This window comes from Ascaphus truei, chromosome 5 (genome assembly GCF_040206685.1).
Source record: "Ascaphus truei isolate aAscTru1 chromosome 5, aAscTru1.hap1, whole genome shotgun sequence".
Taxonomy (NCBI): domain Eukaryota; kingdom Metazoa; phylum Chordata; class Amphibia; order Anura; family Ascaphidae; genus Ascaphus; species Ascaphus truei.
In genome coordinates, this window is record NC_134487.1 from 275,018,004 (window position 1) to 275,090,092 (window position 72,089).

A 72,089-nucleotide genomic window follows, 5' to 3' on the forward strand; every position below is an offset into this window, starting at 1 on the left:
ATAGGAAGCAACAACATCATCTGTAGTGGCTTCCTATTGTACAGTCATTTAAATCCCCTATAAACCAGGAAATAATGCCGATTAAGTATCCCCGAACCCAATCCTGACCGGACGGGAGTGGGGGGTGGGGGGGGGGGGGGAGGGGTGTAGGGTTTCCTGTAGGACTTAATACTGTGTGCATCAAATAACCATTTCCTTATTTCTCCTATTACCACACATCATGTTGATTGCTGGAGTCCTACTACTTGTGGAACAGTATGTTTACAGATTGACCCCTGTCTCACCTTATTACCATATTGTGATAAACGGCGTGAGTAAGTATGGTGTTCTCTTATCTACCTTGAATATTAGCTATGATGGAGGTCAGTGATTCAGCGCATGGCCTCTTAATCACTGAAACAAATGTCAAACTATTTCCAAGTCATTGCACAATATGGCTGGCTCATACATAGTAACTGGTCATTTTCAATCTGTCGTAAACTCTCTCAAGTGGAACTGTAGACAAGTTCTGACCGCTGTACCATCAGGGCTCTCGGATACTAGATCTATGCACCTCAGTCCACATAAAGCCATATGCTAATCAGATATATCTGTAGGTTCACAGCATTCTACACAAACCCCAGTTCTCCTTCTATACACACTACATTCATTACTAAATACTGAGGGTGGGCACTTCCACTGGTGTTTTGACTTTTCTGGAACCTGACTGGTTTTAGCTTTGGATTTTTAAAACGTTATGAAAAAAAAAAACCTCAACATACACAGGACTTTTTTTTTTGACAATCTTTGACAGATTTTCGAACTTGGAACTTTTTCGCAAAAGTGAATTTTTTTTCTTTTTCCTGAACTCAAATGTTTTTCCAGTATATAACTGGTTGGGGGATGGGAAAGTAGATGCTATGGGTGGGGGAGGGGGAAAGTAGATTCTGCGGGGGGGGGGAGTAGATGCTGCCGGGGGGTGGGGTTGAAGTAGATGCTGTTGGGGGGGAAGTAAATGCTGCCGGGGGGGGGGGTGGAAGTAGATGCTGCTGGGGGGGGGAGCGAGGCAAGGAAGTAGCACCCACCCGGTCAAGGTCAGTCACCCACCCAGGCAGTCAGTCACCCACCAGGCAGTCAGTCAGTCACCCACTGTGGCAGTCAGTGACCCACCCAGGCAGCCAGTCATCCATCCAGGCAGTCAACCACCCACCCAGACAGTCAGTCACCCACCCAGTCAGTCAGTCACCCATCCACCCAGGCAGTCAGTCATCCACACAGGCAGTCAGTCACCCATCCATCCATCCACCCAGGCAGTCAGTCACCCATACACCCAGGCAATCACGCACCCAGGCAGTCAGTCATGGGCAGTACAAGTACCCAGGCCCATACTTAAGCCCCCCTCCCCCAAGTTCATACTGAATCCCCCCAGGCCTTTCGTCACCTTGGATGTAGCATTGGGTAGCTTTGTATTTTGTTGAAAATATTAAAATGAACAGATTTGCATTGTAATGTTTTTCCGTATTACATTAAGAACACAGTTAAGTAAAAGTTGCATGCTAAATTTTTTTTCCGTGGTAGGAGCGCTATGGGTTGGGCGGGAGGGGGGGGCCTGCTCCTTTCATTTGTCCTGGGCCCCATGATTTGTGTTGGCGGCCCTGATGACAGGGTTCTGACCAATGCAGCAACTGTCAGCTACTCACTGAAGGATGGTCCCTGGACCTTCACTACAGGCCAAGGGCACCCACAGCAGTCCTAGCTCTTCCCTGCCCCTCTAAATATATAATCCATCCACCCTCACACACCCCCTCCCCCCCTCACACCAAAAATGGATCAGAGGATGAATCTGTCTCTGGTTTTGGATCGAATTCCGCTCAAATTTGAAGATTTGTTGAAGTTCAACTCGAAATTCGGATTTGTAAGCTGCGAACAGGATTACCCTAACTACTGTTATTTAACAGCACATACTATAATGTAAGTAATCCCTTCAGAAACAGCATCCTATACAAACATCTTCACACACTGCATCCTTGACAAGATACGGTTACCTCTCTCCAAACAGCACTGATTTATAAAACGCAGGGATCCCTTTTTAAACACAGCCATCCATTAAACAACAAACCATGCAAAACATGGTCCACAAGCAAAGTTATCCCCATTCACACACAGCAGGCTATACAAACACAGCTATAGCTCTTCAAACAACATCATTCGCTAATAACAGTCGCCTCTTTTCGTGTACATCACTTTATACAAATGAAGCTATCCATCTGCACAATAATATCCTCAGTAACATTGCCAGCCACAATTCTTCAAATGCAACATCCTGTGCAAACACATTTATGCCTTTGGAAAAAAAAACTGTTATCCCTTTTCATGCAAACCACGTTTGTGACAAAGCTGATTGCCTGTATACGCCGCACTCTGCAAATATCGTACATCTATCCCCTCAGCACGTACCGCATGCTATATAAATGACACTTCACATATGGTAAAGTACAGGTGTGTGCAAATGGGAGGGGGCACGGGCGGTTGCAGAGGCCCCGCACTCTGCCCCAAGGCATTTCAATTAAATGCCGGGGGATCGCGTGAGGCCTCTGTAACTCACTTACCGGGATTCAGATGCGTGGTGTGACGCGTCGCCATGGCAATGTGATGTCACATGACGCTGCGGGGACATGACGTAATGTCACATGACCCCGTGGCGTCATTTGACGCTGGAAATCAAGGTAGGGGGGAGCAAGCAGGGGGGCGCAGCTCCAATAGTTTCTGCACCCCTGGTATAGTACGTCAATTGCAGCAATCCAGTGTTCTAATGTTTTATAATCTAAAGTACAATGTACTGTATCACTCCTGACACACAATGTCCTTTGAAGGTGACGGCTTTCGCATCAGATGTTGAGCACAGCTATCCCTTAATATACTCAATAACCTACACTAAACCACCTCTTAACAGTGCTAATGCAGTATCACTGTGAATGCCGTTATACATAGCTTCCTACTGCATGCAGTATAATATACTATTGACAAATACTCATGTTCACACAATACCCTAGACACAACCCAAACATACACTAGTGACGCATGGGATCTTGTTCTAATGGAAGCCCTTTCACTGTTATCACAGCGTCCTATATTAAGGGCTGTCCGTCTGCTGGCACACTGCATCCTGTGATAATAACAGCTATTTCTCTGAATGCACATAGCATCCTGTGATAATCACAGCTATGCCTCTGCATTCACAGCATACCCCCTTGTATGCAGCAGGTAAGGATTCGCCCCCCCCCCCTGCTGTGTAATTGTACAATGCTGTTCATACTCTGCCAGTCCCAGTTATAACTTCTCGTCAAAATCGTGCAACTAAATTCAAATTGCTATGGATCTCAGTTTCCAGTTGAGTAACATGTTCACTTTTTATAGCTATCATGCACTGCAGGAGGTAAGCTGTCAATATATAAAAGCAGATGCCTGGCTTCCAAGGAAAAAAACAAATGTATGTATGTATGTATGTATGTATATATATATTTCTATGTAGCGATCACAGTGTACTCAGTGCTTTACAAAAGAGACAATATAAAAACAGGGAATTACAATACAACAAGTGCAATAAACAAAATCAGACAATATCCCTGCCCCGGAGAGCATAAGCACTCGAATAAAATTAGCCAAATGCAAATGAAGAGATGTACAGTATTGTATGTGAGACAGTCACTTCCATCCACAGTATTAGTATGCAAGTGCATCGTTTGAACTCAAACTCTTGATGCCTTCTTGATTGGCCCTGTCTCTGGAATTTAGACAATTCTTTCGTTCTTCATTCTTTATAATTCTTTCCTTCAACTTTTTTTTTTAAACAATTTATGCAATATAAGGCATTACACTAAAACCTACTGATGATCTGTAAGGACAATATTTGTGATGTTAGCCTAAACGCTGCAATTACTTTTGTTATGTAATGAGAGACACCTCTCCGTCCCGTCGGCTCGCCCATGCGCAGATGAACGAGGCTAGAGCTGATAATCAACTCGCCTCCGTCCTAACAGTTCACGCATGCGTGGATAGATTTTAAACACTGCCTTGGCCTCCCATACTGAAAGCATGCGTGCGCATCCACACAGTGCACAAGGCAGTCAGGTGAATAAACGCACGCAGCTTCCAATACTTTGTGCCACATGTGAGAACAAAAATAAATAAAAATATACATATCAGACAGAGAGAAGACTAATATTCTGCAGTCAGCAGCAACATATATACAATACATAAAGTGAAAAAACTATCTAGTCATTAAGGAAACAATTAAAAAGAATATTCCTATACCAAATATAAAAACACATGTGCAACCCTCTTGATGAAACAGAGGTCAGATCATAATTATATTCCTGAGTTTATTATTCAAGAAACAATATTGATATGTTATCCAAAAGAAAAAGTAGATTTAACATTGATAACAGTTATATTAATTATAGCAAAGATCGTATATTCCATAGACAATGCAATGAAAACATCTAATATCAAGATTTCTATTGTCAGATTCTCAAAGTCTGACGTATAGATCTCAAATGTTACGAAATCAATCTAACAATGTATTTAAGTGCCCTCACTTGTATAGATTATAAATATACATATCACAGTACCATTTATCAAAATGTGGTTTAAGATCGAACACATTGAGAAAATCCACATGTGCATCATATTGAGACACAATAACAGTAGTATGTAAAGCTTTATGCCTTATAGGGGTCGTCACATAAACTACACAGTGTCGTATCTAATAATAATAATAATATGTGTCTCAAAAGATGTACATTGATGACAAGGCAATAAAACCATAGAATCCAAGTATAACCTCATAATTTCATAATTTCTTATTTAGTGGTATAGTTTATATATCATTTCAAATGTTGGACCAAGATATTGATCAAATGGTGAGCCTACTTAGAGAAGGAATTTATGTCAAGAAATGATTGATATTCCATTCTATATTAATCCCGTCTGGGAATCTTGTTTTTTACATGAAAATACAGTAAGATTCTCTACAATCTGAGCAACTGACCAACCGATTCATAGAAAGAGGCTATGATCGGGAGACCCTCCAATCCACATTAAAAGAGGTAGCAAACATTGATAGGAATACATTGCTTCCCTTGAAGAAATCCAGAGTGAGGGATGGAGTCATAGGAAGGGTCTTATGGATACTAATGTAGGGACAAACAGTAATAAAACATGCCCTTTGTTCATTTCACAATACAACGAACCAAGTGGCCAGGTGAATAGGATTATCAACAAGCATTGGAATTATTGCGTAGGGACACACCGTGAGTACACTGAGAGGGGACCAAAATTTGTATACCGAAAAGCGAAGACCTTAGCAACCTTTATTTCTCCCAGTGTCATTTCCACTCCTGTTGGTGATCCTAATTCCTTTGCAACGGGGGGATCTTTTAGATGTAATCATTGCAATATGTGTAATTTCATGAGGCCATCCAAATGTATCTTTTCCCACAGTCCACATAAACGCTATAACATCAATAGCTTTATCAATTGCAACACCTCTTATGTTATTTATCTTATCAACTGTGGCTGTGGGAAGAGATACGTTTGTAAGACCACGAGGGCTCTTAAGATCAGGATTCAGGAGCACTGTAGACTTATTAGGAAAAAAGACTTGCAGCACCCTGTATCGAAACATTTTTCAGAATGTAGAGAGGGGGGCATCAATAACTTTTCCTTTATTGGTATAGAGAGAATTACTAGAAGGGAGAGAGGAGGTGATATAGTTAAAACTTTAGATTGTAGAGAATCTTACTGGATTTTCATGTTAAAAACAAGATTCCCAGACGGGATTAATATAGAATGGAATATCAATAATTTCTTGACATAAATCCCTTCTCTAAGTAGGCTCACCATTTGATCAATATCTTGGTCCAACGTCTGAAATGATATATAAACTACACCACTAATTAAGAAAATATGAAATTATGAGGTTATACTTGGATTCTATGGTTTTATTGCCTTGTCATCAATGTACATCTTTTGAGATACATATTATTATTATTGGATACGACACTGTGTAGTTTATGTGACGACCCCTATAAGGCATAAAGCTTTACATACTACTGTTATTGTGTCTCAATATGATGCACATGTGGATTTTCTCAATGTGTTCTATCTTAAACCACATTTTGATAAATGGTACTGTGATGTGTATATTTATAATCTATACAAGTCAGGTCACTTAAATACATTGTTAGATTGATTTCGTAACATTTGAGATCTATACGTCAGACTTTGAGAATCTGACAATAGAAATCTTGATATTAGATGTTTTCATTGCATTGTCTATGGAGTATACGATATTTGCTAAAATTAATATAACTGTTATCAATGTTAAATCTACTTTTTCTTTTGGATAATATATCCATATTGTTTCTTTAATAATAAACTCAGGAATATAATTATGATCTGACCTCTGTTTCATCAAGAGGGTTGCACATGTGTTTTTATATTTGGTATAGGAATATTCTTTTTAATTGTTTCCTTAATGACTAGTTTTTTCACTTTATGTATTGTATATATGTTGCTGCTGACTGCAGAATATTAGTCTTCTCTCTGTCTGATATGTATATTTTTATTTATTTTTGTTGTCCCCTGTGGCACAAAGTATTGGAAGCTGCGTGCATTTATTCACCTGACTGCCTTGTGCACTGTGTGGATGCACACGCATGCTGTCAGTATGGGAGGCCAAGGCAGTGTTCAAAATCCATCCACGCATGCGTCAACTGTTAGGACGGAGGGGAGTTGATTATCAGCTCTAGCCTCGTTCATCTGCGCATGCGTGAGCCGACGGGACGGAGAGGTGTCTCTTCACGCGTGGCTTGGTTCGTCATACTGTAGGCTACAGGTGGGTGTAACTCCCTGGGGCTGCGGATTGGCTGTGCCATGTGGTGGGGGTTCCTCCTGGACCTGGTTGTGCGGCGCATGCGTCAGAGGAGCGATGCGCATTGGTTAATCTAAATTGGTTTACGTCATTGGGTTGGCGCCAAAACGGCAGTCAGCTGTATTTAAATGTTCTGTGTATCGTGTATGACACTTCTTGATAAAGTGCACAACCTGCACGAAACGCGTAGAAGGGTTGCAGCCCTCTATTTTATGGCTTTCCATTAAAGAGTGTATTTTTGCCAGACCTGCTCTCCTTCATTTCCCTGCTGTGCGCTGCACACGCACTGCATTTGTTCTCCAATGGCCTGCACTCAATAGTAAGAATAGGGCTGAAAAGATATATAAACTGATGTCAGCCTTATAGTTTTTGTCTTCTTTATACCAACTGATTGACGCCTGATTGCTGGAGAATTGCTACTTGATTACTTCTTCATTCCAACCCCCCTAAGTAAGTGTTACCTTCTTGTCTGTTATTTGTACTATCTGCTGTGTTCACCTATCTAAGGAATAAATATACTTTATTATATTATAACCCAGTTATTTGGTGTATATTATATCTTGTCATAAGTTACCGTGACACACAGCAAAGCACATAGCAAATGGAAATATTACTGTACAGTATGCTCAATTGCATGTTTTAGACAGGTCTGCAACCCCGCTTTTCACCATTATCACCCAGCACACAGCACTTTCATGGCAGCAAGGGATTCTGGGAAATGACATGCAAATGAGCACACAGTGCCACCTTTTGCTTCAAAACCATTCAACATGGTACCCCAAGAGGCTTAAGCTTGCTGCATGGTCACAGCTTTGAGCACAGCCAGGGTTAAGATGCATAGCCAGTAAACCCACCCACAGACAGACTGTTTCGAACTTAATGGGTCTCCTCAGTGTGGGGTTGTTCTACTGGCTATGCTCAATTCATTCCTGATTTAATAGCTTGCGGTATTTTCTAATCAATAATCCAGTGCACATTGGGGGTTATTTATTACATTGCGAGGGGGGACAATCACATGGACTTCAATGAGAGTTTCAATTTGATGGTGCCCTGATCAGCACTATCAAAGTTGAATAAATGACCTACTTTAGTTAGAATTTTTTTAAAAAACGGATCAGAATTGTGTAAGGGGTCACTTTGCTAAAAAAAAAAAAAGAAGCACAGGAAGCACATGCTAAGCACAGGAAGCACACGCTGAGCACAGGAAGCACACGCTGAGCACAGGTGAATATCATATAGGATTTTTGTTGTATTGCATTTCTCTCTCTTTCCTACTTTTACATTTCTCTTTCCCTTTTTTCTAAAATTCTTCTCTAATAAAGCCTCGACTTCTCCTTTAATATCTCTCTCCTTTAATCTCTCTCTCTCTCTCTCTCTCTCTCTCTCTCTCTCTTCTCTCTTCTCTCTTCTCTTCTTTATTTGTGTTTCACCCCTGTCTTCGCTCATTTCCACTCTGCTTTCTCCTTTTCCTATATTCCGCCGGGTCCCTGTTTTCCTCCGTTACGTCTGCACTCCGTCTTTCTCCCTCTCCACAGTGCCCCCTGTCAATGGTAACCTTGCCTGCTTCAGGCTGACGCAGCTGGGGATATGATTAATAGCTTGGCTCCTAGTGAGTGCTGCCCAATGGATCACTCTGTGATGGAGCAACTGAAAGCTGCATATTTCCCTCCCTTGTCACAAATAGAGGGCCCACCTCACTCAAAACTGCATCCTGTCAAGCCATGTTTCATGAAGGACACAGGTAATGTGAGCTTTAACGCCTTCATTGCGCAAAGACCCAGGAACCCAATACCGTGAAAACAGCTACACATTGCAGCAAATTGCATCGAAATCCACAGCACCATAATGGTTTATTTACACTGGTAGAGATAAATATTCCCCTCAAATGCAAAGGACCAGAAATACATGACTTAACACCAATAATACCTAAGCCATTAATAAATGTCTAGCATGGAAGAATTTTTCTCACCCCCCAGAGACAAACATTTAAGACCCCCTACATGGAAGTGAATGCATTATTAGCTGTGCATTACATGGCTTCTTACTAAAATGAATAGGAAACAATGCTACAAGCTCGTGTATTCAAAACCAAAGCAGCCACCATTATACCATGTCTGCAAGTATGCAGAATAACCCTTAAAAAGTGGTGTCTAAAAACCTTTGCATCTTTGTTTTAATAGCATTAGCATAGACTAGAAGAAAAGAAACCTAGTGAGTGAGCACTCAATCACAAATGAGTAATGATTGTATTAAAACATTTTATTGTCATCGTTGATGACAATAAAATGTTTTAATACAATCATTACTCATTTGTGATTGAGTGCTCACTCACTAGGTTTCTTTTCTTCTAGTCTATGCCAATTATCTTACCTAGATAGCACCTCACACCCTTAGCTGTGCAGGGGCTCCCTTCTATGTGTGTAGCTACCTTTTTAATAGCATTATCCTCACAAGCATTCAAGATCAGCACAACAATAATTACTACAGCAATTACAGTATATGTGAAGGGCTTTGAGTTCCATTGGGAGAAAATCGCTATGTGAAATAAAGTTGTTGTCATTATTTTTTTATTATTATTATATAAAAAAACACTTGGGGCCCAGGCTCACTAAACTCCGTTAGGCCATTCAATGTCACATTATTTGCAGTTCATTTTACGTTAATGGTAAGCCGTACTCACAAAAAAAAAAAAAGGCAATGGCCATTAGGGAAACGTATATGCAAATGAGCCACTAGAATAACAATCCACAACACACGAAGCTCCATTATTGTTAACCCTCAAAATTAAGTCATGTTATTTATGTCATAACTGGAGTTTAGGGTGAGCTCTTTCTGTGTCTGGCTGGGAATACTGTAGGGACAGGTTTAGTTTAGGTATATATAACTGCATTTTTTCCCCCTTTCCTCTCCTTCCCTCCAAACGCCATATTCCAGTGGCTGGCGAAGAGTAACGCCAAGTCTTAAATAAAGTCACGTTTTTTGCAGATTACGTAGCGTTATACTCAAAATACCATGATGTTAACCCAAGATAATGAGCTAGTACAGCCGTCATGTTTTTATATAATTTGTTTCGTGAGTACACTATTAAACTCAGAGCAAGTAACGCCTGTTACTGATTTAGGTGACATAACATTAATTTAAGGAGTTTAATGGCTCTGGGGCGTCAACTACTAATTGAGTCCTTTGCTGTGACTGGGTATTGCTACTCATTGCACTGCATTCAGAAATCCCTATCTGTCCGGTTTCTCCTTTTAGTCTATCCCTCACTTCATGTGGTCCCTGTGTCTACCTCCACTCATTGTGACGTTCTCCCTTCTTGTTCGCTTGCTCCCTGCATCACTTTCCCATCTACATCTCATTTTCTTTTCCCACCTCCCTCGCTCAGGCTGCGTCTCCCAAAGACAGATGTTTATTCATCTCTTTTTCCCCTGCAGTCCGTAAAAAAAAAAAAACACACGACTTCCCAGCTTTTTACCTAACCCGATTCTGTCACGCGCTCCTGCTCTCTCCTGACGAACATTACGTTGCAATAAAGTCCTTAGTGCGTAGGGCTGGCAGTGCTGGAGGTGGGAATTTATCACTGCGGCCGGAAGAGCTCCAGAAACATTGGCTCTTTCTGAATGCCTCTCTCCTACTGGCAGGCTATGAGCAAGAGAAACCCACAGAAGGCTTTATCTAGGGCCAGTGCCATCCACAACATCCATATTACTGCTAATGTTGCTGATCACACTGTTGTTTGAATAACATGCATATTTTTAACTCCTTCATCCTTGAGATGCTTTTGTGGCTTGATTTCTACGCATCCTGTATGAGCATTTAGAAGCGTTTGAGGTGTGTTTTATCACTGGGGTGACAATACGGCACTGCAGAGGATAGTAAATCACTTCCTTAAAGCAACAATCCATGACGCCAATACATACACACACATTTATATACATATATAGATGTATATTTATAAGGTTAACACACATATTCCCAGATAGCTCAAACTCCTACATCTACCACATCATGAATATATATTTATGCCAAAATGAGTGCTACTGAGCGTGGCACATGTATACGTACAACAGTAGACACGGGTGCCCAATGCTACATCAAATTGACAAAACATATATGGTAATGAGTATAAAGTTTAAATACTTGAATAATAATAGTAATTACTTGGTTTTTAGTTAAACCCTTTGGCCAAAGCGTCGTAAGCCTTCATACCAACGTCAAGGTAAACCAAAAATGCAGGTCCTTACACTATATTTATAAGGGTCTATCTTGTGTATGTATATGTTGGATATAACTGAGAGGCTTACTGGCAAAGGGATCTCCCTCTATATATTTGAAGGATTCACTCATATACATGTAGAACACAACATATATATATATATATATATATATATATATATATATATATATATATATATATATATATATACAGTTGCAGTTGCAAAAAGAAAGAACACCCTCTTTGAATTCTATGGTTTTACATATCAGGACATAATAACAATCCTTAGCAGGTCTTAAAATTAGGTAAATACAACCTCAGATGAACAACAACACATGACATATTACACCGTGTCATGATTTATTTAACAAAAATAAAGCCAAATTGGAGAAGCCGTGTGTTTGCCTCTGGGCCTCTTGGAGCCTGGGGTGAGCTCTTTCTCTTTGCGTGCAGCAACTCCACCTATGAAGGATCCTGCGTGTCGGGACCCCTCACAGGAACCAATACACAGTAATGAGTAATACACCACACATATGTACTGTATATAACAGTAGTTCCCAAACTTTTTCGGTTCAAGGCTCCCTAAGGTGATCAGGATTTTTCCATGGCGCCCAAAGTGAAAACAAAGTTGTATATACATACCTAACAGTTGGAGAGCGCAGTTGGTATGTCTCTCACACAGACTCTCACTCTCTCGGACACGCTCATACAGACACGCTCACACAGACACGCTCACGCAGACTCTCGCTCTCTCAGACACGCACACACTCTCACACTCTCTCTCAGACACGCACACACTCTCTCACACTCTCTCTCACACACACTCACACTCTCTCTCTCATACTCTCTCTCACACTCTCTCACTCTCTCTCTCTCAGACACACACACACTCTCTCTCTCTCTCTCTCTCTCTCTCACACTCTCTCTCTCACACATTCTGTCTCTCACACACTCAGACACACACACATTCAGACGAAATCAGAACGGGGGGGGGTGAAGCGGAGCAAGGGGGTGAATCGGAGCAAGGGGGGGGAAAATCGGAGCCAGGGGTGGAAATCGGAACAAAGGGGGGGGGGAATCGGAACGGGGAGGGGGAAAATCGGAGCAGGGGGGGGGAAATCAGAACAAGGGGGGAAAATCAGAGCAGGGGGCGAAAATCGGAGCAGGGGGCGAAAATCGGAGCGGGGGGGGGGGGAAATCGGAGCGGGGGGGGGGGAAATCGGAGCGGGGGGGGGGGGGAAATCGGAGCGGGGGAGGGGGGAAATCGGAGCGGGGGGGGGAAATCGGAGCGGGGGGGGGGGGGAAATCGGAGCGGGGGGGGGGGGAAATCGGAGCGGGGGGGGGAAATCGGAGCGGGGGGGGGAAATCGGAGCAGGGGGGGAAATCGGAGCAGGGGGGGAAATCGGAGCAGGGGGGGGAAATCGGAGCAGGGGGGGGAAATCGGAGCAGGGGGGGGAAATCGGAGCGGGCGGGGAAATCGGAGCGGGGGGGGAAATCGGAGCAGGAGGGGGAAATCGGAGCAGGGGGAGGGAAATCGGAGTAGGGGGGGAATCAGAGCAGGGGGCAAGGGGGAAGCAAGAAAGGCATGGAGCAGTACTCACCACGTGCTCCATGCAGGAAGAGGCGGGCCTCGCTTTGCAAGCTCATATAGAGCTTGCTGCGGGCCCATATGCATACAAAAAAACCCACCTAATTTATATATATATATATATATATATATATATATATATATATGTGTGTGTGTGTGTGTAATATATATCTACTGTATATATATCTATATATATCCATGTTAAAAATGGTTATTGAGGCAAAAAGTGACACTGTGTGCTCATTTGCATGTCATTTCCCAGAATCCCTTGCTGCAGTGGAAGTGCTGTATGCTGGGTGATAATGGGGAAAGGCAGGGTTGCAGACCTGCCTAAGACATGCAGATGAGCATACAGTTATATTTGCATATATATATATATATATATATATATATATATATATATATATATATATATATATATATGTACACATACATATACACACAATCACACACCCCCAATACATATAAAAATTATCCCAACACCCCCAATACATATAAAAATTACCCCAATACCCCCAATACATATAACAATTGCCCCAACACATAAAAAATTACCCCAACACCCCCAATATATATAAAAAAAATTACCCCAACACCCCCATTTTAAGGGGGGGGGCGTGCCGGTGATGCGGGGGGCCGATGCTGAAGGGGGGGGGGGGGGGGTGGCTGAATGGCCGGTTTCTGCACGCGGGTGGTTTTGGCACGGGGGGGAGGGGTGTTGGCAGTGCTGCTGGGAGACATCTGTCTCCAGGTGCTGCTCCTCCACCGCGCGCCGGGCTTCCCTCTCGCTTACTTCCGGCGCTGCCAACAGGGAGACCCGGCGCCGGGTTCAGAGGTTTTTTAATAAAAAATTAACTAGCAGCCCTTGTTCCCCGCTGCTGGCGGCCCTGATCGCGGCGCCCCTCTAGCCAAGCCACGGCGCAACAGGGCGCCGCGGCGCACAGTTTGGGAACCACTGGTATATAACTACGTTTTACTGTACACACACTAAACACGGATAACACAATAAACGGTACCCACAGTATAACACAGTGACCCAACACGTGGTAGTCCTCCCCAAGTACTGAGGGTGCAGTGGCACCAATTACCCCAGGTGTCCTGTCCGAACAATCCCACCCAAATGTGAGGTAGCGCTAACCCCGTAGATGTAAGTGCACGGTGGGTACCTGTCTGGGTACTCCAGTACCCATATGCTGCTTGGCGTGGTGAGTTGGAGCCGATCCCATGTTGCGGGGCCTCCAACACAAATCTCCTCTCTCCTAAGTGTCCTGATCCTCCTCTCAGTGTGAGCTCCAGCCGGAGGGCCTCACACAATGTCTCAGGTCCCCAGGCTGAAGTGCACAGCGTGGCCATCTGGTCACCAGCACAGTAGTACTAACACTAATGGGAATAGTCCCTTTCTAGGGCATTCCCTACAACATTCCGCTACTATGGCTCAGGGCCTAACTGGAGCCTAGGGGCAGTATCTAGGCCTTGCCCAGGAAGCACTGCTCCCTGGACACTACCTTCTGTCTTGCTGCCTCCGTCCGACTGAGCACGCTGGCTCCTTGTCCCAAAGGATATCCTGCCCCTTCAGGCTGTCCCTTTCTCCCTCCCCCCAAAGATTCTGAGACTCGTAGTCCAACTTCAGGCTATGCGAAGCCAGTCCAAGATGGTCGCCGCACTATTCCCACAAAGCCTTCTGGGAATTGTAGTCTCTATGGGCTTTTGAAGCCATTGAAAGATGGTCACTGCTCCGATCACAACTGCGCATGCGCGGCAGTCCGAAATGGCCTCCGCCACCTCTCCCCACTCGCGCGGAGCTCCGGCGGGCAACCCAGCGGTTCCCAAATCAGCGGAGGTAAGGAGGGGGACTCTGCTACATATACATACACACAAACATATATATGTATAGCCATGGCTGGTCCAGCTATCTTTCTACCTTACCTATCATGTAAGTTCTAGTAAGATCCAGACAGTGACAGGTTATCCTATGGGGTTTTCCTCCTCCTCATGCTGACTTCCTGAGAGACAGGAGTGGAGGTGACACAGGGATCTGTGAATAGCCAATGGTGTTACAGATACTGTGTCCTTCCTCTCTGAGCCTCAGGAAGGAAGTACTGCACCGACACACTTTATTCGAGCAAATACCCGGTATGTACCTGGCAGATACCTGGAATGCGCCGCTCCTCACCTCTGACAAGCCCCGTTGCGTTTGCCTTCCCAGCCTGGGTTCATGCCTGGCTGACGGGCGGCTGATCTGTTAAATGATAATGATTAGGATTTAATAGGCTGCAATGCTTCGCGTGTCTACCAGATGGCATAAATTCATGAATTGTAATGCAGTATATATATATATACTGTGCAGTATTGCAGCCAGCGGGAATAAAATGCTTCAATCCCTGCTTGGAAAATACCTCAATGCACTCGGGCAGAAAACAGTCACAAACCTCAATACACCCGGGTATACCCGAATTCGTGGGACTAGCCGAGCTCGAATAAAGTGTGTCGCCAGTGTACCTAAATTATAGAGGGAACTCAGCCTTAGAGGGTGTAGTTCTGGGAGTCTTCGATCTGACCTCAAGGGATGAGGATGTGAAGATGTCTCCTCCCGGCTGGGAGGGAGACATGTGATCAGCCCCTGGTGTGCTGAGGGCAACAAGCTAATCCAGCAAGGCCTCAATATTACCCGCAAGCCAGTACCATCCAGAAGCCAGGGATCTATCCTAACAACTGAAGGATACGCTGTAATGACACCGGCAGTGGCCGCTACAATAAAGGTCATCCTCATTTATACTTTTGGCTCGGCGGCAGTCTGTTGGACAGAGGTATCGGGGGTAAAGGTTGTCTTTGTGGGACTACCTTCAGCTCTGCTGAACCCACTATGTCTTGAGGCGCCGTCACCAAGAGGAAAAGATCCAGAGGATCCCCTCAAAGACTGTCCTGGTTCCTCACACCAGCAACTCGTCTCTCCTGTTCCCTCGCAGGTAACCAGCACTACATCAGCAAATACCTACCCAAGTTCTCCCAGAGGGAGGGAAAACATGCGCTACACATATAATATATATATATATAATGGAATAAAAGTAGAAAACGACAAATATTATTACCCCTTTTAACGTGTTTTCAACAGTCATACTGTTAAATAACTTGCCAGAATAAATGTATTGAGTTAACAGGTGCAATAAGATCTGCTACATCTGTATGTCTACCTAGACCAGCAAGCACCAATGGATTGCAACCTTTCCAATGAACTATTTTACTAACTAGATTGTAAATTAAATAGGAAGCAAAAAAACAGCTGCAGATTACATGCCATTATGATTTTTTACAATCAAAATCACATTTTCCCCGTAATCTAAAACCAGAACCAAAACAAAAAACAAGGGACTTTAGGCAACACCAGAATCAAAACCAAATGTTTTTGGGGCAAAAGCAAAAAAAATGTTATATTCCAGCAGAATGATGTGCTGGCTGAGTGCTGCATAGTAGCAAATGCAATTTTAGAAAAGAGAAACTAGAATAGTTTTCAGTTGCAATTCTCCCACCTTTGCTATACAGTTCTAGTGAAAACAGACTGTATAATAGCCTCTCACCATTTGACAGCTAACCGCATTTGACTTTGCAAGCAGCAAAATGCTAATCTATAGGCTTGTGGATTTACATATTACCCACAAAGCCTGCGGTAGATGGATAATGCAGCTATAAAAGGCCGAACTCCCAGGGGTCACTTTAACCTATTGTCTTCTCTCTAAAAATTACCTGCGGTGCAACGGCGCTTTCATCATACAAATTGTTCTCTTTGGAATTAAACTAGCCACAGGCTCTTGATTCTAGCAGTATTAAAACATTTAAGGCCCTGTCAACACTGTGTCTTAAGTAAGGCTGGTTGCTTGTAAACGGTGAACGCAATAGAATCTCTACTCCATAAAATGAGCTGTGTTGACTTTATTGGACTAACGAGGCATGCAGCATATGGGTGAAACATATCAATCAGATGCCAGCGACATTAATTACAGACAAACTGCTCTCTCTCTCTGAGCGTGTTTTTTTTGTTACTTAACCTCCTATGATGTTACTTGAAAGGCATTGCAGTGCTTTGTGGGCAGGGTGGTGTTTTTGTAGAGAAATATGTGCCAGACGCCTTATCCTAAAGAAAAATGTACTTACCTCTAAACGATAACACAGAATCCAAATAAAACAAAAATGGCAGGAAAGTAATGGAGCTTCTCTGAAACCCATTAAAGGAAAAAGGGGGAGAGATGGAGAAAAGGGTTAAGGGATGAAACCTAGAGGGAGGGGGAGTGTTAGAGATATAGGGCCTCATGCAGTAAGCGTCGATTATGTGAAATCGGCAATCTTACCGATTAGTCATGTTATTGGCGTTTTTTCCTCTCCGTATGCAGTAAGTGCCGAATACATTCAAAATCAACCCGAAAACAAATCCGCCCACTCTCACGATGATTAGCCGATCACACACAGGTGTATCGGCGTGCGTGGCGGGGTGCTGTTAGGTTGCCCAATCACAAATCTTGCTGAATCAGGCGAAACAAGCATGTTTTGGATTGCGCGCCATATTTAAAGGCAACGTGTACTGCTATTCATTCTCTGTGTTGTTGGGAGTGAGAGAGAGAGAGACGCACAGAGCTGGCTGTTTGAACATTTGCATATTGACTGAGAGACTTGTTGTGTATTGGGTGAGCTTTGTCCATTGTTGTTTTGTTTACATCTTTGTCTTGTTTTATATGTGGAAGTGTTTCGTGTGATTGCCTGTACATTTCTTGTCTGTTTTTTGTGAGTGCTGGAAGTATGCCCGCAAAGCGTGGGAAGAGTGATGCTGGTGGGAGTGGGAGTGCTACTCGTGCGAGTACGCGTCGGAGTGAACGTACTGTTCAGGGGAGTGATGTTGCTGAGAGTGAGAGTGGTGTTGCAGGGAGTGGGAGTGCTGGTGCTGCGAGTGGTGTTGCTGGGAGTGGGAGTGCTGTTGCTGGGAGTGGGAGTGCTGTTGCTGGGAGTGGGAGTGCTGTTGCTGGGAGTGGGAGTGCTGGTGCTGGGAGTGCTGGTGCTAGGAGTGTGAGTGCTGGTGCTAGGAGTGTGAGTGCTGGTGCTAGGAGTGTGAGTGCTGGTGCTAGGAGTGTGAGTGCTGGTGCTAGGAGTGGGAGTGCTGGTGCTGGGAGTGCTGCTGGTGGCGCAGTTGCTGATGGGGTGGATGGTGGTGGCGTGCTTGCTGGTGGGCAGCTTTTGGAGGCTCTTCCATTGGAAGAAGGAGAGTCCAGTCAGCACCAGCCAAGCTCTGACCCTAAACCTGCTCGGAAGAAACGTGTGGAGAAGCCACGTAATCCTCGCTTCAATGACCAGGAAAATACAGCTCTTGTCACTGGCATTCTGGAGCACTATGACAGTATATATGGACATTTACTAGGTAAGTGTACATTTACATTTATTATTCAAATACATGTGATCCTAGGTCATCTGAGTTTTGTTCATATGCAAATATGGCTTCACAATATCTTTCTATGTTAATTAGTCTGGAAACACAGCTTTTTAGCATGCCTTACAAGGACAACTAAACACAGGCGGTCAATTTGCCATAACTGCATACAATATGAATGCAACCTTGCTTACATGTATAGGTTTAGTAGTGAATGCTCATGTGCTTCACATATTACACATAAAACAGCATGTTTGCTATCTCTTGGAACAGCTAGCAGTGTAGGAAACTGGTGCTTATATTATTATTCATTTACCTCATATATTTGATATGTTTTTCAAGGGCGGACAAGTTCAGCAAGCAGAAAAGAAATGTGGGACACAATAGTCATTGGTGTCAATGCGTGTGGGAATCATGTGAGGGACAAGCGGAATTGTCACAAGAGATTTGATGATATTAGGTCCAAATTGAAAAAGAAAATACAACACCAACGCGTGCATGCTACTGGCACTGGAGGTGGGCCCACACCACAACGTCTCATATTAAGTCCATTGGAGGAGCTGCTTCGGGCAAAATTACTTCCCGTCGTCGTGGAAGGCTTACCTGGTGACCGTGATATAGGAATTTACCCCTCACAATTTCCACCAGGTGAGAAATATTACTGTACTAGGCGTGTCGTTGCTTACAGTTATTTTGCATAGTTACACTGCTTTTTATACTGTCTTCACAATATAAGCATACCTGCATCTATATATGTATATGTCTGATTCTGTATACATATATATCTCAAAATAGACATATATGTTGTAGTCCTACTAAAAGCAGTAACTAATATAGCACGTGCCATTGCGTGCTCATTTACATGTGAATTCCCAAAATGCATTGCTGCAGTGGAAGCAATTGATGGTGGGCGAAGATGGGGAACAACAGGGTAGTACACATGTGTAACACATGTTAATCAGAAATTATTACTAGCTACAGGTACAGAACAGAAATATGTAGAATATTATTGTGTATTTTATTTATTTTACTCCGACAAACATGACATTACTGCCTATTTTAAGCATGCATCAAATATATTGCATGCAACGGCCTACAAACATCACTTGCACTAACACATCTATAGTTGTTAATGAAAAGGTCCATTTTTGATTTAAGTCATATACAGACAGCATAATGAGGCACACGTATCATATTTTATGTCATTGTTTTCATAACTTAAAAACTGCACACGACTATTTAGCTCATCTACCATTGTGTTAAAGCAGCTGCAATTAATATCTCATCACAGCATACACTTCAACAGAGGGGGTGGGGTTCAGCACACACACTAATTACAGCCTCATTTTAGGGGCAACTTAGTTCACACCATTTTCACCTGTTTCAAGTAATTTAAAGGTGTGGCTGATTAGGCTTTTTGGGGAAGGGAAAACCGTTCTTACAACCTCACTAGCACAACTGAAGTTAATCACACTCATTTGAAAGCTTCACTTTAGCTACTAAATGCCCCAACAACTCATTACTTATCAAACCGTACGTCACACATTAGTTCACTCATATCTATAGTTGAACTACTATCAACGACACATTATCACACACTGCATGTGTTGTCTTGTTTAGTCACAGCCACATTCAGGTGTGCCACATCTTATATTAATGTACCACACATATCCTCTACCAAAAACAACACTTTTTGCAATATGACCACCTTCATGATAACCATTGTGAATGGTCATCTCATGATAGTTATGTACATTATGATACTGATATCACTACACAACATATGATTTTTATGTACAAATTTAATGTATTTTTCCTCACGCATTACTGCAGAACCATAGTATGTTGTATGTTAGGGAACTCAAAACTTCTAAGTACACAGGCATGTACATTGTTATTACAACTATTTATGTTCACTTTCACACACACATTTTGGGTTAAGGAAATGATGCTGTTAGATACTCATAAATACAGAACATACAATAACTGTTTGTTCAATATTTACACATGTAAATGTAAAACTTATGTTATTGTTATATATAGTTGCCCCTGAAGGACATGTGTCACCTGAGACTGAACAAGTGTCTTCACCTGGGTCAGCCAGCTCAACACACCTAGAAGGTGAGTGTATCAGTTGGTGGCCATATAATATGTGCTCTTCTATATGTTATGTTGTCATGTTCATTATTTGTTTTGCACATGTTCTTTAAATAGGATTACTTAGTGTCAGTGAAAATGAAGTGTAAGGCAACTTGTATTGTGTTAGTGATGTTAACTATCATGTAGGAGTTGTGAGTTTACAGCAAGTTTTCATTCACTCATATTTCATACTGAGTCCAAACATTATTCTTAAGTCAAGGTAGTTTTTAATGTGAGGTTATAAAACGTATGGAAACATGTTAGTTGTTACTTATGACACAGTACAATTACATAGTAACACAGCAGAGATTAACATGACATTTAATAATTTGTACATTTATTTGTAGAACATGATGAAGAGGATTTTGATGATGATGATGATGATGATGATGATGATGCCGCCGCCGCCGCCGCCATAGACACACAAATACAAGCAAGTGACCATGAAGAGGTTCCAATTGAAACTGTTTTACCGCCAAAACGTCCAGCAAATACCACATATGATGCAATTGTAGCTTCTGAGGGAAAAATTGTGGAAGCAGAAAATCGTCGCCATTCTGACCTGATGACAGTGCTGGAAAGGATGATTGCACTGCAGGAAGAAACAGTTTCACAATTGGCACATCTCCACAGAGTCTTCATTGAAGTGCCTAAACAGTTGCAAAAAATCAACACCTCATTCGAAGCATTAGTTGTTCAGCAAACACAAGCTAATTACTGGAGAATGACTAATGTACCACGATTCAACACCTCACAGGCAGGATCTGTTCATGCAGGTCAGTTTTCACCACATTCATCTGATATTCATTCACCAGGCCCAAATGTTACCGGTCAAGTAGCAGACATTGCTGTGCAGTTTCCTGATGACATCCTACCGCTGCCATCTGTACAAATTCAGCAGCAGACACCTACAAAGGAGGCGACAAAAACAAAACAAGACACACATGAAACAGACCAACCATCACTTGTGCAGTGTCTACCAACTTGCTCACATGTGTCAGTGGGCACAAGCCCTGTCCGTGAACAGTCACTACCCAAAAGCCCTGTAGGTGAATCACTGCCCAAAAGCCCTGTAGGTGAATCACTGCCCAAAAGCCCTGTAGGTGAATCACTGCCCAAAAGCCCTGTAGGTGAATCACTGCCCAAAAGCCCTGTAGGTGAATCACTGCCCAAAAGCCCTGTAGGTGAATCACTGCCCAAAAGCCCTGTAGGTGAATCACTGCCCAAAAGCCCTGTAGGTGAATCACTGCCCAAAAGCCCTGTAGGTGAATCACTGCCCAAAAGCCCTGTAGGTGAATCACTGCCCAAAAGCCCTGTAGGTGAATCACTGCCCAAAAGCCCTGTAGGTGAATCACTGTCCAAAAGCCCTGTAGGTGAATCACTGGCCACAAGCCCCGTAGGTGAACAGTCACTGCCCAAAAGCCCTGTAGGTGAGTCACTGCCCACAAGCCCTGCCCGTGAAGTGCCAGAGGCCACTCAAAGTGGCTCTGCTGTGCCTAAAGTTGGTGGCAAAAGAAAAAGGAAAATTCAAGAGACAACAAGCAGGCCTGTTACTCGCTCGCAAAAGGAACAAAAAAAATAAATGTTATAATTCAGAAAATATGTCTTTGGCCTTGTTTTGTTGACTTCACATTATCTAATTACTATTGTATGTATGCTGAAGACTGTGTTGTTTCCAAACTTTCAAGTATGTTCTTGTACACGTGAAGTTTTGGAAATGTTAACACTCAATTAATGAATAGTGTTATAAATATTTATGTATTAATCGTCTGTTCAGTAATGGTCCACCTGGAACCAGTTGCAAAGTTTAGAGAAGCTGCCATTGACTTTGCAGCAAAACATTGCATTTGGGTGTGTTAATTGATGTAAGAATTGCATATGCATATTAGTCACATGCATTTATAAAAACACCTAAGTAACTGCAAACATCTTTCTTGTACGTGTACAGCAGGATTATGTGTAAATTATTACTTACCTTTGCCTTGCTTGGGCATTCTAATTTTGTCCTTTAATCATTTGTGTGTTCTTGTTTCAATAACATCTCAGAATGTATAAAAATATATATACACACACACACACACACACACTGAGTGTGTGTGTGTGTGTGTGTGTGTGTGTGTGTGTGTGTGTGTGTGTGTGTGTGTGTGTATGTATATATATATATATATATATATATATATATATATATATATATAGTACTATATAAACTGGTATACATGTATTTTACAAACTAATACACTTCATGCTTCCTTGTGAAAGCACACTATTTTAATAATACAGGCATAATGTTTGAGAAATATCCTAAGTATGAGACTCTAACAGTATTGTGCTTAAACAAATGTTTATTACTTCATTCAATCATGTTTCTCACCATTTAAATAGGTTTCATACAAGGTATACTTACTGCCATCAATGTTGTGTGTACTCCTGCAATATTAAAAAAAATAAAATATAATATATAAATATATATATATTTTTATAAGAGAGATATATTTAGATATATATATACACACGTATTTAAACTCATGCAGACAGGGAGTTAACCAGACTTTCACATACACACAGAAATGTAAGCGGGGAAAAAACATTTCTTTTTGCAGGTGTGTGTTTGTACTGATATGCCTGGCTAAGAACTATTTTCACACAGTGGTCTTTGTTAGTTTTCAAAAAAACACTATGTGAACGAATTCAAAGTCTAGGGATGTTTTTCAGAAACGAGATAAAAGAAGGAGAAATGTTTCTCCCACAGTCCCATATCACTAACCACAACTGTTAACCCAATTAGATTTACAAAGCCAATTGGCGTTTGAAATAAGGAGTCAAAGTAGTTAGTTTTGATGACCTTGACAAGGAAAAACAGGAGTTTGTTAGCCATTCAGCACATTCATTTTGATGAGCAAATAACACAGACCTGCACACAGCTTTTGTGCTACTCAGACATGGTTGATGAATTCGTTACCAATATTAATCCCCTTTTAGGGTATAAGTACATGATCTGTGAAGCCATCTTGAACAGTCGCGGACAGAAAGCAAGCACACGCCAAATCGATGATTTCATTCGAGCAAAATATCCTTATTACCAAGACCGTAAGCATGCACGGAATTTTAATTCCTCAATAAGATTCACTTTATCAAGTAATGACTTTTTTGAACGTGACCAGGATAAGCTACAACACACCTATGGTTTCTGGAAGATTGCCCAGGAAAAACAATTTCTCCTGAAAGACGGCACTTATATTGTCGTGAAAGGCATATTTATTCCTAATGGCAATAGCAATGTATCCGCTACTACTGATCTGTTTGAATCGATACGTGCTGCAATATCTGCAGCCTCCATTCCTGAAACCCACATTGTACAAGAACAAAAGTACTATGATTATGTACCAAGCCTTTCAGCTGAAAATGCATTGGAATGGGAACCCGAAGAAATGAACCTACCTCCCGACCAATTATTTGAAGAAAGCAGTGGCGATTCCTATGAGCGCTTCCTGGAGGAGATATGTGTCATACTGGATTCAGCGGTTGGGTCAAGCGTGGATGAAAATGCCTTGCATTTCTGGAGCGACCAGTTGCAGCCAGGCGAAGAGTTAATTCTAGAAGAATGGTAAATATAACAATCGTTATGCGTTGACTCTGCGTTTAAATTTTTTTTTTTTTTGTAACCACCATTTTCACTTTCAATGCGTGGATACAGCGTAACATTGCAGACTGCATAACATGTAGCGATCACAAACAAATTGTTTCCTAATACAATATAGTAGAACCTGAAAGAGTAGTACACATTGCTGACGGTATACATATACGTACTTTCCTATCCCTTTAAACATATTAGCAACATTTTTCCATAACTCTAACACATACCTGTTTTGTTATCATGCAACATCTACAACATTGAAAACCGGGTCCACCACGTATGACGTGGGACCCTTGTCATGGGCCAAGGCGTCCTTAAAAAGGATTACGGATGTAAGTCCCGCCCCCAAGCGACGTGCGCGCCTCAAAGCCTATTGGCTGTCATGTTTTGTTATAGTAACGGTAACTGCAGTGTGTGATGCGTGCGGCTCAGTGTTTGTAGGCGTACCCTGGGCGTTAGCCGAATGTTAATTGAGTGGGAGGAGTGTTAGCGTGCGTTTCACGCTGGCTTAACATGACGTCACACGTATTGCATTTGCGCATTGTGTTATCGGCCGTCCTTTCTGTCCAAACACGTCTGGTTTAAAAGAATACAGATGTACTCGTTTAGAATGATTTTAGTTTCATCTTCATTGTATTTGAAATAAAGATGTGATGTTTACTGGTATTTTCTACATGTATTGAACGCACAACGTTCGCTTTGTTTTGCGCATGCGCTAACAGTTAGTGGAGCCAAGCGTGAAGTGCGTGCGCACACTAAGATGTGCGCGCACATTTTTCAGTATACAGGCAACGTTCACTTCATATACATAGTTATGGCTGCTACAAATGATAATAAAAATTACATACTGATGTACACTTGTAGTTGTAACATATAAATGAGTGACGTGTGTATGTACACAATCATATAGAGCTGTGTAACGCGTTGTCACGGATACATATATAGTAAGGTGCCATATTTGACCATCATGTGTTTGCTGTATTTCAGAGATGTCGGGGAAGATACAATCGGATCAATGTATGATTTCAGAAGAGTCTACCTTTATATGAGATGATTGTGAGGAGGAGCCACCGACTACTATACTACATATGGAACTAATTTTATATTGCTTGCAGCGCTTATTAACAAACAATTAAAAAAGTGATACCCTTATGCCTATATTGCATAAGCACTTAATTAACATAATGATGTTGCAAAATAGTGCCTCTTGAATTTTTCTTGAGTGTTCTTTAATGACTACTAACATTTTATGACATGGTGTGTTTTTTATATAACAACCATTCCCACTCTGCTAACACATTTGTGTATTCTATTGTGTAATGGAACGTATGACTGTCGAAACTATGTAACAATAATAATAATAATAATATGAGCATGTTCATGTATAGGGCTGCTAGTTGTACGCAGCGATTTACAGACACATGTTTCAGCCTGAGGTCCCTGGCCCGTGGAACGTACAAATGTTTTTTTGCCGCATGAGGCACAGGGAGATAAAGTGACTTGGCCAAGGTCACAAGGAGCCCACACCGGGAATTGAACCAGACTCCCCTGCTTCAAACTATCAGTGCCAGTGTGTGTCTTTACTCACTGAGCCACTCCTTCTCCCAATGTAAAGGACACTTACAACCAAGTAGCCATTTATATTTAAAATCTCTTGTTACATGGGTATGTAGATAAAATGGTTTGGGACTGTAGCAAATAATGTTACTGGCCAGATGTTATGGTCCCCTCCAATGCATGATGTTCTGAATATGACATCACCATCATGTTATGAAGTACGTTTCTGTGTATATTTCATTAACCTAACTAACTATAGTTTACGGTGTTTATTAATCGTTTAAAAATACATAGTATAGTCAATATGATGATATAAGCTACCATAATAAAGCTGGTGTTATCATTTGTCGGTGTTATACATGGATCCTACACCAATTGATAGAGACACAAACAGTTGTCTTAAAAAGTGTGTCTATGCTAGTGATGAATGTGCTCCCGTAAGTAAACAAATAAGTACAGTTATCCCCTTTTCTCCAAACACCTCTATATTACATTAATGGAAATTATAAGGAAACATACATAAAATGTGATGAAATGTGAGTAATCATTTTGTAATACAATGCACATGAAACCTCAAGAGTAGCTAAATGCATATACATGATACAGAAAGTACATATATGTAACATTTGTGTTTAAACCAATATGTTGGGTTTTTAGTTCAAATAATTATAGGAAGATTGAGGTAGCCACATCTTATGAGAGATGTCAGCAAATATACATACCATGATCAGTCATACTGCAAATATACCTATAATGCAAAGGAACAATATATAAATTGCAAACATTGACATGCCATCTTCAGTACCGTAAACAACACATCAAAGTGTGTATTTGGTGTTAAATGTGCAACACCATGTATATTTAATGACATTCAAAATGTAAATGAGCCTGGTGTACACATCATATGGATGTACATGTTACACTGCACCAATAACATTGTATGTAAGCATACTAGAAGCATGAATGAGTATGGGCATAATATGTGTATTGTGTTAGCATAAGGAACAACACAATGCTAAAATATTAGTGCTTTGTTACCCCAGTTGTATTCACATACACACAACTAAAGTACAATTGAAGAGGGATTATATAACCTGTGCAACAATAACATACCGGTGCCACATCCCTTTGTGCACACAGCAGAGAAAAGAAAGGTGTGCAACCCATATTCATCTGTGTCCTAACAGAAGGTTATATAAAAAAAAATTATTGTTAAGATAACATAATGTAAGTATAAAAGTAGAACTTGGAACATATCTGTTTTTACTTACAAGAAAAAAATGAATTGATGAGATTCTGGCGTGTCTGGCCACCACTGGCTGTTTGTTCATTTTCAGCAGCTACATGGGTGGGATGCTCGTCTACCAAAGGCTCAGCTAGGTCTGATTGTACATTGTGCCTGAGTGCAACATTGTGCAAAATGCAACAGGCAAGGATAATATCAGAGACTTTTTGAGGCTTGTATAGAAGAGCCCCACCAGTTCTGTCCAGACACCTAAATCTGGTCTTGAGTAGGCCAAATGTCCTCTCTATAACAGATCTTGTAGATATATGGGCTGCATTGTACCTCTCCTCTGCTTCAGTTTGAGGGTTTAGCACCGGAGTCAAGAGCCACGGCCTAATTCCGTATCCTGAGTCACCTATAATGAATGGAGCACACATAAGCTTACATTAGTGATCAAATTCTACAATGCCAACATTCCTAAATAAAAATGTGTTTTGTGTTATAACATGTAAATGTGTACTCACCCAGCAGCCAACCATATTCAAAATGTCCCTCTTCGAACGCATGGAAGACTGAAGAGTTCCTCAGGATAGAGGAATCGTGACTGGAACCAGGGAATTTGGGTACCACATGCATTATCCTCATCGTGGCATCACATACCACCTGTACATTGAGTGAATGGTAGTGCTTCCGATTGCGGTACACATGCTCACTCTGACTAGGTGCAATCAAAGCAACATGTGTGCAATCGATTGCACCCAGCACACATGGTATCCCTGCTATATTATAAAAGCCAGTCCTGACTTCCAGCCACTCTGTCGCCTCTGTAGGAAAATGAATATAATTCCTAGCGCGTCTATTGAGTGCATAGAGAAACTGGGTCAAGGCCCGCGAGAATGTAGATTGCGAGACCCCGCCCACTATGCCCACAGTTGTCTGGTATGACGCGGAAGCAAGATAATGTAATGAGCACAGCATTTTAACAAGCCCAGGGACTGCACGACCTCTGGCTGTGAAAAAATCTAAATCTCCCCTTATCTCCTGATAAAGAGCTAAGATTGCTGCTGAACTCAAACGATAGCGACTTACAATCTCCTCCTCACTCATCCCATCTAACAGGGTTCTCTCCCTGTACAGACGCGGACGAGGCACAACTTGTCTCCTCTGTCTTCTCCTCTGATCTCCTGTCCCTCTCCCTGTCCCTCGGCCTGTCCCTCTCCCTGTCCCTGTCGTATCCGCGTCACTGTCCCTGTCACTGTCCCTCGGTGTGTCCCTCCCTTGCCCTATATGATTGTCTTCATCATCAAGCATGTCATAGAAAAGAATGTTCCTCCGTCTCCTAAACAATCTCAACATTTTGAAATGAGTAGCTGTGAATGAGCAGGTAATGGGCGTCCTTTAAATAGGTATAATGATGTCAGGTGACATAGTAAAATGCAAGGTTTTACATGAACATAATAAAGTACTTGTGTGGCAAGCTGTGTGCAGTTGTTGTGTGTATTCTGCAGGGAATGATGATATTTGCCAATGATGTGACGTGATGCTTTGTAGAAACATTGCTTGCAAATAAATAGTTGCATGTGCAATGCATGTAAAACTTGTGAACGCAAGAGTCAGTCATGTAATGAGACAAAAAGGCTGAGATTGATGTGGGAAAAGTTTTGTGTAACATGTGTAATTAGCCATGTTATTGTGACATGTTGCCAACAATGAATAGTCGTGTGCATATGCATGCATTTGTGTAATGAGGATAGTTGCTATAGAATGAGTTTACAAGGTGTCCCAATGATGAATTACTGTACATGTGCGTATAAGTTAGGTTGAAGTGCTTGTAATGCAACGGTTATAATGTAAATATGCAATGTGATTGCGCGTCCAATAAGTGACGTCATGAAAATAGGGAGGACCAAACGTAGATGTAAACATGAGAATTTAGATGTACATGAACGTTTAAAGATGCGTGACACATTACAAGCATTGTGTAATGTAAAGGAACATGAATATACGGTGTATGTGTGACATGTGTGACATGTGTAACATCATGTAAACAATTGTCGATCAATGCAGTAAAATGTGTGCTATGATGTGAGGTTCTCCTTTAAGAGTTGAGTATAGTATTTTCCCTTGCCACATCATCACATGATGAGTAATGTGACCCGCAAATGCTGCAAACATGTAAAAGTATAATGTTATGCAAATAATACACGTCAGCCGTGACACAATGCAGGGAATGCCCCCCACACTGTAATGCAAATGACGTTTGTATTGTGAGCAATGAAACGTAAACAGTACTATACTGTTATACGTCCCCGCTCCATTGACTCCATTGATGTACAGAAGATTTTTTTTTTCTAAGTGCCGTTCCGGCAGCCTTAGCGATCGTTCTCCCGTCCAAACTGCCAACTTTAGTTGGCGGGAGAAATCGGCCATAACATCTCAATTTCGTAGTGCCGATCAGCCCCGATAAGCTGATTTTTTTTGTTGAATCCAGCCGATTTAAAAAAGTGGCGATCAGTGGCGAAAACAGGCTTATCGGCAGCCAAATGGCCATAACAAAATAATCGGCTCCGAAACCTGGCGAAATCAAGCACTTATCGGCGCTTACTGAATCTCAAACCCAATTTTGGCTATAAAATGGTGATAATTCCCTTATCAACGCTTACTGCATGAGGCCCATAGTGAGATAGAAAAAAGAAGTGAGAGCAGGTAAGTAATTCACAAATACAGAGGAAGGTTACAGTCACAGATATAGACAGATTAAAAACTCAGCTGATCCTGGACAGCATACACAGGTATCCGGATGATAGAGATCATGGACCTGTAACAAAGCCAGGACTATGGTCTGGAGAGAGATTAATCAAAGTGGTCACAGAAAAGCAATTCCAAAAGACAAGTTGCTGTTCAACAGTGGCAGTAAGCTCCGAAAAGACCTACACCAAGAGACACTGCACGTCACCTACTGCATCCAGCACGGCATGCTATATTCACAGTGGTGCATCCAAACAAGAGGTGCGCAAACTGGGGGGCGCAAGACTTTTTTTGTGTGGCGCAGCTCACTTACCTGGCTTCCGTGTCCACTCGTCTCCATGGCAACGCGGCGTACAATGAACCCGCGACGTCATTTGACGCCCGTTGCTACGGAGACGCGGCTTCCATGTCCACTCGGCTCCATGGCAATGCGTGACGTCACATGACCCTGCGGCGTCATATGACGCCGCAGGGGGGGGCGCGACACAGCGCGGAGAGCAGGCAGGGGGGCGCAGTGCAGGAAGTTTGCGCAACCCTGATCTAAAAACTGGAATCCATTAGCCCGGCTCCTCTTTAAGGAGAAGAACACATATTATTTTCAAATAACATTGTTACAGTACATTGAATGTAACTTTTGCAGTTTGATGGAAATCAGGAGAGAGACTTCATTTAAAAGAGACAACAGTAGAAACCCTGGGCAATGAATTCAGGGTGCTATGCCATGAAATACCTTCCAGCGCTGGAAGACACTGGATCATTCACTTGAATATGTAAATGTAGCTCTCAGTGCTGCATAGAATCAAGGATAGGACAACTGAAAGAACAACAACGGTGTTATAACAAATAAAATCCTGGTCAGGTATAACCAGAGTTGCCACCACTCCGGGTTTGACCCGGAGACTACGGGTTTCGGCTAGGTATCTCTACGGGTTGAGATAGGAGATCTCCTGGTTACTACAGGGTCAGCTGCGATGTTTGATGCAGGGCCTCAGCTCTTACCTTCTCCGGCAACGGCATCTCACCCTGCACGGTCCCGTCAAGATGGCTCCGTGCCGTCAAATGGCATTGACAACGGAGACGGCCAGTGCCATGCAACGGCGCGTTGTCGTGGCAGCATGGTGCCGTAATGTCCTGTTGTCATGGCATCGCGACGCCCTTTGACATCACAAAGCCATCTTGACTAGACCATGTGGGAGGAGATGCTGCCGGATGATGCCAGCGCCGGAGAAGGTGCGAGAGTTAAAAAGATAAATAAAAACCTTAAAAATAAATAAACCGCCTCCAGGTTATTATTCCTCAGAAGGTAGCAAACGTGGGTATAACATTCTTGGGACTTAAAGTGGTGTTATTTGTTGCCATGTTTGTTTTTGTTTTAATACTGTAAGTGCAGCAGTTCTTTACCTTTAAGGCAATGTAATTATCTAAGCCACCGATCGATCCGTTCTCCCGTGATCGATCAGTGAAGAATAGATCCAGCATCCCATGGCACCCAATATGGCTGCCCGTTTCAAAAGAAGGAAGTGCTGGGCTTTTCCAAACGGTTGCTATAGCAACAAGGAAGATTAATACATTAAAACTCATTAAAAAGAGTGAAAAATAAAAAAAAATGCGGTGAGGTTTATCTGATATTATACAACTGATTTATAAAAAAAACCATATATGATTTTCAAGGTAATGCTCCTTTAAACTCTAAGGCTGCGTCCAGGGTCAGCGCTTAGTCGCTAACCCGTGCTGAGGCGCGCTGACGCTTCTCAGTGAGCCCCTGCAGCCGCAATGAGAGCGGCTTTAGCAGGGGCTCGCGCACGCTTCCGCAGGCGTGCGGAAGTGTAGGTCTTATTCAAATGATAGATTTTCGCGCTCACAGGATTGCAGGGCCGGTCACGTGAGCGGTTTGCCCAATGAGGGCGAACCAGCTCCGTTGATGTCACAGGCCCCCCCCCCCCGACACGCCCCCGGACGGCGTGCGGACCAAGGCCAGGGAAAGCTCCCTCTTTCCCTCAGCCTCCGCGCGCCTCCGCACGGCTGCAGTCCTATGGACGCAGTCTGAAGACTACATGACATTCTGTGCCTTACAAAATATGAGTTATGTGCTAAACTGAAGCGCTATAATTGAGCATTTATTATTAAATGAATAAATATATGTAGCCCCCTGTTAAAACCAGACCCTTTTAGCATGTATAGAAGTATGGGGGATAGGGGAAGGAGAAAAAGTGCGCTTGCCTAACCACTGATGGTATATGGGGGTACACTGAGTAGCAAGGGGGTGACTAATATAGACAAAACTAAGCCCGGTGAAATTGGCTGTAACTGTGTGCACTTAGATTATAAATGACATGAACCATGTACATCAATATAGAATAGGTGGTAGCTATACCGGTGTCTGTATAGGTCCTGTTAGTTTCTAGACTCAACACAGGATTAGCTCTGGATAAGGCAAAATATGCAAAGAATTGTGCTCTCTGCAGACCACCCCTTGTGTTTAAAAGTTGAACCTTAAAATAAGGATTATAATAATTACACTTGGTGTACAGGATGACAGTTCTAATGGTCAAACTGTTCTATGCGATAACATAAAACTGTGCACAATCTATAACCTTGGAAATAGATGGTTATGTGAAAAAATGACAACCAATTGCCAATTAGATAATGACTATAAGTAAAAGAATGCACACAATGCGCACCAGGGATTAGAATATGTAAAAATATATATATATTTATTAAAACCCAAAAGAAAAGAAAAGAAAAGAAGAAAAAGGAGCATAAACTAAGGGGATCCAACCCCACCTCAGTATACATACACACACTTAATCAAATGAATAATGCAGGATAACCACATAAAATCATAAATAGATCTATCTAAAAGACTAGATCTAAACACTAATAACAAATGATAAAAAGACATAAATGCTCAAAATCATGGATAATAATAACCAGGTGAGGCTAGTAGCGAGGCTGAACAAATGTCTGGGTCTGAAAGGGGGAGGCGGAGACTTACACTGAAGTGCCGAACGGGTCCCGCTGGTTATCACGCCCCCCGCCACGCCCCCAATCGCCACGACCCAACTCGTGCAGCTAGCTCACAGATCGCTGGGCTGCAGGAGCGTGCGGCGGTGGCGCGCACGGAAGCGCGAGGCCGTAGCAGGCAGTGTGAGCTCAGCCTAAGAGCCAGCTCACATGCAGGTCTAAGTTATATTGATGCAGTATTCAGGCACATGTTTGCCAGGATGGGCCTAGAGAGTTCTAGTAGGTAAAGTGACCGGTGTGATCCTGTGCAACAGTGAGTTTTGCCCAGAGACTGGGAGGGAAAGAGGTAATGGGGGGTAGGGGGGGTCTGGTCTTTTCAGCTCAGTGTGCTGGGGCAAAGAGGGCAAGGTTCCCATGCTGCAGGGAGCAGGGCTATAGCCCAGGTTTATGTAGGGATCTGGGGCTGAGCCTGCTTCTTCCTTAGCCAGGGTTAGGTTGGTTACTGGGAGAAACTGCAGGCAAAGGGGGAACTGCTGCAAGAGAGACATGCTGAAACCTGTCCTGTTATGCGGTGTCTGCTGATGTGCAACAAAAGCAAGCATCCTGTTTAAAAGTTCCTGGCGCCCTGTTCTATTTATTCCACATCGACTCCTCACTACAGCCTTGGCCTGAAGCTCTGAGACCAGAGGTAAAACTGACTGAGTTACACACCGCTGAAGCAGGTAGAAAAAGTACACCCTATCTCCTGCAGCCGGCGGGGGGCGGGGGGGAGGGGGGATAGGGATGTTACATATATATTATATTATAAGATTATTTCTATATCTATACTTGTGTAAATAGATTGAAAAACACATATGCAGAGGGCTATTTTCCCTTGAATAAAGCTTGTTTCCACCCATCCCAGGTTGGCCTGAGCTTTTCTTCTTGGCATGCGGTTCTCTTTGAGTTACTGTAAAATAGGCCGCGTTTATAGCGACGTCGTCACTGGCGAAAGTTGCACTTTAGTTTTGAGCGACGTCGCTGGCGACAAGGTCAGTGACGTCACGAAGGGGGAGGGCAGAGTGCAGTAGGCGCTCTGTGATTGGTGGGGAGACAGTCACATGTGGCGACAGTCTCTCCCAAAATCAAATTTCACTGGCTTCCAAATTTTTTGTCTCTCCGTCGCCATCACACTTACTATAAGCGCATGCGACGGATTCAATGTATTTGTTGTGGCGCGACATTGTGTCGCCGGGCACTATAAGCGCAGCCTAAGGCTACTTTTAAAGTGACGGTCAGGCAACGGTCACTGGAAAAATCAAATAGAGATGACTTCCAGCGATCGCGACCAATCCGTCGCTCCGTGTCGCAACGCTTACTATTAGCGCACGCAACGGCAGCAATGCATTTGCTTTGCCGCGACGTCGCGTCGCCGGCACTATAAGTGCAGCCTAAGTTGTCAGTGCTCCTGCCTTTGCCTGGATGCAAAGGTCTGAGGAAGATGTGAGAGTAAGAAAACAGGGTCTCCACACTCCTTGCTACACTGTGAATCACTGCTGCACCATCACAGAAGTTTGTGCAGGTGGAAGTCCTCATGTATAGAGAAGTATAAATGTCTTCAAATTTGCATTGCATAATTGTTCACATTTTCTTTTTGAAATTTCCCGTTTTCATGTTTTTGCTCGAGATTGTCACCAGGCTATTGCAAAATGCCACCAATATTCACCAGTGTCACAAAAAGGGCAGTGCATAGTACAGTATTATGTAGAGGGTCATGTGACCTTACATATAGGCCCATATGTATCAAAGCAAAAGTGGTACAATTCTGGGACAAATTGCACCACAAATATCAAAGACAAAAATAGTATTGGTTTCAATTAGATTTTTTAAAATTAAATATATGTGGTGCAATGATTTTGCCCCATCATTTTAGACCCGTTTGCCTTAATACATAGACCTCATATACTTTTAATGCTTGAATAATTTATTTTGTGAAGCTACATGTTTTCACTGGAAATTTTGCCTGATTTGCAAACTTTAATAAATGATTTTAATATTTCTATGCAAATGCATTTGTCTGAGCCCCAGAGGTGATATATTTGGGGACTCCGAATCAGAGACCTTACCCATCCCAGCCAAGGATCATTATCATGCTTAATAAAGCATTAGTAAGACCACACCTTGAATATGAAGTACAATTTTGGGCAGCATGCCTTAGAAATTAAGAGGGGATATGATAACTATATACAAATATATCCGGGGACAGTACCAGGAGCTTTCAAAAGAACTATTCACCCCATGGGCAGTAAAAAAGGACTTTGCTCCATCCCTTAAGGTTGGAGGAAAATAAATGTCACCAGTAACAAAGGAAAGGGTTCTTTACAGGAAGGGCAGTTAAAATATGGAATTCAGTACCCATGGTGAGTGTGATGGCAGATACAGTGGATTTGTTAAAAAAAAAAGGTTGGACATCTTTTTAGAAACGAGAGGTATACAGGGATATACCAAATAAGTATACATGGAAAGAATGTTGATCCATGGAGTAATCTGATTGACAATTATTGGAGTCAGGAAGGAATTTATTATCATTGGATGATATTTCATTGGGGTTTGTTTGTTTGCCTTCCTCTGGATCAATATACTGTTAGTACGGATATAGGATACAGGATCTGTCATCTAAATGTAGCATAGGTTGAACTTGATGGACGCATGTCTTTTTTCAACCTCATCTACTATGTAACTATGGATACAGGGAATTGGCATGTGTACCACAGGGTCCTAAGGAGCAACTAAATGGCAATAGGGTTTTAATGGGATCCAACTTTGGTGACTCCTGCCTCTCTCCAGCATCAGAATTATCAGTACTCATATCCCCAGGCCTTTATATGAAAGCAAGACTTTAACCAGTTCTGTGCACCATCTTGGAATTCTCTTCTCCTTCAATTTGTATTTCAGACACCGGCAGATGTGAAACAACGTTTGTGATGTCATTTATGAGACAAAGTTCCATGTATCATGTACATCAATGCAATTTCACATAGCTTTCACCTCTCCAGAGATAACATTGTAACAAAATTATCCAGCCGCATAGATACTTCTAACACTGACAATACATCACTGCTAAGGAAACTCAGTTTATATTAAAATGACTTTCCTTATAAACACTCCCATCGCGGCAGGGCCGGTGCAAGGGTATCCGGCACCCCAGGCATAAACCTCCAGATTTTGTAAAATTTTATTATAGCCTCATTCTTTCTCACCCTCATCTTGTGTCACCCCCCCTCCCACTCGTTCTCAATCACCCCCCTCCTCAATCACCTCACTCTTCCTCAATCACCCCCTCCTACTCTCTCACCCCCTCCACCTCCTCCTCTCCACTGTCCCCACTGTCAGACCCATCACCGTGCCACCAACAAGACAAAATCCAGAGACCTAACCCCAACCCCTGCCCACTAACTAAGCAAGTTTTACTAACTAAATTTACAGCGCCCTGGACAAGGCGCTATATAAATGTTGTTAGAAGTAAATAAATAAAGAGGTGTTCCCTCTAACAACCCATAATCCTCAGAGCTCCGTTATAGTTACCGCAGGGATTTAATGTTATGTTAGTTAGGTCAGAGCTAAAGGTGGCGTTACTCACATCCAGCCCCTGAAATCGGTCTGTTACAGGGTCTGGCTGAGTGTAAGACCACAGTTAGGCATGAGTTAACGATCATATTGTTATTTACAGGGTTCTTTTCCTCTCCTGTCTTCTCTTTCTTTACTTTAATTAAACACCTATTCAGGGTCTGGATGGAAGTAACGCCACCTTTGGGTAAGACAGATCATGTTATTTGAAGCTACCGCAAGGCAGCGCTAACTTCACATGGCGCTAAGCCTATGCTAACGAGATCACTAACGGCCATTGGTTTTGCATAGATTTAGGTTTGTGGATACCCGTTAAATCAGGGAAGCTAACGGACATTATTTATTTGGGTAAAGTCACGTTAGTAGTCCAGATATAATTCTACCCCACTGTGCCCTAAATATAAGAAATGTAATTAACAAGATTCTTCAATTTGATATGGATAAAAGGATTTCCCCCCCCTTGGTATTATAATAATAATAATAGTTTGTTCTTGTATAGTGCTGCTAGTTTTACGTAGTGCTTTACTGAGACATTTTGCAGGCACAGACCCCTGCCCCGTGGAGCTTACAATCTATGTTTTTGTTGCCTGAGGCACAGGGAGATAAAGTGACTTGCCCAAGGTCACAAGGAGCCAACACAGGGAATTGAACCAAGTTCCCCTGCTTCAAGCTCCGTGCCAGTCAGTGTCATTACTCACTGAGCTACCAATGAGCTTTAAAGCATGAAAGGAGGCTACTTATCTCAAGTCCCTCTACTACAAAATGACTGCAAAAACAGCACCAGATGTATGAAATCATTTTTTTTTATCCCATGTAACTTGTAATCTTCAGTGCAAAATAAACTGCATTAGTGGCCATGTTTACTAAGTTGTTCTAGTCCATAAAACCCCTGCAGCACTGGAAGAACACCTTATAGCCCATTCACTTGATAATTATTATTATCATTTATTTATAATGTGCCAACATATTCCGTAGCACTGTATAATAGGGTTGGAGGGAAAAAAAATAACAAACATTATCATACATTGTTACAGTAGGTAAGAAGGGCCCGGCCCCAAGGACCTTGCAATCTATAGGGACGGGTAAATGACACATAGGGTACGGGGGGCGGGGGGGAGGGAAGGTTGGTGTGCTTCGGATTGTAACAGCAGCTGTAACATCAGCGAACATAACAAAAAAGAGACGCACCCCTCCTAGCAGATAGGACGGGAGAATAGAACACAAGTAGCGTGCACTCACAGATCTAATGTACTAAATGATAACAGTAGGAACTCAGAGGTGCATAGATATGCAATGAGCGGGAGGTTTCTTTCTTACTGTATATCAGCGAACAGCAGCAAACAGCTGACACCCTTTGGCTGCCCTTCGGCTGCTGCCTTTTATGCGACACAGATGTAGGCTGAAGAGGTTCTGAATGAATTCAGCTGCGATGTGCAAGTGCTGTAGTCCAGGGAATAATAAAAATTGCAGAAGGCAAGGCTGACGAAACACAGCAAGCAACTTGGATGTTAACCCTTAGCACACTGTTTCTGTGCAGAGGGGAACCCTTTCAGACGTCCGCCTTTGGGGCAACGCAGATGTAGGTTGAAGATGTTCTGAATGAATTCAGCTGTAAAAAGACTGTACAGTGTCTTTTGACACTAGAAAGTGCCATTTGAAATAGCATCCTTTAATAACTGGACCAAAATGTCATAGTATCTTTGTTTATACAGGCTGAAGAGGTCAGAGATTGACCCTAAGTGAGAGCACATGCAATTCCTGTCATTCATTTTATATACTTTATATTATACTGTATATAGTACAGGAACTGCTAAACTGTGATGATGAAGGATGAAAATGTTCATTGTTGCAATGAATTGAGTATTTAATGCTGCATTAAGGATCAGGATTTGTGTTGGTAGCTATGTCTGTTGTGGACTTTGCATGTATGGCATTGGTGAAACTCAGAGACACTCCTATAATGAATACATTTTGGATTATACCGGCTGACGGTAACACAGAGTGTCCTCTCAATTGTCACAGGTTGTTGGCAACTACTTTAAGATGAGAGCTCGAGCATTTGTTGCTGCTCCGTTGCTAGGCTTATGCTTTTATCACTTGCTATGAACTAATGTATTTTTAAAGCTTGTCTGACTTCTCTTGCTTTACTGACTAATGTTTTATGTAGCTTTAGGCTTGATAGATAAAGAAGAAAGGCAATGTCACATCACTAAAACTTTAATGCAATTAAATCTTAATGCAATCACTAGATAATGCATCAAAGAAAAAAGGGTTTTTTAAATCAACGCCAATATTTTAGTAAGGTAAGACAACTTGAATACCAAGTGGTTTGGTCTAAAATGTAACATCCATTCCAGGTCCATGCACGTGCATCCAGTACCAGATGAAGTTAGAGATGGACAATACTGTAGGTAGTACGTAAAAGTCATAGCCTATTCTGTACCTCCTTTATACCATCACTCAAAAGACGTCTTCCATCCCAATGAGATTCCGCAAGATGAGAAACTACAGTTTAAACACTTGCCATTGTAGGTGGGAGAGCCATACGATTTCTCTAAGTTTAGGAACTTATCTTCAGGGTGCTTTTATAAGTGTACCACTGTTTCCCCCCTCCCCTCAATGGGAGATTCACAGCCTATGCTATCTTGTGTGTGGTGCAATACCTGTTAGGCTCAGAAGAGCTGAGCTGATCTGTGATGTAGTGGAGATCGGGACAGGCTTAGGTTCGTTCTCTTGGTGTTCAGCGCCTCCAGCCGTAGTGGGTTCGAGGGTGTCCAGAAATCAGCCCTGACTACTGCATACTTCACCCTCCTGCTCAAGGACTGATACTTAGACAGGAGTGTCATAACAAGGGTCTTTGGTGTATAGTAGGCAGATCTTCCTCACAGCGATTCAGAGTCTCAAAGATCCCAGACCTCTGGATGGTGAGGGCCCCTGGTCTTACAGGGCCTCTGTGACTGAGTCTGATGTTCCCCCAGCTGAACCGCTCACGTGATGCAGCCGTCACCTGCCAAGAACAAATTCCAGGCGGCGCGCACATCGCTCGAGGTATGTTCACCTCTATTGGATTTATGTATTTTGTTTTTGCGCGGCGTCGCTTTCTTGGTATAATCACGGCCTTAGGTTCATGACGGTTAAAGAACAAGGGTAGAGGCTGGGCACAGAATAAAAGTACGTTTATTACATTGCAAATAAACAGCAGGTTGATGTTTTGGTCCTACATGGACCTTCTTCAGAGCAGGATGTTCTTGTACCTTGGTGTTTTGGGACATTCACCAATTGGCTTTAGGCACTGGATTTTAAGGAGTCAAGTGATTTTTTCCCCCTGAACTTTCACCTATATTTTGTGTGCTCGATCATACATTTGTGTTTTTTTATGACGGTTGAACACATTTGAATTGAAGACTCCCATAAAAATTCTCAAATTTAAATCACATGCATTTGCAGTGGGTCGTTTAATAAGGCCGCGAGTATAGTGCGCGCCACGGCGACGGATGACGTCACCCGTCGCCGCTAGCGAAAGTCGTAATTTGCTTTCCGGCGACGTAGCGGGCGACCACGTCTTTCATTGGTTCAGAGGCTGTCACATGTGGCGACAGCCTCTGAAAAATCTAATTTGACCGGCTTCAGAAATTTGCGCCGCCAGCGCCACTCCCATCTCGTGGCGCTTAAGCGCACCTGACGGCGGCAATTTGTTTTGCCGCGACGTTGTGTCGGCGCCACTATAAGCGCAGCCTAAGAATCCTTATGTTTAAAGCACTTAGCAGTGGTGGGTTAAATCAAAGTTGCTATATCTCCCAGTGCCTAATATAAGTACACGTTGGATTCCTGATGTCTGAACATTGGTATAGTTAAAAATAAAATGTAATCTCATTTGGAGCGAAAATTGTACTTGAAAGGAAGTCCCAAGTGATTTCCAATCACTGGTCTTAAATACTTTTAATGTTTCATTGTAATGTGATTATTTTTAAACTACTATATTTCTCTCTTTCTGCTCCTTTAACCTTGCTATGATTTAAAGTAATAATAACAATACTATTTGTTTTGTGAACACAGTCACACCATTTACTGCCCAAAATATCTCACAATTGAATTTCTGGTGCCTCTGGCACAAGGAGATAATAGGTTATGTCCAAGGTCACAAGGAGAGCTGACATGTTTACTACTAAGCTACACGTTCAGCGTCTGTGCTCCCAGAGCAGCTAGCAGTGTATTATTGGGCGAAAGCGTGAGAGTGTCTCCATGGCTGAGTAAAACCTGTACAGTATTCTCATTTAATGGATGCATCAGGCAACATTGCCACCTAATGGATAAACAGAGTAATGTCAACTGGTCTGTGTGGGTTGATAAATGCAGTAGAGATGAACGAATGTGTCAAAATTCAGTACGCGAATCACTTGCGGGGTTTGCAGACGAAAATTCTAACGCGCAGGCGTTGGTTAAAAATTTGAGAGAATGTCTGCAATTCCGCCAGCAGTCACCGTTGGTATAATTCAAGTTCCAGACACTGCAATGTGTGTTTTACAGGGGGACAAGGGGGGAGGTATCTCAGGTGTGCTCCTGTTTGTGCACAGGTGTTTCTCCACTTGTTGTTTGAAGATGTATTTGAGAGGATATACATACAGTATATATAGCACATAGGACTCTACTAAAATAGGTCTTCTCTAGCAAATTCAATGGGCTAATAGGCCAACGGTGTTGCATACATTCGATCGAAGGTACTGTACGCCAGTGGTGCTCAACTGCAGTCCAAGACCAATGGGTCTGGTTCTAAGGCTATCTCAGCTTCAGCACAGGGGACACAATCAGTGGCTCAGGCTCCCATTTGGTTAGTTCGTATTTCCCTCCAAGTCTTTTAACTCACCTCCGCCCCGCCTCCAGCCCTGATTGGCCAAAGCAGATGAGCCCTCGCATTCTTATTGGTCGCTGCTCAGTCTACCATGATTTCCTATGACAGCAGAAAAGCAATTTTCCCTGGCTTTTTCCTGGAATGCGACGCACTTCACAGGGAGCATGCCGCATTCATTTTGCGTTCTCAGCCACGGGTCATGCGCGGTTGATGCGCGGTTGATGCGTTTATTGAGAATGGTTTGGATTTAATAGGTTGCAATTCTTCACGTGTCCGCCAGATGGCAGATATTCATGAATTGTAATGCGCATGCGCTTCAGTAATATGTAATGTGTCGACTTGCAGGGGTTTCGTTTAAAAAAGATACCACAGTATGCTATTGTTACTTGGCCTTGAGACTGAAGGAAGAGGTTGCAAAAATGTATCAATTTAGGCTTTTCATATTAAAGAAAGACAAAGACCAGTTTCGGTTACAGTATTCTCCAGAGAGCCGCCGCCCGCCATGAGTGTTCAAGTGCAGCCCGTTTTCCAAAAACCCGACAGAAGTTACGCATATTTGATATGGGCCGCGATTAATGCAACAGATGATAAGATGGCAACAGTTGTTCAAATTTATCAGTATTTTATCGAAAGCTATGACTTCTACAAATTTTCGCCAGCTCCTCATACGTGGAAGCGTGCAATAAGGAAAAGGTTATGTAGCGTTCCCTGGTCGCTGCCTAGCAATGCACCGGCACCGGCTTCCGATAACGGTCCCACCGTCAGTGACAACCCTGAGCCTGAGCCGGATTTCGCGTGCAGTTTCGATCAAGCTTGCATGTACCTGTTTTATTTTGACAATACAGTATCAATATCGGTGCGATTCAAAAGTCAAGGGATTCTCCTGTAAGCAATATCATTGGCTGAGCGGCTTCTACAGTACTGTACTGCAGATACTGGACAATTGGTGGAACGCTAGGCGCATGCGCATTGGAACCTTCTTGAAACGCATATGCGTGTCATTACATCGACGGTAGGCGCATGCGCATGTGAACAGGAGACGCCCCCCGAGAAACTTATTGGTGGGACTGGCTGGGAACTTCTTTAGACCATTACAGTAAAACTTTTCGTTTTGCTTTTCCTCAGAAAAGAAAGCGGCTAATGGAGGGATTTCGATGGATAACAATATATATAGCTTTGTGTAACAATGCCTGCACATTGCTGAATCGGATTTAGAATACTGTACCTGAAACAGTATGCTGATGTTTTCCGGTCGTACAGTATACAATACTTTTGTAATAAACCCGGAAAAATAAAAACTATGCATTTATTCTACATGTATCACAGTACTGTACATACATTATGTGTCTTCTACAGTATACAGTGCCAGTACGTACAGTACAGTATGTGTCTTCTATTTTTTTAAATACTCTTATACTGAGCATGCCTACAGTATACAGTGCAGTATGCCTTGACATTCTAGAAACACTGTATTTTGTTACAGTAGCAAAGGAGCCAATGGAACAATGTAAAACAAATCAACATGTTCTTTTATTGGTGGAGTAAGTACAAAAACATTTATTTACAAATACTTTACAATGTAGAAACATTTTAAGTGCACAGCAATTCAAAACATCAACAGGTGTATGGTTTACTGCTACAGTAGTGAAAACATTTATGTATAGAAAGTAAAAACATTTACAGTCAGTCAGTATGGTTTACAGTCACATGTTTTAAAAACAAATTCTTTATTCATAAAATATACAAAATGCAACATCTCCTTTATTAAAGTCAAAACATATACTGTACAGTGGGATGGTGTGCAAAACAGTCTGCACCAGTACAGTCCTCGAGGGCAGCAGACAGGCCCGGTTTTCAGGACAACCTTGAAAACCGTGCCGTTTGCGGCTCTCAGGGACTGGAATTGTGCAGGTCCTGTGTGTGTGTACAGCAAGTTAAAACATTTCTGTATAAATACAAGTTAAAAAACACACAACAACATCTCCTTTATTTAAGTACAGCAGGTCAAAACATGTACAATACAGTTCAGCACAACAGTATGGTCTTACCTGTGATTAAAAAAAAATATTTATTCATAAAATACAGTATACAAAACGCAAAAGAAACATACAGTATACAGTACAGTGGGATGGTGTGCAAAACAGTCAGTCAGGCCTGCTCCACTACAGTCCTCGAAGGCAGCAAACAGGCCCGTTTTCAGGACAACCTTGAAAACCGTGCCTGTTTGCGGCCCTCAGGGACTGGAATTGTGCAGGTCCTGTGTGTGTGTGTACAGCAAGTTAAAGCAGTAAGTTAAATACAGTACAGCAGGTCAAAATATCTCCTTTATTTAAGTTCAGCAGGTCAAAACATGTACAGCACAGTTCAGCACAACAGTATGGTCTTACAGTTCCCGTGATTAAACCATAAAGTCCACCACATTGTCCGTCCATGGCCGATTCCTTGCATGGCGCAAAACGCCATTAATGCAGTCTCGAACGCCTTTCATTACAGGATCTGTAATTGGATAAAAGTGCCGCATTTCATCCAGAATGTTCTTTCTTAAATTGGCAGGAAGCGCCTTTTTTACGCGATTTCCGTCGTAGTTCACTCTGAAGGCCCAGTCGCAGTACAACGAGTAGGGAACATGGTGCTTAAAAAGTAACAAGGCATACTTGTGTGGTGCACCAGCACTCATCACCTTATACTTCTCCCTGAGGGCCGGTGGCAGATCGCACAGGGTGATGTCGGGCACCGTATCGATGCGAGCGAATGTAGGTCTTCTGCGAGCGGGTGTGCTTGAGGCGACGGGCGATGGTAGGTTGTCTGGGAGGAAGCTTTCCTCCGGTCTTGGTCGCCGTGTTGTCTCCTGGCATGGTCTTGATGGGGTTGTCATGTCTTCCTCAACGGCATACATGTACACTACATCTTCTTTTGGAGGGGGTGCGCTTGGTGATGGAAGGGGGTCGATGCTCCCATTCATCACATCCATGTCACCCCCCTGCTCCGGCGTCGAGGAAACAGGGGCATTAACACCGAGCAAATGATGTATACCCGCTATGTCAGCCTCTATCTTCTCCATCCGTTGATCCATCCGTTGATCCATATCTAGCATCCGTTGATCCATATGTATCATCCGTTGATCCATATGTAGCATCCGTTGCTCCACATTTAACATGGTCTCCAGAAGCAAATCAATCTTTGCTAGCACAATAGAGTTCCCGGGGAGATCTAGACTTATCCCATTCAGCATCCGGTCTAACGAGCTGCTTCTTGTGCATGGCGTGTGGACATCTGAGTGGATGGGTGCAACGGAGGATGAGATGGGGGTTCCATGGAGAGAAGCGGCAGCGACATCGAAGAAGGGTGGAGGAGGTGACCTGTGGATATCCGGTAGAGGAGAAGCGGCAGCGTCGTCGAAGAGGGATGGAGAAAGTGACCTTTGGATTTCCGGGCGAGAAGCAGAGTCGTCTAAGAGCAAAGGAGAAAGTGACCTGTGGATTTCAGAGGTGGCAGCGTCGTCAGATAGAGACGGAGAAGATGGCCTGTGGGTTTCCGGGGGGGGGGGCGGCGGCAGCATCGAGGACGAGGGGTGGAGAAGACGGGCTGAAGATTTCCGGCACAGCGGAGGCAGAGTCGTCGAAGCGTATTGGAGGAAGTGGTCTGCGTATTCGATGGGTTGGCTGCCAATCGTTTTGCGTCTAGAGTACATCACCGTATATCTTCTTGACATAATAAGGCTGACGTCTATGAAAACCTTTAGCCTTTGGGGTCAGCAGAAGGTTTTCTTTATTGGCCTTAGCCTGTCGCTTTTGCCTTGGCCTGGAAACGGCAACCGCCTTTCGCTTTTTCTGCATGACAGGCACGGCAGAGTCGAGTGGGTTCCTGCGTCTGTAGAATCGGGGTTGTTCCATGGAAGTAGGTGGCACAATGCAGTATCTGGACAAGGGCAAGTTCAGATAAAGATCATCGAGTGGTGGGCTATGCAAAGTGTGTAACCTTTTATGCATGGCAGCGAGGTACAGGTGTTGAAAGTGGGCATACTGTAATGTGAATCATTACCGTATAAATACACCATCCATTTTGTGGATTCACTGCACATTGAATACACATCGACTAAACATCGAATATACATTCTTGTGTTTGTATTTCTTTCTACTCGCAGCAATGGTTGTTAAAAAGATTTCCAAGGATCTCAGCATGCGAATTAAGGAGATGTACACGAGCGGACACCGAATTGCTGCTATCCAACGCTGGTTAGCTACTTCTGGCCTCGTTGTGCCAGCAACTACGTTAGCTATCATGCACACGGAAAAAACAGAGAACGCGAAATGGTACCAAGGGTAACTAACGCGTAAGTATATTTAGAACACTTTTTTTTTAAAATTTAGATTCAAAAATGTACTGTACATCTACAGTACTGTATCTAATATTTTTGTTATTTCTGTAGATTTATATTACAACAGTATATATATATTTTGTATATTTATATTTATATTACAACAGTATATATATTTTGTATATTTATATTTATATTACAACAGTATATATATATATTGTATATTCATATTTATATTACAACAGTATATATATTTTGTATATATATTTTGTATATTCATATTTATGTTACAACAGTATATATATTTTGTATATTTATATTACAACAGTATATATATTTTGTATATTTATATTTATATTACAACAGTATATATATTTTGTATATTTATATTTATATTACAACAGTATACAGTATATTTTGTATATTTATATTACAACTGTATATATATATATTTTTATATTTATATTTATATTACAACAGTATACAGTATACAGTATATTTTGTATATTTATATTTATATTACAACTGTATATATATTTATATTACAACAGTATACAGTATATTTTATATATTTATATTACAACTGTATATATATTTTTTATATTTATATTTTTATTACAACAGTATACAGTATATTTTGTATATTTATATTACAACTGTATATATATATATTTTTTATATTTATATTTTTATTACAACAGTATACAGTATCTTACTATATATTTCTGAAAGCATTGTATGTATGTATGTTTCCCTGGTGTGTTCCCTGTCCCTAGTGGCAATCTCATTGGTCCCTTGGCCTGCCCGCCCCCGCACACCTCTCATTGGCCTCACACACTCACACCACTGCTTCAGGCCCCCTTGGCCCGCCCCCGCACACCTCTCATTGGCCTGAGGCGGAGTGACGGGCCAAAGGGCCAACACACACACACACGCACACACGCACACACGCACACACGCACACACACACACACCTCTCTCTGTCCTGTCCCCCCCCATCACACTCACCTCCCCCCCTCCCCGGTGCTCCACTCACCTCCCCCCTCCCCGGTGCTCCACCCAACTCCCCCCCTCCCCGATGCTCCACTCACCTCCCCGCCTCCCCTCCACTCCACTCACGTCCAATCGCCTCTGCTCCACTCACCTCCCCCCCTCCCCGGTGCTCCACTCACCTCCCCCCCTCCCCGGTGCTCCACTCACCTCCCCACCTCCGCTCCACTCGCCTCCACTCCATTTACCTCTGCTCCACTCACCTCCCTCCCGCTCCACTCACCTCCCTCCCACTCCACTCACCTCCCTCCACCTCCCTCCCGCTCCACTCACCTCCCTCCTGCTCCACTCACCTCCCTCCCGCTCCACTCCCTCCCACTCCACTCACCTCCCTCCCGCTCCACTCCCTCCCGCTCCACTCCCTCCCACTCCACTCACCTCCCTCCCGCTCCACTCACCTCCCTCCCACTCCACTCACCTCCCTCCCGCTCCACTCCCTCCCGCTCCACTCACCTCCCTTCCGCTCTACTCACCTCCCTCCCGCTCCACTCACCTCCCTCCCGCTCCACTCACCTCCCTACCGCTCCACTCACCTCCCTCCCCGGCGGGGGGACAGGCAGTGGGCAGGCAGCCTGCAGCTGCCACGCGGCGCCTAAGATGGCGGCGGCCGGAAGGACCCCCTTCCTCCCTCGTGGAGTAACTAAGATGGCAGCGGCTCGAAGGAGGTGACGTGTGTGTGTGTGTGTGTCACTGTGTGTGTCACTGTGTGTGTGTGTGTGTGTGTGTGTGACACTGTGTCTGTGTGTGTGACACTGTGTGTGTGTGTGTGTGTGACACTGTGTGTGTGTTACACTGTGTGTGTGTGTGTTACACTGTGTGTGTGTGTGTGTTACACTGGGTGTGTGTGTGTGTGTGTGTGTGACACTGGGTGTGTGTGTGTGTGTGTGTGTGTGGGACACAGTGTGTGTGTGTGTGTGTGTGTGTGTGTGTGTGTGTGTGTGTGTGTGTGTGTGTGTGTGTGTGTGTGTGTGTGTGTGTGACACTGTGTGTGTGTCAGACACTCTAGGGTGGGGACCGAAGCTACGCATGGGGGGGTGGGGGGCAGGAGTGGAGAGAGAGGGGGGAGCAGAGAAACATACAGAGAGGAGGGACCCGTAAATTTTAAGAAACCCATCCCCCCTCCTGCCCACTGTCCCCCCCTCCTGTCTACTGTCCACCCCCCCTCCTGTCCACTGTCCCCCCCTCCTGTCCACTGTCCCACCCCTCCTGTCCACTGTCCCACCCCTCCTGTCCACTTCCCCCCCCTCCTGTCCAATGCCACCCCCTCCTGTCCACTGCCCCCCCTCCTGTCCACTGTCACCCCCCTCTGTCCACTGTCACCCCCCCCTGTCCACTGTCACTCCCCCTGTCCACTCTTCCCCCCCCTGTCCACTCCACCCCCCTGTCCACTCTCCCCCTTGTCCACTCTCCCCCCATCCACTCTCCCCCCTGTTTACTCTCCCCCCCCATCCACTCTCCCCCCCGTCCACTCTCCCCCCCCCTGTCCACTCTCCCCCCTGTCCACTCTCCCCCCCTGTCCACTCTCCCCCCCTGTCCACTCTCCCCCCACTCCTGTCCACTCTCCCCTCACCTCCTGTCCACTCTCCCCCCACTCCTGTCCACTCTCCCCCCTCCTGTCCACTCTCCCCCCTCCTGTCCACTCTCCCCCCACTCCAGTCCACTCTCCTCCCCCTCCTGTCCACTCTCCCCCCTCCTGTCCACTGTCCCCCCCTCCTGTCCACTGCCCCCCCTCCTGTTCACTGCCCCCCGTCTTGTCCACTGTCCCTGTCCCTCCTGTCCACTGTCCCCGTCCCTCATGTCCCCCCCCCACTGTCCTTCCCCTACTCCCCACTGTCCCCCCCTCCTCCCCACTGCCCCCCCTCCTGTCCACTGTCCCATCCCCCTCCTGTCCACTGTCCCGTCCCCCTCCTGTCCACTGTCCCGTCCCCCTCCTGTCCACTGTCCTGTCCCCTCCTTTCCACTGTCTCGTCCCCCTCCTGTCCACTGTCCCCCTCCTGTCCACTGTGCCCCCCTCCTGTCCACTGTCCCCCCCCTCCTGTCCACTGTCCCCCCCTCCTGTCCACTGTCCCCGCCCCCCCCTCCTGTCCACTGTCCCCGTCCCCTCCTGTCCACTGTCCCCGTCCCCTCCTGTCCACTGTCCCCATCCCCTCCTGTCCACTGTCCCCGTCCCCTCCTGTCCACTGTCCCCGTCCCCTCCTGTCCACTGTCCCTCCCCCCTCCCCATCTCCTGTCCACTGTCCCTCCCCCCACCTTTTCCTAGCGGGAAATTTAACTCACGGGCAACGCCGGGTCTCTCAGCTAGTACAGTATATTTTGTATATTTATATTACAACTGTATATATATTTTGTATATTCATATTTATATTACAACAGTATATATATTTTGTATATTCATATTTATATTACAACAGTATATATATTTTGTATATTTATATTATTTCAACAGTTTTATATTGCTGCATATTAATAGAACAATATATTGTATCCTGTTGATCTACTGTCTCTAATATGTTTACTTACCGGAATGTTTTTCTTTACATTGTAGGGAGACAACTGTTGTGGTGGACAAAATAAGTGAGGAGAAATAACATACTGTACTGTAGAGTACAGTAATTTCAAAAGGCAGTTCATCATAATACTGTAATTTGATCCCTACACCCCCCAAATACAGTACATAAAAAGCCCAGAAATCAACCATGTGCAGGCAAACGCACAGATTTAATATCGTAATATCAAGAGTATTTTTGCAGGCTTGTGGATAAAATAACAGTTAAAAAATCATTTTTAAAAATTTTTTTGGGGGGCACTCAAGCAAGCAGTGGTGGGTGAAGTTACAGGCACATGAGCAGGAATAAACTAGCTCCCATCCGAAAGAGGATTACACACAGGCGCATAGAGAGGTGATGCTCTGTGCAAATCAAATTCGAGAAGGAATTTTCCAAAGCGTTGCCGTAAACAAAGCCTCAAAATTCCCATCTCAAAGAGAATTACATGCAGGCGCAGTGAGGCTTTGTAGCTCAGCTATGGACGGATTCAGAACACAATGGCAAGATTCAGTAAATTAACGACTCTGTGGAGAGGGGGGGTGGGACAGGGTGAAGTCAGCCCCTATCAGTTATGCCTGGGAAACATATGTCTGAGTGCTGCATCCAGCACTCAGAAGGTTAACTCAGAAGGTTCAATCAGGAGGTAAGCTGACACCTGATAGCCAGCAAGGTAGAAAAGGATCTTGTTACTGGCAGTAGCTGCCTGACTTAGACCAGAGCACACTGCTATGTGAGCTGTCAGCCAGAGGGATTTCACCAAAGTCACTACTTCAACCAAAGTAAGGATTGTTCTTTTGTTTTCCTGACTGCTTAAAGTACACTTATGGTTTGGTTATGGTCTAGCCAGCCAGCCTGCTAGATAGGCCTGGTGTGTTAGTCAGATCTCCCAATGTGGAGCAGGTTTTGTTTTGGTTTGAAGGGACAGTGTACCCACATGTTATGTTATGTTGTGGAGAAATAAAAACACTGAACGTTTTAATTATCCTGCAACTACACGTGTGGACTGTTCCCTGACCTCGGCTACAGGCCGTCCTGCCACAGGGGGGTTGGGTGACTCATGCATAGTAAGCAGCTTCCATCTCAAAAAGGATTACACGCAGGCGCACAGAGGCTTTGTAGCTCGGCTAATGACGGATTAAGAACACAATGGCAAGATTCAGAAAATTAACGACTCCGTGGAATTTCAAATCCTTGAGCTAGCGTTCGTGGGGAAGGGGGCTACAGGTACAGCTGCATGAGGTTCAAAGCTAAAGACATACTTTAATTTCAAAAGGCAGTTCATCATAATAATACACCCCCAAATACAGTACGTAAAAAGCACACAAATCAACCATGTGCAGTCAAATGCACAGGGTCGCAGACAAAAGCTACAGCACAAATTGAATATCGTAATACCGTAAGATGGTTTTTGCAGGCTTGTGGAGAAAAAAAAAATTACAATAATTTTTTTTTTTTTTGGAATTTTTTTTGGTCACTCACTCAGGCAAGCAAGCAGTGGTGGGCAAAGTTACAGGCGCATGCGCAGTAAATTCCTGCAGTCAAGCAGGAATGTGATTGAAACCAGAGACACCTTCAAAGGAATGGTGTGGGAGAGATGTACTGCATTGCACAGAAGATAAGTTGAAATACCCTGCAGTGCAGTTAATTATCCTGAGCGAGGGGAGAGCACTGTATCTGCAGAAATATGACACTGTTACAGTACTGTACACGCCTATGCGTTTCAACAATTTTCAAATGAGACATACTGTACAGCAGCACAACACAGCACTGCAAATGCATGTATACTTTAAATATGCAAATTTACAATTACTGCGCGCGCACACACAGACTGTGTACTGACGTAGGTTGAACCGCGAAGGTATTAGACTTCCAAGACAACAGCTCGCAAATGCACCCCTGAGTTTTTACACGGCATTGCAGTATTGCAGACAGCGAGAATAAAATGCTAATATCACGAGCGCGAAAATAACGCAGTTCACTCCGGGCGAAAACGACAAAAAAACGCACCTAACCGGGATAATCTGAGAGCCGCGGATCTAGCCGACTTAGACTCAGATCGGCCACCACTGTAAGAGGAACCAGAGCAGCGTTCCAGTTCTCAGGCAGATCCCAGCAGGGAGGAGGACTACGCCGTGTGCTTCAAAGCTGTACCAGAGACATCTGAAAATGAGGCTGGGAGCCTAACCGAGCGGGAGATTTAAAGGTACTTCTGTGCTACGGGACTGCACCAGAAAGGTCTCGATTGTCTCTTTCCCAACAAGATTGGAAGCAAAACCTGTGTAAGCCTTGGAAGTGGCGCCTGGCATCTGGGTAGTTAGGATTCCCCCCTACCCCCTGTTTTTCCTGTTTTGGTGAGTGTAAGCTCTGGTTGTGATTTTGTGCTGTGTTTGCTGGCTTCAGACAGAATAAATACTGTTTATTGAACTGCTTTGTCCTGCCTGGTGCCTTGATCCCGGTGTAAAATGATATAAATGTGCTATATATAATCAATAAAAATCTTACTATAAATCCTGATCCGTCTGTGGTCTTCTTATGTATTGGTGTCGAACACCAAGTATAAGCAAAGTATTAATCATGGTTGGTCGATCGCTGTAAATACAGATAAATACCCAGAAGGGCTAATCAAGGGACATATGGGATTGCCAGAATGTAACAAACAAAATGGTTGAAATAGAATTTGTATTCCATTACATATCTATGGTCTTCTTGTTATTTATACCCAAATTATGGTCGCTGGTAACTAGACAGCAAGGTCGTTTCATGATTTCAGACAAAATATACACGGCAAGCATATATGAACACAATGTGTTAAAAAAAGACTGTACTCCTCATCGCATCAATTTATACACAGTCACCTAGATGGTGTCCAATTCAACTGGAGGGATTTAGGAAGGGATTTCCAATCCAACATATAAGTGCCTAATCACAGAAATACAGTGGACTCATGAAAAAAAATTGGTGACCCCAAGAGTGTATAGTAGTACCAAAAGGTCTGTGGTATCCAAATCTTCAGAGGGCTTCAGAGTAATATACAGGACAGTCCCAGAGACATAGAGGTAACGCACAAGTGTCCCATCAGGGGGATGAAGAGTGCTGTGTAACATTAAACACGCGTCGGGGATTAATGACGTCACAACGGTGATGGCCTGAAGCAAGACGCCGCCATCTTGGTGCAGCAGCAGACTCCTAGACGGCTTGTATCGCGGTCTTTGGCCTATTAAACCATTACTCCTATTGATAGATCTAAAATACGCCAATGTTTGTTACATTATCATGTAGCCTATGTATACTTACCTCAGTTTGTGTTCCATTATTTACTTACACGTTATCTAAATCTGTCCTCTGCACATATTGTGACAGTCACTGACTCAGTAGGCTGGAATGGAGGATATGTGTACCTTCCTGCACTCAACCAGTTAACCTGCATGCACCTGCAGCCTAATTAAGCAGGATTCCTGAGAGACTGCAGGTTCAAAAGACACAGGAAGCTGGCAGACTGTGAGCCTGAGCCAGAGAGAGACTGTTTTCCCCCAGAGAAGGTGAAGAGACCCGTGTGCTCCCCAGCTACCAGAAGCTGGTTAAAGAAGCTGGTAAAGAGTGAGAGACCCTGCTGAGAGAGTTGTGCTGATGAAGTGTAAAGAAGCTGGTAAAGAGTGAGAGATTTTGCCCCGCTGATCACGGGAGATTGGGAGCCGCAGGGAGAGCTGCATGGGCTGTGAAGAGAGGGGAGATTGAGGACAGCGCACACCTTTCTTGTTTTAAAGAGTGAGAGTCGTGCTGAAGCAGTGACGTCTTCACCACATGGACTAAGATAAGCAAAACCCTTTCTATTGTATACAAAGACTGTGCTGTTACTCTATTGCCTATGCCAGGGCATGTTTTGGGCTGAGAACCGGCTTAGCTGGCGGCCCTGATAGTAAGGGCCTGAAGAAGTCAGTTAGTTCCCTGACAGGGATAGGTATTTATTTATGCTTTGATTTGCTTTGGTTTGGTTTTCTTAAAGGGATGGTGGGCCTGCGAATACGTTACTTAACCTCTATAAATAAACCCCACGTAAATAGAAATACAGTGTTTCTGGCCTTATTTGGGATAAAAGAGACTACAACGTGGTGTGGGCATCACATTATACTTATGCATTAGATCCCACACAGAAGTCCTCACATACTATATTTCTGACATTGTGTTTATATGTTTATATCTTATTGCTGTTATGGTGATTGTCCATGCTGGATATGTGAGAGATATTCATTGTGGCTATATGCATAGATTTTGCTGATATTGTACTAGCATGTGTGGCTTTACCATGGACATATGCACTTATTATAATTCAATCTTTACTGTGGTATGTAAAAGTATACAGGCATACCCCGGTTTAAGGACACTCACTTTAAATACACTCGCGAGTAAGGACATATCGCCCAATAGACAAACGGCAGCTCGTGCATGTGCCTGTCAGCATGTCCTGAACAGCAATACCAGCTCCCTACCTGTACCGAAGCTGTGCGCAAGTGGGGAGACTATAGAGCCTGTTACAAATGCGTTGTTTACATCAGTTATGCACGTATATGACGATTGCAGTCCAGTACATGCATCGATAAGTGGGAAAAAGGTAGTGCTTCACTTTAAGTACATTTTCGCTTTACTGTACATACAGTACATGCTCCGGTCCCATTGCGTATGTTAATGCGGGGTATACCTGTATATATTATCCTACTGAGTAATTCTACTACTGGGCTCTGCTATATTGGTATGTGTACATTACATTGGACTATTCAGCCTGTGAGCTACATACTTTGCTGCTGCATCTCTTAGAAGTGTTGGTGTGTTTCTATACATTATATTGCTTTACCTCCCAACTTTTTGTATATACCTGATTTGGTGGCCTTATTAAATGGAACAGAGGTATATGTTATATCCCATACACACCTAGGCGTTGGCCTCGCATGAGGATTTTTTTAAATTACACTGTGTATTATATGTTCACTTGTTTATTAGTATAGTATTTAAAGGTTAATATTTTTTTTTTTCCTTTTTAGTCCTATGTGGACATATATGTTATATGTCAATATATGGTCAGCCTGTGGTCTATTGACCCCCTTGTGCAGATATCTGGAATCTCACGGACTATCAGTCCACTTACTCCTTTCCACAGTGAGTGTTAATACATATACATAACCTTTCAGGTTCTTTTGGGAACCTAACTTGTTAAAATGATACCGTTTTTTCCTATTGCACCCTGTTATGTACAGTATATCATACTTCTACTTACCTATTAGGCTGAGCGGTACGGTCTAGAGTTAGATTCTAAAACTCCAGGATCCAGGTCTTTACGGTAGTAAACGTCATAAATTAGGTATAACCTCTCTTATTTAGACCACGCCCATACTCTGCGCGGCGCGAACAAAAGGCCGTACCTGTATGAGACAGACCATAGAGCGCGCAATGAAGCGTGACGGCGTGGCCAATTTTCAAGCAGACAATTTTTTTGTTTTGGACGCGTGACGGCCGGGTCACATGAGTGGTTCAGCCAATGAGGGCGAACCAGCTTCGTGATGTCACTGCCACGCCTCTGCCACGCCTCCCCATCGCGCCTTTCCCTCACAAAAGGCCATGGATCGCTCAAGTGAAAGGCACGGGGCCGCCAACAGGGGGGGGTCTGCCTAGTTTGGTGTCCCGGGCCTGCTGGCTGGAAGGGCAGCCGGCGCTGCACATTTCCCCCACCTCTGGCCAGGCCCTGCTGCCGGTCGCGGCTGGGCCCCCGACTCAGCTGCCTATAAGCATCTTCCTTTCTCTGTGTAAGGATCGGGGAGTCACGCAGCCCTCGGCGCGCTCCCAACTCACCTCTGCTCCCATGGATGCCGCTCTGTTGGGTACCGCTCTGTGGGCGGTTCGCATGTGCGCACCCCGCTCCAGGCTTTATTGTATTGTATGTCTTTATTTCTATAGCGCCAAAAGTGTACTAAGTGCTTAATTTATGCCTTTACTGTGGGTTCGCGTTCTCACGCCGACGTCGGGGGTGCGCGTTTGGCGCACACAGGTCCCTCCTCCTCAGAGATTATCAGGAATACTCACCCCACCTGATTCCTGCTCTGAATTCACCAACCACGTCCCTCTCTGCTGATGCACCTCCACGCTGCAGGTCTCTCATCGTTTGACGCTCCTACTTCTGACCCCGGCTATCTACGACAATCCGGACCTCTCCAACCATGACCTCGGCATCCATACAACGACCATTCTCCTCTCTCCAACCCGGACCCCGGCTAATAGTACCTGCAACGATCCGTACCTCTCCAACCCAGACCCTGGCAAGTATATCGACTATCCGTACATCTCCAACCACGACCCGGCTACCTCAATCAACCTACACTCCAAATGCGCCCACGCTGTGGGTGGTGTTTATATCCATCCCCACCTCGGCCTCGCGGTCACACCTTGTTTGTGGTGAGCACATCGTGACAGTATGCTCAGCCCTACAAACATGGACCCCGCCGAGGTGGGGCGAGTTTTGAGCACGTACACCAACATGTTCTCTAAAACAGAGAAATATCTAGAACAGAATGACCGACGTATGGACTTGCTACAACAGAACCTTCTCTCTCTCTCTCTGTCCAGGCGCAAGCCCCTCTTCCTACTCCCGTTCCGTTGGGTTCTATCACCCCTACGCCTACCCTTATGTCTGTGTCCATGACTTCTGAACTCCGACTCCCGACTCCCAACCGCTATGCTGGAGATCCGCATGGATGCCAAGGGTTTTTGAACCAATGCTTCATCCAGTTAGAGATCACGCCTTCTCGCTTTCCTTCCCACAGATCTAAGGTGGCGTATATTATCTCACTACTCACTGATGATGCCCTAGGCTGGGCTTCCCCCATCTGGGAAAAAAGATCAGACCTAAATCAGGACATCGGATTATTCACCAGGGAATTGCGTACAGTCTTTGTCACACCTGGTCACAAGGTAACTGCTGCTTCCTCTCTTTTTCATATATCTCTCAGGGAGACCGTCCGGTTGCCAGATACGCTCTTGAGTTTCGTACCATCGCTGCGGAGACTGGTTGGAATAACAAGGTGTTGTCATCGGCCTTCTGGCAATCTCCTGCTGGGATGTATTTGTTCGCTGAAAAAGAACATTTTGCCACGATCCAAATCCCCTACATAACTATAAGAGATCTGCAAAACAAGTTTTTTTTACATTTATATGGCAGAACAAACGTCTGCGCCTAGCGAGATCAATCCTAATAGCCTCAAAGGACGGAGGAGGCCTGGCGATCCCAAATTTACATAAATACTACATGGGTTCTTACCTAAAACAAATTATATTGTGGCATACATAAACAGATCAATATCAATGAGTTGAAATTGAGAGGGAACAATCGGGGGCCGTAGATCTGGCGGTGAGACTATGGCTCTCCCAAGAACAAAAAATAATACACCGCTCTCCATCCCGAACCATAGATTTTATGTTGTGCATTTGGAGAGCGGCAAAAACAAACACGCACTTCTTTCCTTCCCCTCTAAGATGACCCCATAAGTGGGAAATCCAGACTTCCTACGGGTATGGAGAAAAAGAGCCCCAGGTAATTGAGAAGACTCAGATGTAAGGAGATATATTATCAAAAAGGAAGATGATGAAATTCGCAGAGGTGACCACAAAATGTAAGATACCTCATACAGAATTTTGTTACGTACAGTATCTGCAGATTAGACACTACGTAACCCAAACCATCCACTCCCGGACTGTAGAAGGTATGAAAACCTCTGCAGATTCAGGAATTACTAAAAAGTGTTTACATTCACATTATACAGAGAGTTAGACCCAGACAGTGACATTTCAGCATATATATATATATATATATATATATATATATATATATATATATATATATATATATATATATATATATATGAAAAAATCATCACAGTTGGCACACTGTAAACATAGATAAGATGCTGATGCTTGCCCCATATGCACATGTAAAAATAGAATTTACCAGATTGGATCGACATATATATAGATTACTTGCTGTCTCATTGGGCATATATAATAAAAGCCCATTGGTCACTCTATTTTATAAGAGATTAAATGTGAGCAAACATGGTATCTTGTTTTCGATTTTAGACTATTTTTAGTCATTGTAGCTATAGTATTTATTATAGTGGGACATGGATAACAATATATCTTACAGTGATGCACACATCATATCACATGTTTGTTGTTTAACATATTGGTTTTTGTATGGTTGCTGTGTGCGTTTTGCGTCCTTATACTGGAGCAGGTCCCTCTGTAAATAAGATCAAGCATTGATTCAAACACATGTAAAATTGCTTTAATACGATCACATTTTATAGCCCCCCCCACATGGCTCCATCGGCCAGGTGCCTTGCTTTATGAAGTTCTGGCATTTGTAACCATAGATCTTCAAACAGATCTGTAAGGGCATGTCCTCATATGGGTGCTATTATGCACATAATTGGGTTAGCTCTTGAGTAATACAATGCCTTCGCTATATATATATATTCTGCGCAGTGAGCTGCTTGGGCACATTCGCGCATGCGCGAACCGCCATTATAGATAGAATATGCACTACTCGGGCCACCGTAGTTGGGCTAACTATGTATTGTGCTGAGAAGCAATATGGTGATGCGTTTCAGCAGCTTATTGCGGGTCACGATCCAGAGAGATGGGACGAGTCCGCGCATGTGCGATTGTGCCTGGTCAGACCATTGAGGCCACCGTAGTTGAAAGGGAGGTTTGTGTAAATCCAAGATGGCGATGCGTTCCAGCGGATGTATGCGTGTCACAGCAGCGCGGTTTTCGCGGGCAATGTTGCTCCTACACGGGTGAGTTTGATTTAATTTTGATTTGTTTGGGTATATAGGGTGGTGGATTAGCATTCACTTATTGCACGTCCCTGAGGAAGGTCACGTTGAGTGTACCGAAACGTTGGAGGTGGTGCCATGTTACTTTGATTACATCTGCATTGGAACTACTAAGACTGTGTGCTGTCTCGTTTTTTCCGGACTCCAATCTGGTAAATTCTATTTTTATATATATATATATATATATATATATATATATATATATATATATATATATATAGAGGGGTGGAAGCAAGACCTCCAAATCCAAATTTCCAGGGAGGACTGGGAGAATATTTGGGAAGGTGTGTCAAAATCCTCAATTTGTACCAGAACTAAGGAAAATGCCCACAAAATAATGTTATGGGGTATTCGGCTTCAAAAAGACTAAGCCGGATATACTCAAGCCACCCTGACCTATGTTGGAGGAACTATAGGGACGTGGGGGATATAGCACATGTATGGTGAACATGCCCCAAAATTACGAGACTAGGGTCCAAAGTGAGAGACCTGATTGAGGAAATTCTAGATATAAAAATCAAAATAGACCCACTAACATTCCTACTGGCCAAACCAATAGAAGATCTGCCTTCCCACACCGTAAATTATGCTCGCACGTCCTCACAGCAACAAAGTGCTCCATTGCTGCCACCTGGAACAAAGTAGAAGCCCCCTCCCTAACCACCTTTAAGCAGAGTATTAACGAAATTATGATAATGGAAAGATTGACAGGTTTTCTGAGACACACAACCAAATCATACAAGAGGCTTTGGATCATTTATTAACCATTTAGACGTAGAGACAGCCCACAGAGCTAGGCACTCCTAAGGACCATAGAAGGTAAAAGGTCTCAGCTTCCCCCAAGTGGGACAGGAGAATTCCCTGTCCCAAAGATAGATAAAGAGGTGTAACACATATTCCCCCCTCCCCCCCCTGGGAGATTTGGGTGCTACATGGAGTGTGGTGGTGCATACCTGCTGGTTCACAGAGCCCTGCACAATTATTCGGGTAGACCACAACTGCTGAATTTGGTAGTGCAGCCGCTTAAGTACAGGAAAAGCAGGAACCAGGTCTGAGTCCCTGATTGGAAACAAGGCCTAGTTGTACCACCTCCCTGTGACTCACTGAAGCTGCTGGGGGTGGGGAAAACCCAGGATTAGTCCTGGCAGGCCTGCGTTTACCAGGGCTTACTGCCAAGAGAAGGGCAGACTGGTAGCGAAAAACCACCTATGGCTGCAGAGGTATAAATAAAAACTTGCAGGGTGCCCCACTCCCCTCCTCTCCAAACCCCCACCACATCCACTCCAACTATTTGATATGTGTACCTGTCTGGAATTGGATGATCAGTCCACACGCCATTTTTCTCTTGCGTTCTGTACCCCATGTGCAGGTGAAATCTTAATAAACATTTTGTGAGCAACAAAAATGTATGAAGTGCGTCAAAACATATTTACACATACAGTATATTAAAACAGCCAACTTTTCGGCAATCAAGTGGCCTATATCAGGGTAACTAGAAGCTATCCTGGCAATTAAGTGGCCTTAGTGAAATATATCATGTGTTTATTAAATCAGGATCAATGTTTCGGTTTCACCTCAAACCTTTGTCACCATCTTGACAAAGGTCCGAGGTGGGACCGAAAAGTCAATCCTGATATATTTCACCAAGACCACTGAAGTGCCTGGATATCTTGTTTACCGTTAAAGAGTTCTCTCTGGCTCACTGGTTTCAGCAGCACCCGTGGCAGAGCAACAATACCGTGACAGCTCTTTTCCTAGTACATTGACTTTATCAGGATAAGACATACAGAAAGAAACTCAAACAAATACACTCACCTGGAGCTTCAAATTTAAAGATGGCTTACCGATGGTAGTTTTAACCTAAACTCATTTTTCTTTGGATCCCCACCACCTTTCTTGTCCTCCAAAAACACCATTGCTGTACAGTACAGTGTTTGTAGGATCTTTCCCTAATCTCTTTTGCGATGAGACTGTTCGTTCACACATGGAAACTGTTGATCCAAACCTTTTCTTTTGTTTTAGGCAAATTAATTAGGCTGCTATCATCAGCCAAAGCGATTAAAAGGGGAAGAACAACATATATCAGACAAGATTAGAATGACGTGGCTTCAGAGAAAAAAAAAAAAAAGTAAATAATTGTGGCCAACTATTAGGGCTCTAATGGGTCGGAATGGGACCTTACGTCGCCAGCTGCCACTCCACTGCTGCCGTTCAGCCACCAATGAGACTCAGCCGCCGGCCGTTTCGCCCCTAATGTAAATGATTAGTGTTAGCATTAGGGATTAACTTGAGGTGTTTTAGTTTAAGGGTTAAGATTTTTAAAGGGGGTTAAGGTTTAGGGTAAAGATTTGCGTTAGCATTAAGGGGTTAAGATGAGAGGTATTAGGGCAAGGGGTTAACGGGTTAGGGTTTTTTTAGGGCAAGGGTAATGGGTTACGTTTTTTAGGGTAAAGATTAGCGTTAGCATGAGGGGTTTTAGGGTGAAGGGTTAACGGGTTAGAGGTTTTTAGGGTAAGGAGTTAAGGTTAGCGGTATTTAGGGTAAGGGGTTAAGGTTTAGGGTAAAGATTAGCATTAGGGGTTTTAGGGTAAGGGGTTAAGGTTTAGGGTAAAGATTAGCATTAGGGGTTTTAGGGTAAGGGGTTAGCGGGTTAGGGTAAAGAATTAAGGTTAGGGGTTTTAGGGTGAAGGGTCACCTTGGCGGCGAAACGACCAGCAGCTGAGCGAAAGGGTTAAATGACATTTAACGTTTGCATCCCACAGTTTGAGTTCCCTCCCCTGGCACAAATCACTGCTCGCCTCCCTCCAGACAGCCAAGAGCTAAAGCCCCTTTAATTGATCACAAATGTAACCAGGCAGGAGAAAATCTCGTCTGTAATTGGGGAATAAATCAATTCCAGGCATGAATTAAGCAGAAGAGACAAACCAATTCTTTACACCAAAGGAGCACACATGAACCTGCGGACCGGATATATTTTATCCTGCAGGTTGATCCCAGGCAGCTCAGTTCGGGGCTTTAGACAATGATTTATTGCTAGTCCTAGAAACTGATGTACAGAGAAGAGAAAAGCAGAGGAAATTCGCTGTCATACACTGATCCAGGGGATAATCATACAAGCCACTGAGCTTTCCTAGGACGAAAGTGACCGTAGGACACTTGCATGGTGAGTAGGTTAAATGGAGGTGATTGACATCTTTAAAAAATAACAATAATCAGACCTTTTAATTTACATGCGTTATATCCCCGCACTCATTCCATAACCCATAACCCAGGCCATAGAGCTTGCAAGTGCTCAGACTGATTTTTCTTTAACCGCTACAGTCCTAGAGAGAGGTGACAAAGGCTGTGTGTAAGTGGTCCCATTCTACCAGTAATATAACCCACCCAGCCCTAAAATGGTCCTCCTCCAGAAGATACCCACCTGATACTGATAAGATCTTTAGACCTCACCCTCTGCTAGAAGCTTTACAGTACAGTATAGGGAGGTAAGGTCTCTATCCCTAGGCACGTGTTGGTGCCAGATCCCGTATCACTGCTGCACCCACACCAAAGTATGAGTCATCAGGTAATGGAGACATCTCTATTAATCTGTTCACAGAGAAAGTGTAAAGTATTTAGACTATTTTATTGCAGGGGTGCTCAACTTCAGTCCTCAAGCCCCCCCAACAGGTCAGGTTTTCAGGCTATCCATGCTTCAGCACAGGTGGCTCAACCAGAGCCTCTGATAGAACCACCTGTGCTGAAGCTGGGACTAATTGAGCCACCTGTGCTGAAGCAGGGACTTATTGAGCCACCGGGACTTATTGAGCCACCTGTGCTGAAGCAGGGACTAATTGAGCCACCTGTGCTGAAGCAGGGACTTATTGAGTCACCGGGACTTATTGAGCCACCTGTGCTGACGCAGGGACTGATTGAGCCACCTGTGCTGCAGCAGGGATATCTTGAAAACCAGACCTGTTGGGTGGGGGGCTTGAGGACTGGAATTGAGCACCCCTGCTTTATGGTATGAAAACATAGCTCTTTTATATCAGGGATCAATGCTACGTAAACATCGATTACAAAAAGTAATGGTTACCCATTACACCTGAGCACCATCATACTTCAGTCTCTGCCTATGCCGATCCCCAGCCTGGCTTTGCATCCGTTAAATAATCAGTACAGGAGCCTGTGCTTGGTTATCATCTGATTCATACACAGAGCGAGTACGGAGTCCCCTGAGCTGAGCATATTAACACAGCAAGCAGCCTAAGGCTGGGATCAGACACTCATTTTTGCACCTTTGTAGAAGGATTACCGGGACTTTCTCATGCGAATGTTAAAATCTTAATTGAAATCCACAAGTAAATATTCCGTTCAGCGCTTGCCATAGACACACAAGTGGAGGTAGAGCAGGCAGCAGCGATCTGCGTCTCCCTTCTTTACCAGAGATGTTTATTTATTTATCAAATGTTTTTACCAGAAAATAATACATGGAGAGTTACCTCTTGTTTTCAAGTATGTTCTGGGCACACTTCCGATAACAATACACGGTTACATTAAATAAACAGAGGTTATACATTCAATGTATGGACAGTTAGAGATGGAGTGGCTCAGTGAGTAATGACACTGAGAGTTCGAAGCAGGATAACCTGGTTCAATTCCTGGTGTCGGCTCCTTGTGACATTGGGCAAGTCACTTTATCTCCCTGTGCCTCAGGCACCAAAAAACATAGATTGTAAGCTCCACGGGGCAGGGACATGTGCCTGCAAAAGGTCTCTGTAAAGCGCTACGTACAACTAGCAGCGCTATACAAGAACATGCTATTATTATTATTATTATTAGATGTACAGATCATTCACATCCATTTGTAAATATGGCAAATATTGGACATTTGCAACCTGCACAAAGATAGAGAAAATAGCACATATTACAAAAAAATTCCCTATGGCTTTTATCTTCCCGCACTCAATAATATTATCCAATAAGGCGTTGGTTGCGTCAAACTCACTCAACATGCTCTTACTTTTCAGAGACTGATTTGAACACAAGTGGCATATTAGCTTTTTGTGGATGTCTGGTTGGGGGTCAAGCACAAAAAATCACAGTGTGGGAGTTCCTTCTTGAGTAACAACATTAATAATATAATGTAAACACATTGGAGCAAGAATGGACCGAAAAAAATTGAACTGATTGTATCAAAGGCAACAAAAATTATATTGCTGTCAATTAGATTTTTTTCCTTTGTTACATACAGCATTCACCCCTTTTGCCTTGATGCACAAGAAGTATTGCTTTTTTTTTGCTGTGATATTAAAGCATTCCTAATATTTTCCAAAACTTTGGACTGGCATACCGAAGGAGAAAGCCAATATTTAATTAAATAATCCCCAGAAGAAAGATGATTGCTGCCATCATGTGGTTCCATAATGTAATAGATGATGCATTATTCATAGAGGTTGATTTATCTGTTGCAGACAGGCTGTGAGTCACAAATACGTGCGTGTTTATTGCTAAATAAAATGTGACAGTGTGTGCTGGATTGTAGAGGGTCAGGAAGGATTTTTATTCCCTTACAACTTTAGGACTTACATTTCCCAGCAGCTGTCTGCTGTCAAACAGTGATAACATAGCAAAGAAAACTTTAAACTTCATGTACTGAGACGCTAAGATGCCAAAGGGTGTTGATCCAAGATACATCCCTTAAGTGTCCGAACAACACTGCATGAGTGTTCCTTTCCCTATGCACCAGTGCATAAGAATGTGTTCTTATCATTCTAACCCAGAGGCTGCTGCATAGATGCATCCAACATCTAATTGGATTTGAAAGTACAAAAATACCATATAAATACAATGGTATGTTTCAATTGCTTTACACCCACATGAATAATCAGGAGGCAGTGCTGCCTCCTCATTTATTTTTCTCTGTGTGTATAGAAGACTTTAATATGGTATGAAGCTGCTTTCCCATGTTAGGGAGTCTCTGAGCTCCATTCAACTGAATGATGTTTAGAGCCTCCCTGACACGGAAAAGCAACTTCATAACAAAGGAAAATGAGCTGAGGTGGGGGTCGCATATACAGTATATCGTAACAGAATATGAAAATCGGTCTATTATGTAGCAGTTAATGTGATTAATTTGAGCCCTATTAATCTGATTAATTGTATGTCTTGGGGGAAAAAAATGTTTGTACATCAATATTTCTAAAACAAAACAAGCCCTGGGGTATTTTATGATGAAGCAAGTTCTCAGAATACAGCAAGGAAAGTAACAGCAAGCGATAATAGTACATCATCATTTATTTTGAAACATGGGATGAGGATGGGGTTGAGGTTGCCCACCCGATGCCTTTATATGCCACTCCAACCAAGCTGAGTACATTTACTGGCTGTGGTGTCAGAAAGTCAATCCCACACTGCTGGTGTAAAACCACTAGGATGTGGCACTGTGGTATTCCTGTATCTGACTCATCTGGTGACCCCAAGGCTTCTCATACACAGGCTTCATAGAGCACTGCTTGTAATTATGATAACAGAGACAAGAAGAGAGTGGGCTAGGCCAAGATAAGGAAAACTATGTTGAGGAAACTGAGGAGAATCGGTGTCTCATCTAGGGGGAATAGGAGCTAAAAGCAAAAAATATATAAAGTCTACAGGGTTAAGGGTGCATCCACCTCAAGGGTGCAAGATCAGTAGTTTCTGTGAATATGTGCAGAAGGGGAATGTTATTAGGAAAGAAAGCCTTGCCTATGAAAAGGGTAGAATAGAATAGGGGTGCCATGGTCTATTTTATAAGGGATGCATCTTAGTGGGGGGAGATTATAAAAGCAGAAACCCAAAGAGGTATAAAAAAGGTCCAGGAAGAAGCATTCTCCAAAAATCAGTGCTAAAAGAAGAGATCATGTTCTGAAGCTGGAGGAGGGGGGTAAGCTCAGGCTAAATGTAAGGAAATTGGCCACTTTAGTAAATAGTTGGTAGAAGAGTTTTGGGGTAAAATAACGTATTATCATTTACTGTACCTGTCCTGGAACAACTCTGCATGTTTGGTTTCTCAGTTCTGAGGCAGCGATTACTCAGTGTAGTTGCTACAATGTTGCTACCCCTTGTGGCTTCCCAGCCAGTTGCCTTGGTACGTCATTGACAATAGAACCAAAGTCTCTGACACAACCTGATGAGATCCTATCGGTTCCAGCAGATACATTGTAATTAATAATCCCGTAAGACGTCACAGAGGTCCACCCTCAAGTCTGTGCTGTGATCACAAATGTGGCACCTGAAGATAGGCAAGAATCCTACCATTCCTCTAAATGGACAATGCTCCAGCAAGCGTTCGCACATTTCAAGCATGCTACTACTGCTCTCAGCCACTCACCTGGTAGTAAAGTAGATAGCCGCCGTGGTTGGCATCTCTGCAAAAAACTAAGCACTGTCAGCGCAATTACAGAGGCAAAGAAGAGTGTCCCCACTTGCGTCCAAAAGGGGATGGATGCATACATGATTAGTTGTGTCAGTGGAAAAAGGGACCTCTCTAAAGAGAGTTCCTTCTCGAAGTTGAATCCTACAATCATCAAGGGCAACCCCACAAGAACAGGTGGTCGCCTTACGAATCCCATGTGTGCTGGGAACACACGGTTGGAATTGTTCAACAATTAAGACTTCACGATCCTGGAGGCAGGTTCTGCTCAACTCTCCCATGAGCCTTGACAACGTTCATGGTCGCAGTTCCAGCAATTGCCGGAGCCAGAACTTTTACCAGGACTCTAATGACTTGGGATACCACCGGGGTGTCCCTATTATCATTCATGGGTCCCACCCATTCTGTGGACTCTTAAAAGACATTGAGGAGTTGACAGCCATACTGGACTGGCGCACCTACTTGGCATCTCTCACCAAAGGGATCTTGGAGCCAGCCGGTACCACGTGTTATGTGGATATGGACTTTTACAAATGTTTATGTATTTTATATGTTCCACATTATATTATTTATGTATAGTGGTATCTACAGATACGAGACGGGAGTGTCCTGGAACCTCTCTGCATGTTTGGTTCCTCTGTTCTGAGGCAGCAATTGCTCCTCAGTGTAGTTGCAACAATGTTGCTACCCCCTGTGGCTTCCCAGCCAGTTACCTTGGCAATGCCCCTTTTTTCCCAGTTGGTTTAGCTTTCCCCCCATGCTATCCTCTGTTTATTGGTATGCCCTATTGCTTGTTCCTGCTTGGACAGGAAAGCATGCTTTCTTTTGCCATCAGCAGACACATTGAGTAGATGCACCTTTCACTGCTCCCCCAGAAAAGCATTTCTTTCACCTTCTCCCCTCAAATGTTGCCTAATAAAAGTTATAGAAAATAGAAGGAACCTGATCCTACTCACTTGCTACAGTGGGCTTGGGCCAGAATAGTACTACTTTTATGAGGTTGTTTCTGTTTATTAAAGTCTTAAGACTTTGAAACAGTGCAAAACAAGTCATTAAAGGAAAATCTCCAACTGCTATTGATTCCCTTTTTCTATTTTTAAATATTGTGCTAGTTTTTTTTTGTACTGGTTTTGACCCACTTTTGCAGCTGGGATGACTTTAGTAAATTCACCCCTTACTGATAGCAGTACATGCACTTTTAAAAGACAGAGCCAAATCCACAGAGATCAGTTAATTCTAGTCTGTAATCAGAAACGGATAATAATATTTTCCCTAAAGAGCCAATTAGATTAAAAAAACAATAGCTGTTGTACATCTCCATAGCATAGACTTAATGCCATGTTAAGTAAGCACAACCTTGCGTTAACCTCAAATAACATGGCGTTACTCCATGCAGACCCTGAAATATGAGTTTTGCTGAGGAGGAAGAAAAGAGAGAGTGAGCAATTTTTCCAGGTATCTCAGGTGTGTTGACAGGTATCTCTTCAAGTGTTATATAAAGGAGTGCTTGGGGAGGTAAATATGTAACTTTGGTACTTTTAAAAAAGTAGGACAGCTTTAAATGCCACCTTTAAGTGTAACTTCATTGCTTATCAGCCTTTTGGTTAAGACTAAGTGTAAGTAGAATGCACTTGGTCATCTGGCCTGGCTGAGAAGTGGATTTGAATGGAGCCTGACAATTTTGATTTGGCACCCTGGGACTCTACGAGTGTTGCACCAGACGGTGGAGAAGCGCGGTGGGGGTGGGCGGGGGGAAAGGGGGTGTTGAAGGAGACACACATTTGGCACATGATTGATAATGTCAATACGGATGGGACGGTGCACAGAACACTTTGCACTGGCTCGTTTTATCTTTACAGAGCACCTATCAAGGCTATTAGACCAGGAGATTGCTACATTTTAATCCAGCCTTGCCTCATGTCGTGGTGCATATGAACAGCTTTGATGCACCTCTACACTGTTGTACAAAGTGCACAGAACAGAGATCTTATTGTTTGTTTCTCTTGACTTGTCTTGTCACGTTTTTGTTTTAGTCACCTTCTCTCCTTGGTTAGTAATCTTTGGCTGAAAACCTATTCTGTTGGATTTTCTTCTTGGCTTTGTGGCTGAAGAATCCAAGTTGAGGATGTTCTGAACCCAATGGAGGTTGGGTCTGCCGGCTGCAAAACTGGTGGAATATACGGCAACTAATATATCAAAGAAAAGAAGTACCATTGAAATAAATGTCAGTGTTTGCTTTGATAAATACGGTGCTGCTTTCTTGCACCAGTTTCTACTGCTGGGTGACCTTAATAAATAACCCTAACATTTTCATCTATTGTACTGGAGAGCTTCCTTTCCAGTTCCTGTTTAAAAAAACAAAACAAAACATGTTTTATCTCCTGTCTCTACAATTAGGGCGACATCGAGTGGAGCACAGCGCTGTCCAGGAGGAGAGGAGTGAGAGATTGACCCGCTGTCACCTAGTGAAGCCGAAAGTGATTCCTTCGGACGAGTCATGAGGGTGCAGTGAAGGGAAGAGATTGGGATGCCTCAGCCCTTATAGCCTGCGAGCTCTGAATGATTATTTTTTTGCTTCTGATGTTTGCCTGCTGAGGATTCAATTTCTTCGAGGGAACAACATTTTCAAGATGACCTTTTTATCATTACTTTCAAAACCCGGAAAAGGATTCTCACCTTGTGAGTGCATATATTAGCTGGGATATTTATATTGGATATAGACATATTGCACTATTGCCTTGGGTTTCTTTTCCCCCTACGTCTGGGAGTTGCACTTCAGTATTTTGTTTCCTTGACCTTGTGGAAGGTCCTTACGGAGCAGCACCTCATGAAATAGCGGTTTTGTCGCCTACATTTATATTTTTAAATGGGTCTCAAAAAATTTGATTCATCTATACACCTTTTTCACTTATACACTTTAAAGAAAGGTGCGCTTGATTCTTTCCTGTTCACGTGTTTCTACAATTTCCTTGATTTACCCAGTACGCATGAATTCATTTTAGTCAGAAGTAGGACTCCACCTTCTAAGATACGTTTTTCAGTAGTTATTGTGGGCTTAGGAAGAGCTGTTATAAATATGTTCCTGCAAGATGAATTCATATGATAATAAAAAGTTTTCTCGTAACCGAAATGACTCTATTATGGGAGGATATATCGAATGAGGTTGCTGTGAGACCCTACACTGGCGACACGTTTTATTGAAGTGCGGCCGGTTCCGCAAGCCGGGAGATGTCCCGGCTTGCTAGTGGCATTCCCTCGGCGTGCCGCGCGTCACCGATGCGTGGTCACGCGTCATCGGGTGCCTGCGCCCCCTGCACGCGCGTCCAGGGCTCCCCGAGGGAGCCCTGGTGTCCCGCGATGTGGGGGACGGCGACAGGGGGTTCCGGGGGACCCGGCAGCGGGAGGAAGAAAGCCCCGATCGGAGGGCGCTCCTCCGCTGCTTCGGCGCGCGCCCGGCACCCTCCGGCGCGCGCCAGGTTACTGCTGCGGCCGAGAACGGGCAAATGCTCGAATAAACTCGGCCGCAGCAGTACATCCCACAAATGACTAACTTCCATTACTGTGTCTATCTCCAGTCCTGTGTATTGTGTTATTGGGGAGAAAATAAGCATTGACAGGAAGCATCAGTGGGAGGGATGGAATAGCAACCTATTTAAAGTCCATTAAATCAATGGTGCCACTTCCTCCCCATCTGACTGTGGCAGCCTCCAATGGCTAATACATGTGCTTTTGTACGTGACAATAATACCTACATTATTATTTATCCTTTCACTGCCAGAGGCATGCAAAAGCATTGCTCTGAAAGAAGGGCTAATCAATTCTGCAAATGCATTGCAAGTGCTTATGGCAGTTGATATGTTCATTAACAGACCGCTCTCAGGACAAATAGCACCATACAGCTCGCTTTCCAGGAGAAATCCCTTTTTCGAAGGAAATCGGTTCCTGATAAATTAATTAGATTTTCAACGTCAACACAGGCAATCTAATGCAGTATGTGCACCCCAGTTTTGCAGTTGGGAGTCATTGATAAATAACCCTCCCATTGTGAAATCTTTTAATACACACTTAGTTTTGGAAAAATATTGGTTTCTAATAATCAGTCGTCCAGCTAGGAAACCAGGGCGAATTTAGAGCAAGTAAATAAATACATAAATAAACCAGATTAACCAAAGGGGTAAAAAAAAAAAAAAACTCTATAGTTTCCATGATGTTCCTTTTCTTTGCTCAATCTTGTGCTGTTTGGAGCTTGGAGTTTTCGATGATTATACACCACAGCTAATATGTGACAGTAATTGTTTAATTTAACAGGTAGTCAGGAACAGTGCACTTCCAGGAAGTGTACGTTCACTGCTGTTTGGGTTCTAATAATCTGTTGTGTTTCGGCTTTGCCGGAGCTTGACTGGTTTATATTTTGTATCTGTAAAAAAATGGCCGCAAAAACACAATGTAAAAAAAAAAATGTTGGCCACGCGTTTTCGAACAATAAAATAAAGATAATCGGAGCATGAGCCTTTCTCAGGTTTTGCTCCTGCCCAACCTTTATATAGGTTACAGTTATTGATCGGTTCACAGGCAAAAATCTCTTAGTGGCCACTTATGGCTTCCAAAAATGCAGGTATGTTGCAAGTTAATAACTCTTGAACCAGACAGTTCTTGGTGGTAAGACAGCAGGGTCCTAAGTTGGGGAACACCTACTGTATGTAGCTAGGGTTATTGTAACCTCTGACATTATGGTGGGACAAGTTGTGATGTTCTATGTTATCACTGCCATTGAATCCTGTGGAAACTCTGCGATATGCGGTGTTATCTGTAAGTAAGATAAAGCTGGCTACATCCGTAACCATAGGAAAAAAAGATCCTGCACAGCAATAGAAGTAAAGCACAATGAAATATTTTTAATGAGAATACAGTAAAAATTATACAACATTGAAAATTTTTATAGCCACAAGGCAATATAAGTAGACCATATTAGAAACAAACAGAGTTGCAACATACCCTTGGGGTGGGGACCAGCATAGCATTTCAGGGTGCAGCTTCTTCGTCAAATGCCACCCACTGGGTGTCACTAGGCATTATTATTATTATTATTATTAAAATGTTGCAAGATCTCTTTTCGCCATTCCATTTTTTTCTTGCTCTTACAATAGATTTATATGTTTTATTTCACATGGATCCAAAAGATGATCTACATTTAAAAGACTGAGTTTTCTAGACATTACAAGGTTGTAGCCATTGGTCAAAGTGCCTCAAAAACATTTAAATAAACTCTAAACCCGCAAACATTAATTGCTCCAAGCTCCATGTATTTTCTTTTGGAAAAATGAATACTGTATTTATATTTGAAAAAACAGAAAGTCGGAGCAACATTTTAGAATAAATCTAGTTTTCTTTGTAATACCGAGTGGAACTGTAAGTTTGTAAATAAAGGGGTGATACTCTGAGTTTGTGAATTAAAAAGTAATGATACGTTGTACCCACTAGTGCAGGTGTTAACGACGGAGCCACCTGTGCTGAAGCAGGGATATCCTTAAAACCTGACCTGTTGTGGCCTCTGAGGACTGGAGTTGGCCACTCCTGCACTAGTACATTACAATTTGAGCTCCGATTGTAGCCGAAGGCCGCGATTATAGTGGCAGCGTGCGCGCGCCCAAGCGCGTGACGTCACGCACAAAACATAAACTAGTCTGGAGGCAACATGGAGGCGTGGCCGTGACGTCACGTGAGTGGTTTGCCCTCAATGGCTGAACCGCTCACGTGACGCGGCCGTCACTCGAAAAAAAACAAATCGCGAGCTTGGTCGCGCTCCATGGCCTGCCTCATAGAGGTACGGCCTTTTGTTCGCGGGGCGCGTGTGCACTATAAACGTGGCCTAATAAGCATCAATCCTACAGCAGGTAGCAGCGACCAGCGCAGGAAGTTCGCACAGCCGCAGCAAAAGGCGGTTAGGTCAGAGAATGGTAGGAAACCAGACACTGAAGATCACCAGGGAAATAAAATAACTAAACCATTTTTGTCACCTTTAAAAAAAGACCAATTGAGCAACCTAAGAAATATGACTGTGTTTGGTTTGCATTAACCCTTAAGTACCAGTACTTAGTCAATGAAGGGGTTAGACCAGGGGTAGGCAGGCAACCTGCAGCTCCCGAGCCACGTGCGGCTCTTTCAGCACCTACTGTACATGTGGCTCTCATTGTGTTGCTCTTGGCTGCGGGAGGCCAGGCTAATGCAGATTGGGCCTCTCTTTGCTACCTACGCATCTCCTCAGCTGCTGGCATCCCTCCTGCACTGTCCCGCGCCGAGACTCTCTCAAGCTGGTGCGCTCTAGAAGTGTGCAGTGACGTCAGAGAGGCCCGGCGTGGGACAGTGCAGGAGGCATGCCAGCAGCTGGGGAGATACCGGGTGGCAACAAGAGGACTGACAAGCGCTGGCCTGGTCCCCCCTCCCCCCGCAGCCAAGAGCAGCACTGCGAGGAGAGAGGCAGGCCCAATGTAAGTGTGTATGTACAACATGTATTTGTGTGTGTGTATATTTGGATGGGGGGTGTACATGTATTTGGGGGAGTAGTGTGTGCATGCATTTTGGGGGGTAGTGTGTGTTCATATATTGGGGGTGGGGGTAGTGTGTGTGTGCATGTATTTGGTGGTGGGTAGTGAATGTGTATGTATGTATTGTGTATTTGAAAATGACAAACTGTTTTGCATGGAAAAACAATGACAAAAACAAAATAAAGGTACTTATGATTGTGAGATGCATTTTATTCCTCACATATTTTTTCTTTTCTATAATTCTGCAGTTCAAGCTGCCGTTTTTAAAAAATATATATATTTTTTCCCCATTCAATATGTGCATCAATACAATCTGCACACTGACAAGTGATTAGCTAAACTGCAAATCGTTCCGTTCTCCTGTAATCGATCGCTTGCTCCGGGTTATTTAATTCAGTTCTTGCACAGCATTTTGGGCGATGTAGTTCCTGGAATATGATTGACTGGGCAGTTACTAGATACAATTGGTGCACTGCTAGAGAGAGGGCGGGGCTCAAGAGACAGAGCCTATC

General features: G+C 43.5%; 2 protein-coding genes across 2 annotated transcripts in view; one reads left to right on the forward strand and one right to left on the reverse strand.

Annotated features, from left to right (window-relative positions):
- Nucleotides 1–1,804: 1,804 nt before the first annotated feature.
- Nucleotides 1,805–30,557, forward strand: LOC142494326 (uncharacterized). The gene is made up of 5 exons (XM_075598884.1): nucleotides 1,805–1,894; nucleotides 8,483–8,654; nucleotides 20,171–20,248; nucleotides 20,614–21,473; nucleotides 30,348–30,557. Exons 1-5 carry the CDS (start codon nucleotides 1,805–1,807, stop codon nucleotides 30,555–30,557), a joined length of 1,410 nt encoding a protein of 469 aa, XP_075454999.1.
- Nucleotides 30,558–71,524: 40,967 nt separating this feature from the next.
- NMUR2 (neuromedin U receptor 2) overlaps nucleotides 71,525–72,089 on the reverse strand; it is a 14,088-nt gene continuing 13,523 nt past the window's right edge. The window contains exon 4 of the mRNA XM_075599031.1: nucleotides 71,525–72,089. This exon is cut by the window's right edge and continues 1,794 nt beyond it. The gene's annotated coding sequence lies outside the window, so the exon portion shown is untranslated.

Coding starts and splice junctions, on each gene's coding strand:
- LOC142494326 (XM_075598884.1), top strand. CDS start 1,805: ATGGATCAGAGGATGAATCTGTCTCTGGTTTTGGATCGAATTCCGCTC. Junction 1,895..8,482: donor TCAACTCGAAATTCGGATTT/GTAAGCTGCGAA, acceptor TGCCTGCTTCAG/GCTGACGCAGCTGGGGATAT. Junction 21,474..30,347: donor AATCACTGCCCAAAAGCCCT/GTAGGTGAATCA, acceptor GGTTTCGGCTAG/GTATCTCTACGGGTTGAGAT.